The sequence below is a fragment of the Triturus cristatus genome, chromosome 1_1 (genome assembly GCF_964204655.1).
Source record: "Triturus cristatus chromosome 1_1, aTriCri1.1, whole genome shotgun sequence".
NCBI lineage: Eukaryota > Metazoa > Chordata > Amphibia > Caudata > Salamandridae > Triturus > Triturus cristatus.
The window spans coordinates 491436514-491508602 of NC_140579.1; positions in this window are offsets into that span (position 1 = coordinate 491436514).

The window sequence follows — 72089 nt, forward strand, 5'->3', positions numbered from 1 at the left end:
TGGCCTGTCACGCTTTTTCCGCCTCGACGAGGAGAGTCCCCAAGAGGATGGGTGACTCTCCCCGCCTTCAGCTGGGGGGGACGCATGTTGGACAGGCCACATGAAGGGCTCGCTCCCTCCCCGCATGACACGGCCCAAGCCCCGGACTCCTAGGTGTTACCCACAAGAGCAACCCGCACCCCGTCTCCCGACGGAACTCCTGCCCCCGGACATCCATGTATCATGGGGCCGAACCCCTACCGGCTCCCCCGGCCGGATCAGCCGCCATCTTGGACACTGCGCCACGAGGCCGCGTGGCCTCAGCTCGACCCTAACCCTGGGCCTGGCCCGGCCCCGACAGCCCGGCACCACCCTCCACCCAGGAGGTGAACGGACCACTTGGCAGGTCAATGGGAGAACGAAGTGTCGATGGCTCTCCCCCGCCAGGTGCCGATCGCCCTCCAGCTCCCCCGGGCGCTGGCTCCACCCCCTGCTGGGTGTCTGGACTCCCTCATCCCGGACCCCCCGACCTCCAAGTGCGAGGGTCCGGACATCAAAGGGCGCCAGACCTATAACTAGGGCAGCTCCAGAGCAGGAAGGCAGTTGTATCCTGGAGTCGAGAGACACCGAGAAGAACTCAGCCTTGACGGACTACTGGCGCTGCCGTAGCCCTGCCTTGTGAATTATCGTCCTGCCTGCTGGCGCTGCCGCGGCCTTCTGCATCATCTACCTTCATCGGGACCTGCTGGCGCTGCCGCGGACCGTTGTAACGACCACCTTCATCGGGACCTGCTGGCGCTGCCGCGGACCGTGTAACGACCACCTTCCTCGGGACCTGCTGGCGCTGCCGCGGACCGTGTAACGACCACCTTCACCGGGACCTGCTGGCGCTGCCGCGGACCGTGTAACGACCACCTTCACCGGGACCTGCTGGCGCTGCCGCGGCCCGTCCAAGCTAGAACACCGAGCTCGAGGATTGTGAGCTACCCACCATACCATCTCAGCTACCAGATTGGTAACCAGACTGTCCCGCTACCCCCTTTCCCAAACCAAGAGACTAGAATCGAGGGGACCCCTGAGTCCAGACCTCCTTGTACCATTGCATCGTACCTCAAGAAATCGCCTATAAAGAACGTTAAATCCTATCCTTGTGTGGTGTGTATCTGTGGGGGGGAAGTTACTCATCTGTACGATCGCTGGAGACGGCTCTCCCCGGAGACCTCTCCCCTTGTCCTCGGCCGACCCTCCCGGTCCGTCTAACACAGACCATCAGATGTCATCCTATGACCACATGAAGGCTGCCCTCCTCACCCGATATGGGCTCACACCCGAAATGTACCGCCAGAGGTTTCGGGACTGCACCCGGATCCCGGGTACAACGTGGGTGGAATATGTCAACTATTTCAGCTGAGCCTTCGAGGGTTGGATCAAGGGAAGCCACGTAACGACCTACGAGCAACTTTTTAATCTCATGGTGTGGGAGCACCTGTCTAACAACTGCTTCGTCGAGCTCAGGCAGCACCTCCTCGACAGTAAATTGACTGACCCACGGCAACTCGCCGCCGAAGCTGACCGGTGGGAAAGCACCCGAGTGGGCCGGAGAGGGCCACACGAGCAGAACCGGAACAACCACGGTCAGCACCGTCCCCGAGGAGGAGGAGGAGGCCAGGGGCGAGGGAGAGACACCGTCCCGGCCGCTCCCGCTGCCAGCACCCCGCCCCCGGCCAGCCGGGGGAACCCCCCGATGCGCCAGGGGTTCCGAGCCAACGTCACGTGTCACCGATGCCAGCGAGTCGGCCACTACGCCAATGACCCGAACTGTCCACAGAACCAAACTCCAAAACCCCGCCAGGTAGCTGCCGCCGCCCTGGGGGGAGAACAAATCTCCGAAGAACAAGAAGAATACGAGCAGGCACAACAAGAGTGGGAACCGGCCGCCATGGTTCTAGCGTGCCTAGGGGGAAAAGACATGGTCCCGCGGGCCCCCCTACCCGCCAACACCAGAAAATATAGCCAGTGGGTGAACATTAATGGGCGCCGGGCCGAAGCCCTACGTGACACAGGGGCCAGTGTGACGGCCGTCCGCTGTCACCTGGTAAAACCAGAGCAGATCCTGCCGAACATTCTCTGCCCCGTCCGCTCAGCCGACAATTCCGAGAGTCTATGTCGGATGGCCTGCGTCCCCTTCGAATGGGGAGGGGTCTCCGGCATGTTGAAGGTGACGGTCCGGGATGATGCCCCCGTGGACTGTCTCCTGGGGAATGATCTTGAGAGTTCCCCGTGGGCCGCCGTCGAAAGAAGAGAGCACCTGGGGATGCTGGGCCTCCCGGACTGGGCGTGCGTAACCACCCGGTCCATGGCCGCCCGTGCCATCCCCCGACCAGAAGAACCAGAATGGCCTGCACCTCCTCCCCCGATCGCTCCAGTAGAGGACACCGACTATACCGACCCCCCAGATCAAACCCCCGAAGGGGTCGCCCAGCCCCAGGACCTTCCCGGCCTGGCTCAGTGGCGTCAAGAAGGGGGGCCCACCCAGGAACAGTTCCGCCAGGAGCAGAAGACCTGTCCCTCCCTCGAGGGACTCCGCCAGCAAGCCATCGCCCAGAGCGCAGGGGACTCCACCGGAGCCCATTGGGTCTATTGGGATAACGACCTGTTATACAGTGAACAGAGAATCGCGGAGCTAGGGGCCAGTCGAGTGCTGGTGGTGCCCCTCCGTTTCAGAGACTTCCTGCTAAATTTGGCCCACGATGTCCCTCTGGCTGGACACCTGGGCCAGGACAAAACCTACAGTCGCCTGGTGACCCACTTTTTCTGGCCGAGGATGCGAAACGACGTCCTCAACCACTGCCGGTCCTGCCCCACGTGCCAGGCCAGCGGGAAGAGCGGCCGCAAGCTCAAAGCACCTCTGCAACCCTTCCCAGTTGTCACCACCCCGTTCGAGAGGGTGGGAATAGACATTGTGGGGCCCCTGGACCCCCGCACAGCACAAGGACATCGGTTCATCCTGGTACTGGTGGACCACGCCACCCGCTACCCCGAGGCTGTGCCCCTGCGAACTGTAACAGCTCCGGTGGTCGGCCGGGCCTTAATGGGGATCTTCTCCCGGGTGGGCTTCCCCCGAGAAGTCGTCAGCGACCGAGGCACAAACTTTATCTCGAAATATATGAAGTCCCTCTGGCAACAGTGCGGGGTCACCTACCGATTCACGACCCCCTATCATCCTCAAGGAAACGGACTAGTCGAGCGATTCAACCGCACGCTCAAGGGAATGATTGGGGGATTAGAAGAGCCCCTCCGTCGCCAGTGGGATGTACTACTTCCGTGCCTCCTCTTCGCCTATCGAGAAGTTCCCCAGAAGTCCCTCGGTTTTAGCCCTTTCGAACTCTTGTACGGGCACCCTGTGCGAGGGCCCCTCAGCCTAGTCAAAGAAGGTTGGGAGATGGCCCCCCTAAAGACCCCTCCAGACGTCTTCAAGTACCTCCTGGCACTACGCAATCAGACCCGGCGATTCAGGGAAATGGCAAAAGCGAATCTTGAGGCCAGTCAGGAGGACATGAAAAAATGGTACGATCAAAATGCCTCCTCCGTCGAATTCGAACCTGGTCAACAAGTGTGGGTGATGTCCCCCACCGAACCATGTGCCTTGCAGGACAAGTGGACGGGGCCCTTCAAAGTGGTCGAACGCAAGAGCCCCGTCACCTATCTCATCGATATGGAGTCTCCCCGGAACCCCCTCCGGGTCCTCCACACCAACAGACTCAAACCCCACTTTGTGCGCTCGGAACTCAGCCTCCTGATGGCTACAGACAGTGGGGCGGAAGAAGACTCCGAGCCTCTCCCTGATCTCCTGAAGACTCAGGAGAAAGACGGTTCCGTGGACGGGGTCCGGCTCTCCGATGCCCTCACCCCAGAGCAGCGCCAAGGCTGCTGGGACCTCCTGCTGCAGTTTGCTACTCTGTTTTCCCTCACCCCAGGGGTCACCCCCTGGTGCTTGCACGACGTGGACAATGGGGACAGTCCCCCTATCAGACACCGGGCATACCGCGTACCAGATCGGGTGCGGGCCTGCATCCAAGAGGAAGTGTCCAAGATGCTCACGCTCGGAGTCATCGAGCCCTCAGACAGCCCCTGGGCCAGCCCGGTCGTGCTGGTCCCCAAAGCCGCTGCCCCCGGCACCACTCCTGAACTCCGATTCTGCGTCGACTATCGGGGCTTGAATGCTGTCACCAGGACCGACGCTCATCCCATCCCCCGAGCGGATGAATTGATCGACCGCATGGGGGCTGCCCGCTACCTCAGCATCTTCGACCTGACAGCGGGCTACTGGCAGATCGGTCTCACACCCCGAGCCCAAGAACGGTCCGCCTTTTCTACCCCCGATGGCCACTACCACTTCAAGGTCATGTCCTTCGGCATGAAGAATGCCCCAGCTACTTTTCAGCGACTAGTGAACCAGGTCTTGGCGGGGCTCGAAGAGTTCAGCGCCGCCTACCTGGACGATATCGCTGTGTACAGCCGCCACTGGTCTGACCACCTCCACCACCTCCGAGAGGTCCTGCAAGCCCTCCAGCGGGCCGGCCTCACAATCAAGGCCGGCAAGTGCCAAATTGGTCAGGGGTCCGTGACCTACCTCGGACACCAGGTGGGAATCCGTCTGGTGGCCCCTCTGCAACTCAAAATCGCTGCCATCCAGTCCTGGCAACCCCCAGTCACGCAGACCGAGGTCCGAGCCTTCTTGGGACTCACCGGCTACTACCGGCGGTTCGTGAGGGACTATGGCAGCATTGTGGGGCCCCTCACGGGTCTCACGTCCAAAAACCACCCGAAGAAGATTAACTGGACCCCCGACTGTCAAGCGGCCTTCGAGAAGCTGAAAGCCGCCCTGTGCACCGCCCCTGTGCTCCAGGCCCCCGATTACAGTCGGGAATTCATTGTGCAAACGGACGCCTCCGACCACGGCATCGGGGCGGTTCTCTCCCAGCTGAACCCCGAGGGTCTTGACCAGCCGGTGGCCTTCATCAGCAGACGCCTCCTGGCCCGAGAACAGCGCTGGAGCACAATCGAGAGGGAGGCCTTCGCCGTGGTGTGGGCCCTCAAAAAGCTCCGGCCCTATCTCTTCGGTACCCACTTCCGGGTGCAAACCGATCATCGACCCCTGCAGTGGCTAATGCAGATGCGGGGGGAAAACCCAAAACTATTGCGCTGGTCCATCTCCCTGCAGGGGATGGACTTCACTGTGGAACATCGACCGGGCCAAGACCACGCCAACGCAGATGGCCTGTCACGCTTTTTCCGCCTCGACGAGGAGAGTCCCCAAGAGGATGGGTGACTCTCCCCGCCTTCAGCTGGGGGGGATGCATGTTGGACAGGCCACATGAAGGGCTTGCTCCCTCCCCGCATGACAGGGCCCAAGCCCCGGACTCCCAGGTGTTACCCACAAGAGCAACCCGCACCCCGTCTCCCGACGGAACTCCTGCCCCCGGACATCCATGTATCGTGGGGCCGAACCACTACCGGCTCCCCCGGCCGGTTCAGCCGCCATCTTGGACACTGCACCACGAGGCCGAGTGGCCTCAGCTCGACCCTAACCCTGGGCCTGGCCCGGCCCCGACATCCCGGCACCACCATCCACCCAGGAGGTGAACGGACCACTTGGCAGGTCAATGGGAGAAAGAATTGTCGATGGCTCTCCCCCGCCAGGTGCCGATCGCCCTCCAGCTCCCCCGGGCGCTGGCTCCACCCCCCTGCTGGGTGTCTGGACTCCCTCATCCCGGACCCCCCGACCTCCAAGTGCGAGGGTCCGGACATCAAAGGGCGCCAGACCTATAACTAGGGCAGCTCCAGAGCAGGAAGGCAGTTGTGTCCTGGAGTCGAGAGACACCGAGAAGAACTCAGCCTTGACGGACTACCGGCGCTGCCGTAGCCCTGCCTTGTGAACTATCGTCCTGCCTGCTGGCGCTGCCGCGGCCTTCTGCATCCTCCATCCTCGTCGGGACCTGCTGGCGCTGCCGCGGACCGTTGTAACAACACCTTCATCGGGACCTGCTGGCGCTGCCGCGGACCGTGTAACGACCACCTTCACCGGGACCTGCTGGCGCTGCCGCGGACCGTGTAACAACCACCTTCACCGGGACCTGCTGGCGCTGCCGCGGACCGTGTAACGACCACCCTCACCGGGACCTGCTGGCGCTGCCGCGGCCCGTCCAAGCTAGAACACCGAGCTCGAGGATTGTGAGCTATCCACCATACCCTCTCAGCTACCAGATTGGTAACCAGACTGTCCCGCTACCCCCTTTCCCAAACCAAGAGACTAGAATCGAGGGGACCCCTGAGTCCAGACCTCCTTGTACCATTCCATCGTACCTTAAGAAATCGCTTATAAAGAACGTTAAATCCTATCCTTGTGTGGTGTATATCTGTGGGGGGGGAAGTTACTCATCTGTACGACCGCTGGAGACGGCTCTCCCCGGAGACCTCTCCCCTTGTCCTCGGCCGACCCTCCCGGCCCGTCTAACACATGCCATACACTGCTGCACACCGCACACTGCTGCACACCTCACACTGCTACACGAACACTGCTGCACGCCGCACACTGCTGCACGCGGCACACTGCTGCACGCCGCACACTGCTGCACACCTCACACTGCTCCACGCCACACACTGCTACACGCCACACACTGCTGCACGCAGCACACTGCTGAACGGCGCACACTGCTGCACGCTGCACACTGCTACACGAAACACTGCTGCATGCCACACACTGCTGCACGCCACACACTGCTGCACGCCACAAACTACTGCACACCGCACAATGCTACACGAAACACTGCTGCACGCCACACACTGCGGCGCGGCACACACTGCTGCACGCCACACACTGCTGCATGCCACACACTGCTGCACACTGCTGCATTACTCACTGCTGCATGCTGCACGACACTGCTGGACGCAGCACACTGCTGCATGCCGCTGCACGCCACACAGTGCTGCATGCCTCACACTGCTACACGAAACACTGATGCACGCCACACACTGCTGCACACCGCACACTGCTGCACGCCACACACTGCTGCACGCCGCACACTGCTGCACGCCGTACACTACCGCACGCCACACACTGCTGCATTACACACTGCTGCACGCTGCTGCACGCTGCACACTACTGCATGCCTGTAGGAGAGTAGGGTCTGCTATCCTATGGTCACCCCAAATTTTTGCTTTTTGCTTCACTGGTTTTTGACATATTGAGGCTGTGGGCCTGCCAATCAGACCCCCAGCCTGCTGTTCTCTCTACTAAATTAAAACTATGCACCCTAGGTGCATAACCAATTGGAAGTGGATCACCCTGTCAGGCCCTGTACCAGTGTACACTAGGTACCCAGGGCATTGGTGTACCCAAGGCCTGCCAGGGGCTGAAGCATGTATTATGCCACCCCAGGCTTGGCCTAACAATCTGACACCACTGGCTGATCACTCAGCTGGGGTAAGTTGGTGTAATCACCTCTTACTTAGGTGTAGTATACCTATACCTAACCTTAAATGGGACACATGGTAACCTATAAGTCACTCCTATGGCAGGCCTTAACAATCCTGAAGGCAGAGTGCTTGGTTCCATGTGAGATGGTGCTCTGGCATGAGCTGAGCCTGTCTGCAGTGGTTGGAACAACTTCCTTCTACTGTTTCCAGATATCGTCATACCGTATACTCTTAAGTGCATTATGAACCTCGCGGTTAAATGCTAACTTTGGTTTGGCTTTATCAAAACATGTCGAGTAAGGTGTCATACGAATTGGAATACTAACCCCTCGCCAATTCTGGTGACGGGGTTAGCATTCCACCCTTCTAGAGGGACACGACATGTACAGTACCTGAAACCTGGGTAAAATCAGATATAGCCTCAGCTCCACAAAATGGATGCTGCCACCACAGACACAAGTCTGCCCTCCTGCTGCTGGGAGTCCTTCCAGCTTGGGAGGTGTGGACAAAGGGTTTCCTGCCAGGGGAGGTGCATGCACCACCCCAGACAGGATTTTGTGTATTGGTCAGGTAGGGCTTAAAAGAAACCAGACATGCCTGTGGCTCACAAGGAGCCTCGGTGCATATGCCAGTTCAAACCGGTCCTGGGGCACACCAGTCCCGGGCCTGGGGCGAGCTGGACAAAGGATTGGGGGTGTAACCACCCCCTTCCTGGTCCCACCCATAGGGAGGGACCTAGCAGGTAGTCCGGCCCCTAAAATCCACTTAAAGGTAGGAGCTGTGTCCTAAGACTTCAGACATCCTGGAATCAACTTGAAACTAAGTAGAAGACGGGAACTTCGACATTCTGCTGCACAGAAGACTGAAGGAAATCTCCCCTGTGGTCAGGGAGTGACCACCTTGCTAACGCAAGCACCATCCAGCGAATCAACGTCTGCTTTGCCGCCACCTCCCGCCGGAGCCCGAGCCCAGAGACTGACAGGACCTGGACCACCAGACCTCTCACCGCCCGATCCACAGTCCCTGAAAAGAAGAGACCCGTGGAGGCACCGAGACACGTGGAGCCAGCCATCTTGGAACGACCACGACAAGCTGACAAGTGCAACAACCGAGGCTCCCTCCAAGTTGTGCTTTGGGATCTGAGAAGTCCAACACCCGAGCAGCATCTGCACCAAAGGTGAGCCCTCCAGCATCTCCACGATCTGCGTGGGGCCCTTCTGCATTTTGCCACTCGACGCGCCTAACCGGTTGCTGGCCCGCTGGCTAGTAGCCATCTTGGCGACGAACTTTCCAAAATACACTGCTGGTCTGGTTGCTCCAGACTGGCCCTTGCTCCCCTCCAAAGGAGCAGTTCTTCTGACCTTGCTGGTCAGAACCATCAGCTTATTTCCTCTCCTACAACAATTGCTTTTGCCAAGGCTTGTTTGCTTCGATCAAGTCACCGACACCGCCGACAGCGAGAGCCTGCGTGGGTCAGCTCGTGAACCGACTCCTGGACGTCGTCGACCTCTAGGGACCACGTGGCTGCAGAGACAAGCTACACCTTTCTTCCTGTTTGCACCCGACATTGCCTGGTACCCACCTGGTGCCACGCTGGTCACTGGCTAGTGACTGTGAACACTGTCCCCTCTGCTTACAGGTCTTCAACATCTCCGATCCACTCTTGGATCCACTGCATCTCTCCCGGACCGACCGCCTGCAGCATCCTTGTCTTCAAGCTCCACGGAACAGATAGAAGAAACCCGACGCACTTCGAGGCCTATGCACCCGCTTCCTGTGGGTGAGGTAAAGCTGGCACACCTGTGCCCAAGTGTAGTATTACATCTCTAGTGCCTGTGTTCCAAATCTTGAGTTCCTAGTCCATCCGGAAGATCCTCTTTGCAGTAACTTTGTACTTTTTACGCACCCATTGAAACCTATGGGAGCACGCGTGTGACTATTTGCTCTGCACACGCCACCCGTGGACCTCCTGGTCACTAACTGAAGTTAGCTCCTTGTAGGCCCAGCGATTCTAGAGGCCCTAGGCCTTTTCCCTTTTCTGTTCGTGGTACTTATACCACTATTTTAGTATATGGTTCGAGTGGCCACCAGGGCCTATCCATATAAAGTGCAACTTCTGTGTATTCTACTGTAATCTTGTTTGACGATTTGTGCTCCTGTGCTCATAAAGAGACTAGGGGTTACTTTGAGAAATAAATACATATATATTTTGAATATATATCTGTGTGGTGTCCTTTCATTGGTATAAAAGGGGGTTGCATTTGGTAAAACAGCTGGCTTAACACGCTTCACGAGTTTAGCCTCAAAGACTGCTTAGCCTACGCTACCACTAGGGCAGCTAGTCCGAAAAGGTTGACTTACAACCACACCATAAGGGTTGCTTGGCATGGTACAAGGTGATCACTTTAACTAGTGAGCATCATATACCAGGCCAACTTCTCACAATGCCTCACACTGCTACACGAAACACTGCTGCACGCCGCACACTACTGCACGCCATACACTGCTGCACGCCGCTGCACACCACACAGTGCTGCATGCCTCACATTGCTACACGAAACACTGCTGCACACCACAAACTGCTGCACGCCGCACACTGCTGCACGCCACACACTGCTGCACGCCGCACACTACCGCACGCCACACACTGCTGCATTACACACTGCTGCATTACACACTGCTGCACGCCGCACACTGCTGCATGCCTCACACTGCTAAACGAAACACTGCTGCACGCCTCACACTGCTGCACGCCGCACACTGCTGCATGCCGCACACTGCTACACGCCGCACACTGCTGCACGCCACACACTGCTGCACGCCACACACTGCTGCATGCCACACACTGCTGCACGCATCACACTGCTGCTCACCCCACACTGCTGCACGCCGCACACTGCTACACGAAACACTGCTGCAGCATTACTCACTGCTGTATGCTGCACGACACTGCTGCACGCAGCACACTGCTGCACACCGCTGCACGCCACACAGTGCTGCATGCCTCACACTGCTACACGAAACACTGCTGCATGCCACACACTGCTGCACGCCGCACACTGCTGCACGCTGCACACTGCTGCACGCCGCACACTGCTGCATGCCTCACACTGCTACATGAAACACTGCTGCACGCCTCACACTGCTGCATGCAGCTGCATGCCACACACTGCTGCACGCCACACACTGTTGCATGCCGCACACTGCTGCACTTCGCACACTGCTGCACGCCGCACACTGCTGCACACCACACACTGCTGCACGCCACACACTGCTGCATGCCACACACTGCTGCATGCCACTGCATGCAACACACTGCTGCACGCCACACACTGCTGCATGCCACTGCATGCCACACACTGCTGCACGCCACACACTGCTGCACGCAGCACACTGCTGCATGCTGCACACTGCTACACGAAACACTGCTGCACGCCACACACTGCTGCATGCCACACACTGCTGCACGCCACACACTCCTGCACGCCACACACTGCTGCACGCCACACACTGCTGCACACCTCACACTGCTGCACACCGCACACTGCTGCACACCACACACTGCTGCACACAGCACAATGCTGCACGCCGCACACTGCTGCATGCCGCACACTGCTACACGCCGCACACTGCTGCACACCACACACTGCTGCACGCCACACACTGCTGCATGCCGCTGCACGCCACACACTGCTGCATGCCACACACTGCTGCACGCCACACACTGCTGCACGCAGCACACTGCTGCTCACCGCACACTGCTGCACGCCGCACACTGCTGCATGCCGCACACTGCTACACGAAACACTGCGGCATGCCACACACTGCTGCACGCCACACACTGCTGCACGCCACACAATGCTACACAAAACACTGCTGCACGCCACGCACTGCTGCAAGCCAAACACTGCTGCACGCCACACACTGCTGCATGCCGCTGCACGCCACACACTGCTGCATGCCGCACACTGCTGCACGCCACACACTGCTGCACGCCGCACACTGCCGCATGCCGCACACTACCGCACGCCACACACTGCTGCATTACACACTGCTGCATTACACACTGCTGCACGCCACACACTGCTGCATGCCGCACACTTCTGCACGCCTCACACTGCTACACAAAACACTGCTGCACGCCTCACACTGCTGCACGCCTCACAATGCTGCATGCCGCTGCATGCCTCTGCACGCCACATACTGCTGCATGCCACACACTGCTGCATGCCACACACTGCTGCATGCCGCACACTGCTGCACGCCACACACTGCTGCATGCCACACACTGCTGCACGCCGCACACTACCACACGCCACACACTGCTACATTACACACTGCTGCATTACACACTGCGAGAAGTTGGCCTGCCAATCCTTTGTCCAGCTCGCCCCAGGTCCGGGGCTGGTGTGCCCCAGGACCGGATTGAACTGGCATATGCACCGAGGCTCCTTGTGAGCCTCAGGCATGTCTGGTTTCTTTCAGGCCCTACCTGACCAATACACAAAATCCTGTCTGGGGTGGTGCTCGTACCTCCCCTGGCAGGAAACCCTTTGTCCACGTCTCCCAAGCTGGAAGGACTCCCAGCAGCAGGAGAGCAGACTTGTGTCTGTGGTGGCAGCATCCATTTTGTGGAGCTGAGGCTATGTCTGATTTTACCCGGGTTTCAGGTACTGTACATGTCGTGTCCCTCTAGAAGGGTGGAATGCTAACCCCGTCGCCAGAATTGGCGAGGGGTTAGTATTCCAATTCGTATGACACCTTACTCGACATGTTTTGATAAAGCCAAATCAAAGATAGCATTTAACCGCGAGGTTCATAATGCACTTAAGAGTATATGGTATGACGATATCTGGAAACAGTAGAAGGAAGTGGTTCCGACCACTGCAGACAGGCTCAGCTCATGCCAGAGCACCATCTCACATGGAACCAAGCACTCTGCCTTCAGGATTGTCAAGGCCTGCCATAGGAGTGACTAATAGGTTAACATGTGTCCCATTTAAGGTTAGGTATAGGTATACTACACCTAAGTAAGAGGTGGTTACACCAACTTACCCCAGCTGAGTGATCAGCCAGTTGTGTCAGATTGTTAGGCCAAGCCTGGGGTGGCATAATACATGCTTCAGCCCCTGGCAGGCCTTGGGTACACCAATGCCCTGGGTACCTAGTGTACACTGGTACAGGGGCTGACAGGGTGATCCACTTCCAATTGGTTATGCACCTAGGGTGCATAGTGTAAATTTAGTAGAGAGAACAGCAGGCTGGGGGTCTTATTGGCAGGCCCACAGCCTCAATATGTCAAAAACCAGTGAAGCAAAAAGCAAAAATTTGGGGTGACCATAGGATAGCAGACCCTACTCTCCTACAGCGAGTCACTCAGCCGGCCTAGGTGGTTCGGTGTTCGGGAGCCGCGACAGCGTCAGCGGGGCTCCGATGGTTCCAGGTCTTCTCTACCATTCGTCCCTCCGGCACCCCTTATTATACTCCCCCTGCCCTTTGAAGTCCGGAGTCCTCGCAGAGAGGGGTCTTGGTGAATGAGGGGGTTCGGCGGGATTTCCTGCCGCTCGCTCCTTTGGTCTTTTCAGGTGGGTCTGGGAGGGAACCCAGATGCTCGGCAGGCGAGGCGCCTGCGCCACAGGGGCCTGGTGGCCGATCGAGCCCTCCCGGGGGATGGCGATCCGAGGTGTGACTGGGCTGGCGCCTCTCGGTCTGGCTCGGGGGGTTCCCGCTCCCTTGGTCGGGCATGCGTGGTAGGGTGTCGAGTCTGGCGGGGGCTCTGGCCGGCCCTCGGGTCTGTGTGGCTGGGGCGGCCGGAGTCGGAGATGCCGTGTCTTGGGGGTGGTTGCAGGTCGGCTGGATGATCGGGAGGGCCTACGCCGTGAGGCCGGTCTCACAACGCCACACACTGCTGCACGACGCACACTGCTGCACGCCACACACTGCTGTATGCCGCACACTGCCGCATGTCGCACACTACCGCACGCCACACTCTGCTGCATTACACACTGGTGCATTACACACTGCTGCACCCTGCACACTGCTGCACGCCGCACACTTCTGCACGCCTCACACTGCTACACAAAACACTGCTGCACGCCTCACACTGCTGCACGCCTCACAATGCTGCATGCCGCTGCATGCCTCTGCACGCCGCTGCACGCCACATACTGCTGCATGCCACACACTGCTGCACGCCACACACTGCTGCATGCCACACACTGCTGCACGCCACACACTGCTGCATGCCACACACTGCTGCATGCCCCTGCATGCCACACACTGCTGCACGTCACACACTGCTGCATTACATACTACTGCCCACCACACACTGCTACACGAAACACTGCTGCAGCATTACTCACTGCTGTATGCTGCGCGACACTGCTGCATGCAGCACACTGCTGCATGCAGCACACTGCTGCACGCCGCACACTGCTGCACGCCACTGCACGCCACACAGTGCTGCATGCCTCACACTGCTACACGAAACACTGCTGCACGCCACACACTGCTGCACAACGCACACTGCTGCACGCCGCACACTGCTGAACGCCATACACTGCTGCACGCCACACACTGCTGCACACCTCACACTGCTGCACGGCTCACACTGCTGCACACCTCAAACTGCTGCACGCCGCACTCTGCTGCATGCCGCACAATTCTGCACGCCGCTCACTGCTGCATGCCACACACTGCTGCATGCCACACACTGCTGCGTGCAGCTGCACGCCACACACTGCTGCAGCCACACACTGCTGCATGCCGCACACTGCTGCATGCCGCACACTGCTGCAAACCGCACACTGCTTCACACCACACACTGCTGCACGCCACACACTGCTGCACGTCACACACTGCTGCATGCCGCTGCACGCAACACACTGCTGCACGCCACACACTGCTGCATGCCACACACTGCTGCATGCCCCTGCACGCCACACATTGCTGCACGCCACATACTGTTGCACACCAGACACTGCTGCACGCAGCACACTGCTGCACACCGCACACTGCTACACGAAACACTGCTGCACGCCACACACTGCTGCATGCCACACACTGCTTCACGCCACACACTGCTGCATGCCGCACACTGCTGCACACCTCACACTGCTACACGAACACTGCTGCATGCTGCACACTGCTGCATGCCTCAAACTGCTACACGAAACACTGCTGCACGCCTCACACTGCTGCACGCCACACACTGCTGCATGCCACACACTGCTGCACGCCACACACTGCTGCACGCCTCACACTGCTGCACGCCTCACACTGCTGCACGCCTAAAACTGCTGCACGCCGCACACTGCTGCATGCCGCACAATTCTGCATGCCGCACACTGCTACACGCCACACGCTGCTGCATGCAGCTGCATGCCACACACTGCTGCACGCCACACACTGCTGCACGCCACACACTGTTGCATGCCACACAGTGCTGCATGCCTCACACTGCTACACGAAACACTGCTGCACGCCACATTGTGCTACACGCCGCACACTGCTGCACGCCACACACTGCTGCATGCCACACACTGCCGCACGCCGCACACTACCACACGCCACACACTGCTGCATTACACACTGCTGCATTACACACTGCTGCATGCCGCACACTGCTGCACGCCTCACACTGCTACACAAAACACTGCTGCACGCCTCACACTGCTGCACGCCTCACACTGCAGCATGCTGCACACTGCTGCACGCCTCGCACTGCTGCATGCTGCACACTGCTGCATGCCGCACACTGCTGCACAAGTCGCACTGCTGCATGCCGCACACTGCTGCACGCTGCACACTGCTGCACACCACACACTGCTGCATGCCGCACAATGTTACATGAAACACTGCTGCACGCCACACACTGCTGCATGCCGCTGCATGCAACACACTGCTGCGTGCCACACAGTGCTGCACGCCGCACACTGCTGCAAGCCACACACTGCTACACGAAACACTGCTGCACGCCACACACTGCTGCATGCCACACACTGCTGCACGCCACACACTGCTGCATGCCACACACTGCTGCACGCCGCACAATGCTACACGAAACACTGCTGCACGCCACACTCTGCTGCATGGCACACACTGCTGCATGCCGCACACTGCTGCACGCCACACACTGCTGCACGCCGCTGCACACCACACAGTGTTGCATGCCTCACACTGCTACACGAAACACTGCTGCACACCACAAACTGCTGCACGCCGCACACTGCTGCACGCCACACATTGCTGCACGCCGCACACTACCACACACCACACACTGCTGAATTACACACTGCTGCATTACACACTGCTGCATTACACACTGCTGTACGCCGCACACAGCTGCACGCCTCACACTGCTACACGAAACACTGCTGCATGCCTCACACTGCTGCATGCCTCTGCACGCCACACATTGATGCACGCCACACACTGCTGCTTGCCACATACTGCTGCATGCAGCACACTGCTGCACGCCACACACTGCTACAAGAAACACTACTGCAAGCCACGCACTGCTGCATGCCACACACTGCTGCATGCCATACACTGCTGCACACCGCACACTGCTGCACACCTCACACTGCTACATGAACACTGCTGCACGCCGCACACTGCTGCACGCCGCACACTGCTGCACACCTCACACTGCTCCACGCCACACACTGCTACACGCCACACACTGCTGCACGCAGCACACTGCTGAACGGCGCACACTGCTGCACGCTGCACACTGCTACACGAAACACTGCTGCATGCCACACACTGCTGCACGCCACACACTGCTGCACGCCACACACTACTGCACACCGCACAATGCTACACGAAACACTGCTGCACGCCACACACTGCGGCGCGGCACACACTGCTGCACGCCACACACTGCTGCATGCCACACACTGCTGCACACTGCTGCATTACTCACTGCTGCATGCTGCACGACACTGCTGGATGCAGCACACTGCTGCACGCCGCTGCATGCCACACAGTGCTGCATGCCTCACACTGCTACACGAAACACTGCTGCACGCCACACACTGCTGCACACCGCACACTGCTGCACGCCACACACTGCTGCACGCCGCACACTGCTGCATGCCGTACACTACCGCACGCCACACACTGCTGCATTACACACTGCTGCACGCTGCTGCACGCTGCTGCACGCTGCACACTACTGCATGCCTCACACTGCTACACGAAACACTGCTGCACGCCGCACACTACTGCACGCCATACACTGCTGCACGCCGCTGCACACCACACAGTGCTGCATGCCTCACATTGCTACACGAAACACTGCTGCACACCACAAACTGCTGCACGCCGCACACTGCTGCACGCCACACACTGCTGCACGCCGCACACTACCGCACGCCACACACTGCTGCATTACACACTGCTGCATTACACACTGCTGCACGCCGCACACTGCTGCATGCCTCACACTGATACACGAAACACTGCTGCACGCCTCACACTGCTGCACGCCGCACACTGCTGCATGCCGCACACTGCTACACACCGCACACTGCTGCACGCCACATACTGCTGCACGCCACACACTGCTTCATGCCACACACTGCTGCACGCAGCACACTGCTGCTCACCCCACACTGCTGCACGCCGCACACTGCTACACGAAACACTGCTGCAGCATTACTCACTGCTGTATGCTGCACGACACTGCTGCACGCAGCACACTGCTGCACACCGCTGCACGCCACACAGTGCTGCATGCCTCACACTGCTACACAAAACACTGCTGCATGCCACACACTGCTGCACGCCGCTACTGCTGCACGCTGCACACTGCTGCACGCCGCACACTGCTGCATGCCTCACACTGCTACATGAAACACTGCTGCACGCCTCACACTGCTGCACGCCTCACACTGCTGTACGCCACACACTGCTGCATGCCACACACTGCTGCATGCCAAACACTGCTGCACACCTCACACTGCTGCACGCCTCACACTGCTGCATGCCTCAAACTGCTGCACGCCGCACACTGCTGCATGCCGCACAATTCTGCACGCCGCACACTGCTGCATGCCACACACTGCTGCATGCAGCTGCCTGCCACACACTGCTGCACGCCACACACTGCTGCATGCCACACACTGCTGCACTTCGCACACTGCTGCACGCCGCACACTGCTGCACACCACACACTGCTGCACGCCACACACTGCTGCATGCCACACACTGCTGCATGCCACTGCACGCAACACACGGCTGCACGCCACACACTGCTGCATGCCACTGCATGCCACACACTGCTGCACGCCACACACTGCTGCACGCAGCACACTGCTGCATGCTGCACACTGCTACACGAAACACTTCTGCATGCCACACACTGCTGCATACCACACACTGCTGCACGCCACACACTCCTGCACGCCACACACTGCTGCACGCCACACACTGCTGCACGCCTCACACTGCTGCACACCGCACACTGCTGCACACCACACACTGCTGCACACAGCACACTGCTGCACGCCGCACACTGCTGCATGCCGCACACTGCTACACGCCGCACACTGCTGCACACCACACACTGCTGCACGCCACACACTGCTGCATGCCGCTGCATGCCACACACTGCTGCATGCCACACACTGCTGCACGCCACACACTGCTGCACGCAGCTCACTGCTGCTCACCGCACACTGCTGCACGCCGCACAGTGCTGCACGCCGCACACTGCTACACGAAACACTGCGGCATGCCACACACTGCTGCACGCCACACACTGCTGCACGCCACACACTGCTGCACGCCACACAATGCTACACAAAACACTGCTGCACGCCACACACTGCTGCAAGCCAAACACTGCTGCATGCCGCTGCACGCCACACACTGCTGCATGCCGCACACTGCTGCACACCACACACTGCTGCACGCCGCACACTGCCGCATGCCGCACACTACCGCACGCCACACACTGCTGCATTACACACTGCTGCATTACACACTGCTGCATGCTGCACACTTCTGCACGCCTCACACTGCTACACAAAACACTGCTGCACGCCTCACACTGCTGCACGCCTCACAATGCTGCATGCCACTGCATGCCTCTGCACGCCACATACTGCTGCATGCCACACACTGCTGCATGCCACACACTGCTGCACGCCGCACACTGCTGCACGCCACACACTGCTGCATGCCACACACTGCTGCACGCCGCACACTACCACACGCCACACACTGCTACATTACACACTGCTGCATTACACACTGCTGCATTACTGTGAGAAGTTGGCCTGCCAATCCTTTGTCCAGCTCGCCCCAGGTCCGGGGCTGGTGTGCCCCAGGACCGGATTGAACTGGCATATGCACCGAGGCTCCTTGTGAGCCTCAGGCATGTCTGGTTTCTTTCAGGCCCTACCTGACCAATACACAAAATCCTGTCTGGGGTGGTGCTCGCACCTCCCCTGGCAGGAAACCCTTTGTCCATGTCTCCCAAGCTGGAAGGACTCCCAGCAGCAGGAGAGCAGACTTGTGTCTGTGGTGGCAGCATCCATTTTGTGGAGCTGAGGCTATGTCTGAGTTTACCCGGGTTTCAGGTACTGTACATGTCGTATCTCTCTAGAAGGGTGGAATGCTAACCCCGTCGCCAGAATTGGCGAGGGGTTAGTATTCCAATTCGTATGACACCTTACTCAACATGTTTTGATAAAGCCAAACCAAAGATAGCATTTAACCGCGAGGTTCATAATGCACTTAAGAGTATATGGTATGACGATATCTGGAAACGGTAGAAGGAAGTTGTTCCGACCAGTGCAGACAGGCTCAGCTCATGCCAGAGCACCATCTCACATGGAACCAAGCACTCTGCCTTCAGGATTGTCAAGGCCTGCCATAGGAGTGACTTATAGGTTACAATGTGTCCCATGTAAGGTTAGGTATAGGTATACTACACCTAAGTAAGAGGTGGTTACACCAGCTTACCCCAGCTGATTGATCAGCCAGTTGTGTCAAATTTGTTAGGCCAAGCCTGGGGTGGCATAATACATGCTTCAGCCCCTGGCAGGCCTCAGATACACCAATGCCCTGGGTACCTAGTGTACACTGGTACAGGGGCTCACAGGGTGATCCACTTCCAATTGGTTATGCACCTAGGTGCATAGTGTCAATTTAGTTAGAGAGAACAGCAGGCTGGGGGTCTGATTAGCAGGCCCACAGCCTCAATATGTCAAAAACCAGTGAAGCAAAAAGCAAAAATTTGGGGTGACCATAGGATAGCAGACCCTACTCTCCTACACAACCCCCCCCCCCAAACGCAGGGACATTAAACTAGCCTTGACCAGTCTCGTCTTCATGTCCTAAGTGGAAGTACCTGGAGGGACCATCTGCATTCCCATGGTCTGTACCTGGCCGGTGCTCCACTGTAAAGTCCATCCCCTGTAGGGAAATGGACCACCTAAGCAGTTTGGGGTTTTCACCCTTCATCTGATTTAGCCACAAGAGGGGCTTATGGTCGGTCTGAATCTTGAAGTGAGTGCCAAACAAGTATGGCCTCAGCTTCTTCAGGGCCCACACCACAGCAAAGGCCTCCCTCTCAATAGCTGACCAATTCTTCTCTCTGGGGGTCAACCTTCTGCTAATAAAAGCAATGGGTTGGTCTTGACTATCTACATTAAGTTGTGACAGCACAGCTCCCACACCCAACTCAGAAGCATCTGTTTGGACAATAAACTCTTTGGAGTAGTCAGGACTTTTCAGGATAGGTGCAGAGCACATGGCCTTCTTCAGGTCATCAAATGCCTTTTGACAGCTTACTGTTCACTGAACCTTTTTGGGCATCTTCTTGGATGTCAGATCATTAAGAGGAGTCACAATGGACCCATAGTTCTTAACAAACTTCCTGTAGTACCCAGTCAAGCCCAAGAAAGCTCGAACTTGAGTCTGGGTGGTTGGAGGAGACCAGTCCTTGATGGATTGTATCTTACTCTCCAGTGGTTGAACTTGACCTCCACCTACAAGGTGGCCCAAATACACAACCTGTGAGAAGTTGGCCTGGTATATGATGTTCACTAGTTAAAGTGACCACCTTGTACCATGCCAAGCAACCCTTATGGTGTGGTTGTAAGTCAACCTTTTCAGACTAGCTGCCCTAGTGGTAGCGTAGGCTAAGCAGTCTTTGAGGCTAAACTCGTGAAACGTGTTAAGCAGGCTGTTTTACCAAATGTAACCCCCTTTTATACCAATGAAAGGACACCACACAGATATATATTGAAAATATATATGTATTTATTTCTCAAAGTATCCCCTAGACTCTTTATGAGCACAGGAGCACAAATCGTTAAACAAGAATACGTTAGAATACACAGAAGTTGCACTTTATATGGATAGGCCCTGGTGGCCGCTCGAACCATATACTAAAATAGTGGTATAAGTACCACGAACAGAAAAGGGAAAAGGCCTAGGGCCTCTAGAATCGCTGGGCCGACAAGGAGCTAACTTTAGTTAGTGACCAGGTGGTCCACGGGTTGCGTGTGCAGAGCAAATAGTCTCACGCGTGCTCCTATAGGTTTTCAATGGGTGCGTAAAAGTTACAAAGTTACTGCAAAAAGGATCTTCCGGGTGGACTATGAACTCAAGATTGGAAACACAGACACTAGAGATGATTCTCTACACTTGGGCACCGGAGTGCCAGCTTTACCTCACCCACAGGAAGCGGGTGCATAGGCCTCGAAGTGCGTCGGGTTTCTTCTATTTGTTCAATGGAGCCTGTGGACAAAGATGCTGCAGGCGGTCGGTCCGGAAGGGATGCGGTGGATCCAAGAGTGGATCGGAGTTGTAGAAGACCTGTAAGCAGAGGGGACAGTGTTCACAGTCACTAGCCACTGACCAGCGTGACACCAGGTGGGTACCAGGCGATGTCGGGTGCAAACAGGAAGAAAGGTGTAGCTTGTCTCTGCAGCCACGTGGTCCCTGAAGGTCGACGACGTCCAGGAGTTGGTTCAGGAGCTGTCCCACGCAGGCTCTCGCTGTCGGCGGTGTCGGCGACTTGGTCAAAGCAAACAAGCCTTGGCAAAAGCAATTGTTGTGGAAAACGAAATAAGCTGATGGTTCTGACCAGCAAGGTCAGAGGGACTGCTCCTTTGGAGGGGAGCAAGGGCCAGTCTGGAGCAACGAGACCAGTGGTGTATTTCTTGAAGTTCGTCGCCAAGATGGCCACTAGCCAGCGGGCCATCAACCGGTTAGGCGCGCCGAGTGGCAAAATGCAGAAGGGCCCAACGCAGATCGTGGAGATGCTGGAGGGCTCACCTTTGGTGCAGATGCTGCTCGGGTGTTGGGCTTCTCAGATCCCAAAGCACAACTTGGAGGGAGCCTCGGTTGTTGCGCTTGCAGCTTGTCGTGGTCTTTTCAAGATGGCTGGCTCCACGTGTCTCGGTGCCTCCACGGGTCTCCTCTTTTCAGGGACTGTGGATCTGGCGGTGAGAGGTCTGGAGGTCCAGGTCTTGTCAGTCTCTGGGCTCGGGCTCCGGCGGGAGGCAGCGGCAAAGCAGACGTTGATTCACTGGATGGTGCTTGCGTTAGCAAGGTGGTCACTCCCTGACCACAGGGGAGATTGGCTTCAGTCCTCTGTGCGGCAGAGCATCGAAGTTCCCGTCTTCTTCTTAGTTTCAAGTCGATTCCAGGATGTCTGAAGTCTTAGGACACAGCTCCTACCTTTAAGCGGATTCTAGGGGCCGGACTACCTGCTAGGTCCCTCCCTAAGGGTGGGACCAGGAAGGGGGGGGTGGTTACACCCCCAATCCTTTGTCCAGCTCGCCCCAGGCCCGGGACTGGTGTGCCCCAGGACCGGATTGAACTGGCATATGCACCGAGGCTCCTTGTGAGCCTCAGGCATGTCTGGTTTCTTTCAAGCCCTACCTGACCAATACACAAAATCCTGTCTGGGGTGGTGCACGCACCTCCCCTGGCAGGAAACCCTTTGTCCACACCTCCCAAGCTGGAAGGACTCCCAGCAGCAGGAGGGCAGACTTGTGTCTGTGGTGGCAGCATCCATTTTGTGGAGCTGAGGCTATGTCTGATTTTACCCGGGTTTCAGGTACTCTACATGTCGTGTCCCTCTAGAAGGGTGGAATGCTAACCCCGTCGCCAGAATTGGCGAGGGGTTAGTATTCCAATTCGTATGACACCTTACTCGACATGTTTTGATAAAGCCAAACCAAAGATAGCATTTAACCGCGAGGTTCATAATGCACTTAAGAGTATATGGTATGACGATATCTGGAAACAGTAGAAGGAAGTTGTTCCGACCACTGCAGACAGGCTCAGCTCATGCCAGAGCACCATCTCACATGGAACCAAGCACTCTGCCTTCAGGAATGTTAAGGCCTGCCATAGGAGTGACTTATAGGTTAACATGTGTCCCATTTAAGGTTAGGTATAGGTATACTACACCTAAGTAAGAGGTGATTACACCAACTTACCCCAGCTGAGTGATCAGCCAGTTGTGTCAGATTGTTAGGCCAAGCCTGGGGTGGCATAATACATGCTTCAGCCCCTGGCAGGCCTTGGGTACACCAATGCCCTGGGTACCTAGTGTACACTGGTACAGGGGCTGACAGGGTGATCCACTTCCAATTGGTTATGCACCTAGGGTGCATAGTTTTAATTTAGTAGAGAGAACAGCAGGCTGGGGGTCTGATTGGCAGGCCCACAGCCTCAATATGTCAAAAACCAGTGAAGCAAAAAGCTAAAATTTGGGGTGACCATCGGATAGCAGACCCTACTCTCCTACACAACCCCCCCCCCAAACGCTGGGACATTAAACTAGCCTTGACCAGTCTCGTCTTCATGTCCTAAGTGGAAGTACCTGGAGAGACCATCTGCATTCCCATGGTCAGTACCTGGCCGGTGCTCCACTGTAAAGTCCATCCCCTGTAGGGATATGGACCACCTAAGCAGTTTGGGGTTTTCACCCTTCATCTGATTTAGCCACAAGAGGGGCTTATGGTCGGTCTGAATCTTGAAGTGAGTGCCAAACAAGTATGGCCTCAGCTTCTTCAGGGCCCACACCACAGCAAAGGCCTCCCTCTCAATAGCTGACCAATTCTTCTCTCTGGGGGTCAACCTTCTGCTAATAAAAGCAATGGGTTGGTCTTGACCATCTACATTAAGTTGTGACAGCACAGCTCCCACACCCAACTCAGAAGCATCTGTTTGGACAATAAACTCTTTGGAGTAGTCAGGACTTTTCAGGATAGGTGCAGAGCACATGGCCTCCTTCAGGTCATCAAATGCCTTTTGACAGCTTACTGTCCACTGAACCTTTTTGGGCATCTTCTTGGATGTCAGATCATTAAGAGGAGTGTTGGACAGGCCACACGAAGGGCTTGCGCCCTCCCCGCATGACAGGGCCAAGCCCCGGCCTCCCAGGCGCGGCCCACGAGAATCACCCGCACCCCGTCTCCCGACGGAACTCCTGCCCTCGGACCTCCCTGTAGCACGGGCCCAAGCCACCACCGGCTCCCTCGGCCGGGTCAAGCCGCCATCTTGGGCCCTGCGCCACGAGGCCGCGTGGCCTCCCCCCGACCCTAACCCTGGGCCTGGCCGGCCCCGACATCCCGGCACCACCATCCACCCAGGAGGTGAGCGGATCACTTGGCAGGTCAATGGGAGGACGAAGTGCCAAGGACTCTCCCCCGCCAGGTGACGATCGCCTCCAGCTCCCCCAGGCACCGGCTCCACCCCCCCGCTGGGTGTCTGGACACCTTCATCCCGGACCCTCCGACCCCCAAGTGCGAGGGTCCGGACATCAAAGGGCACCTGCCCTATAACTGGAGCAGCTGCGGAGCAGGAAGGCAGTTGTATCCTGGAGTCGAGAGACACCGAGAGAACTCAGCCTTGACGGACTACTGGCGCTGCCGTAGCCCTATCTTGTGATCTATCGTCCTGCCTGCTGGCGCTGCCGCGGCCTTCTGCAACATCCATCCTCGTCGGGACCTGCTGGCGCTGCCGCGGCCCGTTGTAACGAACATCTTCACCGGGACCTGCTGGCGCTGCCGCGGACCGTACATCGACCATCATCTCTGGGACCTGCTGGCGCTGCCGCGGCCCGTGTATCGACCATCTTCACTGGGACCTGCTGGCGCTGCCGCGGCCCGTACCAGCTAGACCACCTAAGCTCGAGGATTGTGAGCTACCCACCATACCACCTCCCCTTTCCCATCTTGAGAGACTTGAATCGAGGGGACCCCTGAGTCCAGACCTCCTTGTACCTTTTCATCGTACCTTAAGAAGTGCTTATAAAGAACGCTAACTCATCTCCTTGTGTGGTATCTGTCTGTGGGGGGGAAGTTATTTGTCTGTACGATCGCTGGAGACGGCTCTCCCCGGAGACCTCTCCCCTTGTCCTCGGCCGACCCTCCCGGTCCGTCTAACATTGGTGGCCAGCGGCGCGATCCGAATCAACGCGTAATCGTACAGAGAGTAGCTCACCCCACGACAAAACCACGATGTCAGCTAAAGATAGCGGTTCCACTGAAAAGTTCCAAATGGATAAGTTGGAAGAGTATAACCACCGCGAACTTAAACAATTCTGCATGGAACTAGGCATTGCTACCACCGGCCTGAGTACCAAAGAGGATTTGAAGCGCGCCCTTGAGTCGTGGGCAGAAACGGGGATCACCGGATCCTCCGACCAAAACAGTGTCGCACCACAGGGGAACGCCACGGCTCCCGAGGAGAGGGGAACGGGCCTCTCGCAGGAGGAGATCCAGGAAAGAGAAAGGACCAGATTACACGAGTTGGAAATGGCACGACTCAAGATGGACGGTGAACTAAAGTTAGCCGAGCAGAAACTAAATCTAGAGCATATGCGGCTCCGAGAGGAGCGAGAAGAAAAACAGAGACAGAGAGAGCTTGAGGAAAAAAGAATAACACTCGAACACGAACGCAAACTGGCGGAAATAGAACTGCGGAAACAGAATAAAGAGACGGGGGTGCCTGAGCGACCGCACACCCCAGGGGCAACCGAGAAAAAAGTGCACATCCCCAAGGATGTTGTCCGAGAGTATGTCCGAGAAGACGACATACAACAGTGGTTCAAAGCCTACGAGATCGCCATGACCTCCCACCGGATCGACCGGAGTGATTGGGGAGCTGGACTATGGGGGAGGTTCGTCAACGAAGGTCGCGATGCCCTGTTGCAGCTCCCAGATCACCAAATGTCGTCCTACGACCACATGAAGGCTGCCCTCCTCACCCGCTACGGCCTCACACCCGAGATGTACCGCCAGAGGTTCAGAGATTGCACCCGGATCCCGGGTACAACTTGGGTGGAGTACGTAAACTATTTCAGCAGAGCCTTCGAGGGGTGGATCAAGGGGAGCCATGTAACGACCTACGAACAACTCTTTAACCTCATGGTATGGGAACACCTGTCGAACAACTGCTTCGTCGAGCTCAGGCAGCACCTCCTCGACAGTAAATTGACCGACCCCCGGCAGCTCGCCGCTGAAGCTGACCGATGGGAGAGCACCCGAGTGGGCCGGAGAGGACCGCACGAGCAGACCCGAAGCAACCAAGGCCAGCACCGTCCTCGGGGAGGAGGAGGAGGAGAAGGCCAGGGGCGAGGGAGAGACACCCTCCCGGCAACACCCGTGGCCAGCACCCCGCCCTCGGCCGGCCGGGGAAACCCCCCGATGCGTCCAGGGTTCCGAGCCAATGTCACGTGCCACCGATGCCAGCGAGTCGGCCATTACGCCAATGACCCGAGCTGCCCGCAGAACCAAACACCCAAGCCCCGCCAGGTAGCTGCCGCCGCCCTGGGGGAAGAACGACTGTCAGAGGAACAGGAAGAGTATGAGCCGGCCCAGCAAGAGTGGGAACCGGCCGCCATGGTTCTAGCGTGCCTAGGGGGAAAAGACATAGTCCCGCGGGCTCCCCTACCCGCCAACACCAGGAAATACGGTCAGTGGGTGACCATTAATGGGCATCGGGCCGAGGCCTTACGTGACACAGGCGCCAGTGTGACGGCCGTCCGCTGTCACCTGGTGAAACCCGAGCAGATCCTGCCGAACATTCTCTGCCCCGTCCGCTCAGCTGACAATTCCGAAAGTCTGTGTCAAATGGCCTGCGTCCCCTTCGAATGGGGAGGGGTCTCCGGCCTGCTGAAAGTGACGGTCCGGGATGATGCCCCCGTGGACTGCCTCCTGGGGAATGACCTTGAGAGTTCCCAATGGGCCACCGTCGAGAGAAGAGAGCACCTGGGGATGCTGGGCCTCCCGGACTGGGCCTGCGTAACCACCCGGTCCAGGGCAGCCCGTGCCGTTCCCCGACCAGAAGAACCGGAATGGCCAGCACCTCCGCCCCCGGTCGCCCCAGTAGAAGACAACGATGAGGCCAACCCCCCGGAGCCAACGACCGAAGGGGACGCGCACCTCCAGGGCGTCCCCGGCCTGGCTCAGTGGCGTCAAGAAGGGGGGCCCACCCAAGAACAGTTCCGCCAGGAGCAAAAGACTTGCCCCTCCCTCGAGGGACTCCGCCAACAAGCCAGCGCCCAGAGCGCAGGGGACTCCACCGGAACTCACTGGGTCTACTGGGAGAACGACCTGCTATACAGCGAACAGAGGATCGCAGAGCTAGGGGCCGGTCGAGTACTGGTGGTACCTCTCCGCTTCAGAAACTTCTTGCTCAATCTGGCCCACGATGTCCCCCTGGCTGGACACCTGGGCCAGGACAAAACTTACAGTCGCCTAGTGACCCACTTTTTCTGGCCGAAGATGCGGAACGACGTCCTGAACCACTGCCGGTCCTGCCCCACGTGCCAGGCCAGCGGGAAGAGTGGCCGTAAGCTGAAGGCCCCTCTACAACCCTTCCCGGTGGTCACCACCCCGTTCGAGAGGGTAGGAATAGACATTGTGGGGCCCCTGGACCCCCGCACGGCACAAGGACATAGGTTCATCCTAGTACTGGTGGATCACGCCACCCGCTACCCCGAGGCGGTGCCTCTACGAACAGTAACAGCTCCGGTGGTTGGCCGGGCCCTAATGGGGATCTTCTCCCGGGTGGGCTTCCCCCGAGAAGTCGTCAGCGACCGAGGCACGAACTTCATCTCCAAATACATGAAGTCCCTCTGGCAACAGTGCGGGGTCACCTACCGATTCACGACCCCCTATCACCCCCAAGGGAACGGACTAGTGGAGCGATTCAACCGCACTCTCAAAGGGATGATTGGGGGATTGGAAGAGCCCCTCCGTCGCCAGTGGGATGTACTACTCCCGTGCCTCCTCTTCGCCTACCGGGAAGTTCCCCAGAAGTCCCTCGGTTTTAGCCCCTTCGAACTCCTGTACGGGCACCCTGTGCGAGGGCCCCTCAGCCTAGTCAAAGAAGGTTGGGAGGTGGCCCCCCTAAAGACCCCTCCAGACGTCTTCAAGTACCTCCTGGCCCTACGTAATCAGACCCGGCGCTTCAGGGAGATGGCCAAGGCGAACCTCGAGGCCAGCCAGGAAGACATGAAGAGATGGTATGATCACAATGCCTCCTCCGTCGAGTTCGAACCTGGACAACAAGTGTGGGTGATGTCCCCCACCGAACCATGTGCCTTGCAAGATAAGTGGACGGGGCCCTTCAAGGTGGTCGAGCGCAAAAGCCCCGTCACTTACCTCATCGACATGGGGACCACCCGGAACCCCCTTCGGGTCCTCCACACCAACAGACTCAAACCACACTTTGTGCGCTCAGAACTCAGCCTCCTGATGGCTACAGACAGTGGGGCGGAAGAAGACTCCGAGCCTCTCCCGGATCTCCTGAAGACTCAGGAGAAAGACGGTTCCGTGGACGGGGTCCGGCTCTCCGATGCCCTCACCCCAGAGCAACGCCAGGGCTGCCGGGACCTCCTGCTGCGGTTCGCTTCACTGTTCTCCCTCACTCCCGGGGTCACCCCTTGGTGCTTGCACGACGTAGACACCGGGGACAGTCCCCCTGTCCGGCACCGGGCCTACCGCGTACCAGATCGGGTACGGGCCTGCATACAAGAGGAAGTGGCCAAAATGCTCACGATCGGGGTCATCGAGCCCTCGGACAGTCCCTGGGCCAGTCCAGTTGTACTGGTCCCCAAAGCCGCTGCCCCCGGCACCACACCTGAACTGAGATTCTGCGTCGACTACCGGGGCTTGAACGCTGTCACCCGAACCGACGCTCATCCTATCCCCAGAGTGGATGAATTGATCGACCGGCTGGGGGCCGCCCGCTACCTCAGTATCTTCGACCTAACAGCGGGCTACTGGCAGATCGGTCTCACACCCCGAGCTCAAGAACGATCCGCCTTCTCTACCCCCGATGGCCACTACCACTTCAAGGTCATGCCCTTTGGCATGAAGAACGCCCCCGCTACATTTCAACGTCTTGTGAACCAGGTCCTGGCGGGGCTCGAAGAGTTCAGCGCTGCCTACCTGGACGATATCGCTGTATACAGCCGCCACTGGTCCGACCACCTCCTCCACCTCCAGGAGGTCCTACAGGCCCTCCAGCGGGCCGGCCTCACGATTAAGGCCGGCAAATGCCAAATTGGTCAAGGGTCCGTGACCTACCTGGGGCACTAGGTGGGGAGCGGGCTGGTGGCCCCACTGCAACTTAAGATTGCTGCCATCCAGTCCTGGCAGCCCCCCGTCACTCAGACCGAAGTCCGAGCCTTCTTGGGGCTCACCGGCTACTACCGGCGGTTCGTGAGGGACTACGGCAGCATTGTGGGGCCCCTCACGGGTCTCACGTCCAAGAACCAACCAAAGCGGATTAACTGGACCCCCGATTGTCAAGCGGCCTTCGAAAAGCTGAAGGCCGCCCTGTGCACCGCCCCTGTGCTCCAGGCCCCCGATTACAGTCGGGAATTCGTAGTACAGACAGACGCCTCCGACCACGGCATCGGAGCGGTTCTTTCCCAAGTGAACCCCGAGGGTCATGACCAGCCGGTGGCCTTCATCAGCCGACGTCTCCTGGGCCGAGAACAGCGCTGGAGCACCATCGAGAGGGAGGCCTTCGCAGTGGTGTGGGCCCTCAAAAAGCTCCGGCCCTATCTCTTCGGTACCCACTTCCGGGTACAAACCGACCATAGACCCCTGCAGTGGCTGATGCAGATGCGGGGGGAAAACCCAAAGCTATTGCGCTGGTCCATCTCCCTGCAGGGAATGGACTTCACCGTGGAGCACCGACCAGGCCAAGACCACGCCAACGCAGATGGCCTGTCCCGCTTCATCCGCCTCGACGAAGAGAGTCCCCAAGGAGATGGGTGACTCTCCCCGCCTTCAGCTGGGGGGGACGCATGTTGGACAGGCCACACGAAGGGCTTGCGCCCTCCCCGCATGACAGGGCCAAGCCCCGGCCTCCCAGGCGCGGCCCACGAGAATCACCCGCACCCCGTCTCCCGACGGAACTCCTGCCCTCGGACCTCCCTGTAGCACGGGCCCAAGCCACCACCGGCTCCCTCGGCCGGGTCAAGCCGCCATCTTGGGCCCTGCGCCACGAGGCCGCGTGGCCTCCCCCCGACCCTAACCCTGGGCCTGGCCAGCCCCGACATCCCGGCACCACCATCCACCCAGGAGGTGAGCGGATCACTTGGCAGGTCAATGGGAGGACGAAGTGCCAAGGACTCTCCCCCGCCAGGTGACGATCGCCTCCAGCTCCCCCAGGCACCGGCTCCACCCCCCCGCTGGGTGTCTGGACACCTTCATCCCGGACCCTCCGACCCCCAAGTGCGAGGGTCCGGACATCAAAGGGCACCTGCCCTATAACTGGAGCAGCTGCGGAGCAGGAAGGCAGTTGTATCCTGGAGTCGAGAGACACCGAGAGAACTCAGCCTTGACGGACTACTGGCGCTGCCGTAGCCCTATCTTGTGATCTATCGTCCTGCCTGCTGGCGCTGCCGCGGCCTTCTGCAACATCCATCCTCGTCGGGACCTGCTGGCGCTGCCGCGGCCCGTTGTAACGACCATCTTCACCGGGACCTGCTGGCGCTGCCGCGGACCGTACATCGACCATCATCTCTGGGACCTGCTGGCGCTGCCGCGGCCCGTGTATCGACCATCTTCACTGGGACCTGCTGGCGCTGCCGCGGCCCGTACCAGCTAGACCACCTAAGCTCGAGGATTGTGAGCTACCCACCATACCACCTCCCCTTTCCCATCTTGAGAGACTTGAATCGAGGGGACCCCTGAGTCCAGACCTCCTTGTACCTTTTCATCGTACCTTAAGAAGTGCTTATAAAGAACGCTAACTCATCTCCTTGTGTGGTATCTGTCTGTGGGGGGGAAGTTATTTGTCTGTACGATCGCTGGAGACGGCTCTCCCCGGAGACCTCTCCCCTTGTCCTCGGCCGACCCTCCCGGTCCGTCTAACAAGGAGTCACAATGGACCCATAGTTCTTAACAAACTTCCTGTAGTACCCAGTCAAGCCCAAGAAAGCTCGAACTTGAGTCTGGGTGGTTGGAGGAGACCAGTCCTTGATGGATTGTATCTTACTCTCCAGTGGTTGAACTTGGCCTCCACCTACAAGGTGGCCCAAATATACAACCTTACTCTGCCCTATCTGGCACTTAGTAGCCTTGATAGTGAGGCCTGCCCTCTGCAGAGCCTCAAGAGCCTTCTTCAGGTGGATCAGGTGATCCTCCCAGGTGGAGCTAAAGACAGCAATGTCATCAAGATATGCTGCACAAAAGTCATCCAACCCAGTAAGGACTTGGTTCACCAGCCTTTGGAAGGTGGCAGGTGCATTCTTCAGACCAAAGGGCATCACCACAAATTGATAATGCCCACCTGGGGTTGAGAATGCTGTTTTGGCCTTAGACTCCTCAGCTAATCTGATTTGCCAATAGCCAGCTGTTAAATCAAATGTGCTCAAAAACTTAGCAGAAGCTAGTTTGTCTATGAGCTCATCTGCCCTTGGAATAGGGTGTGCATCTGTCCTGGAGACAGCATTGAGACCCCTGTAGTCCACACAGAACCTCATCTCTCTCTTGCCATCTTTGGTGTGAGGTTTGGGGACCAGAACCACTGGGCTAGCCCGGGGGCTCTCTGAGGGTTCAATGACACCTAATTCCAGCATTTTGTGTACCTCAGCCTTTATACAGTCCCTGACGTGGTCAGGTTGTCTGTAGAGCTTGTTCTTTACAGGCAGACTGTCACCAGTGTCCACCACATGGGTATACCAGTCAGTTTGGCTAGGTATTAGGGAAAACAGATGTTGAAATGATTGTAGAACTTGTCTACATTCAGTCTGCTGATGGGCAGTGAGGTTGCCTCCAAGGGTCACTCCTTCAACTGAGCCATCTTCAGGGTTCTGAGACAACAGGTCTGGGAGAGGGTCACTGTGAGAAGTTGGCCTGGTATATGATGCTCACTAGTTAAAGTGATCACCTTGTACCATGCCAAGCAACCCTTATGGTGTGGTTGTAAGTCAACCTTTTCGGACTAGCTGCCCTAGTGGTAGCGTAGGCTAAGCAGTCTTTGAGGCTAAACTCGTGAAGCGTGTTAAGCCAGCTGTTTTACCAAATGCAACCCCCTTTTATACCAATGAAAGGACACCACACAGATATATATTCAAAATATATATGGAATTATTTCTCAAAGTAACCCCTAGTCTCTTTATGAGCACAGGAGCACAAATCGTCAAACAAGATTACAGTAGAATACACAGAAGTTGCACTTTATATGGATAGGCCCTGGTGGCCGCTCGAACCATATACTAAAATAGTGGTATAAGTACCACGAACAGAAAAGGGAAAAGGCCTAGGGCCTCTAGAATCGCTGGGCCTACAAGGAGCTAACTTCATTTAGTGACCAGGAGGTCCACGGGTGGCGTGTGCAGAGCAAATAGTCACACGCGTGCTCCCATAGGTTTCAATGGGTGCGTAAAAAGTACAAAGTTACTGCAAAGAGGATCTTCCGGATGGACTAGGAACTCAAGGTTTGGAACACAGGCACTAGAGATGTAATACTACACTTGGGCACAGGTGTGCCAGCTTTACCTCACCCACAGGAAGCGGGTGCATAGGCCTCGAAGTGCGTCGGGTTTCTGCTATCTGTTCCGTGGAGCCTGAAGACAAAGATGCTGCAGGTGGTCGGTCCGGGAGAGATGCGGTGGATCCAAGAGTGGATCGGAGATGTTGAAGACCTGTAAGCAGAGGGGACAGTGTTCACAGTCACTAGCCAGTGACCAGCGTGGCACCAGGTGGGTACCAGGCAATGTCGGGTGCAAACAGGGAGAAAGGTGTAGCTTGTCTCTGCAGCCACGTGGTCCCTGGAGGTCAACGACGTCCAGGAGTCGGTTCACGAGCTGTCCCACGCAGTCTCCCGCTGTTGGCGGTGTCGGCGACTTGATCGAAGCAAACAAGCCTTGGCAAAAGCAATTGTTGTAGGAGATGAAATAAGCTGATGGTTCTGACCAACAAGGTCAGAGGGACTGCTCCTTTGGAGGGGAGCAAGGGCCAGTCTGGAGCAACCAGACCAGCAGTGTATTTTGTAAAGTTCGTCGCCAAGATGGCTACTAGCCAGCGGCCAGCAACCGGTTAGGCGCGTCGAGTGGCAAAATGCAGAAGGGCCCCACGCAGATCGTGGAGATGCTGGAGGGCTCACCTTTGGTGCAGATGCTGCTCGAGGGTTGGGCTTCTCAGATCCCAAAGCACAACTTGGAGGGAGCCTCGGTTGTTGCACTTGTTAGCTTGTCTTGGTCGTTTCAAGATGGCTGGCTCCACGTGTCTCGGTGCCTCCACGGGTCTCCTCTTTTCAGGGACTGTGGATCGGGCGGTGAGAGGTCTGGAGGTCCAGGTCTTGTCAGTCTCTGGGCTCGGGCTCCGGCGGGAGGCGGCGGCAAAGCAGACGTTGATTCGCTGGATGGTGCTTGCGTTAGCAAGGTGGTCACTCCCTGACCACAGGGGAGATTTCCTTCAGTCTTCTGTGCAGCAGAATGTCGAAGTTCCCGTCTTCTTCTTAGTTTCAAGTTGATTCCAGGATGTCTGAAGTCTTAGGACACAGCTCCTACCTTTAAGCGGATTCTAGGGGCCGGACTACCTGCTAGGTCCCTCCCTATGGGTGGGACCAGGAAGGGGGGTGGTTACACCCCCAATCCTTTGTCCAGCTCGCCCCAGGCCCGGGACTGGTGTGCCCCAGGACCGGTTTGAACTGGCATATGCACCGAGGCTCCTTGTGAGCCACAGGCATGTCTGTTTTCTTTCAAGCCCTACCTGACCAATACACAAAATCCTGTCTAGGGTGGTGCATGCACCTCCCCTGGCAGGAAACCCTTTGTCCACACCTCCCAAGCTGGAAGGACTCCCAGCAGCAGGAGGGCAGACTTGTGTCTGTGGTGGCAGCATCCATTTTGTGGAGCTGAGGCTATGTCTGATTTTACCCGGGTTTCAGGTACTGTACATGTCGTGTCCCTCTAGAAGGGTGGAATGCTAACCCCGTCGCCAGAATTGGCGAGGGGTTAGTATTCCAATTCGTATGACACCTTACTCGACATGTTTTGATAAAGCCAAACCAAAGATAGCATTTAACCGCGAGGTTCATAATGCACTTAAGAGTATATGGTATGACGATATCTGGAAACAGTAGAAGGAAGTTGTTCCGACCACTGCAGACAGGCTCAGCTCATGCCAGAGCACCATCTCACATGGAACCAAGCACTCTGCCTTCAGGATTGTTAAGGCCTGCCATAGGAGTGACTTATAGGTTAACATGTGTCCCATTTAAGGTTAGGTATAGGTATACTACACCTAAGTAAGAGGTGATTACACCAACTTACCCCAGCTGAGTGATCAGCCAGTTGTGTCAGATTGTTAGGCCAAGCCTGGGGTGGCATAATACATGCTTCAGCCCCTGGCAGGCCTTGGGTACACCAATGCCCTGGGTACCTAGTGTACACTGGTACAGGGGCTGACAGGGTGATCCACTTCCAATTGGTTATGCACCTAGGGTGCATAGTTTTAATTTAGTAGAGAGAACAGCAGGCTGGGGGTCTGATTGGCAGGCCCACAGCCTCAATATGTCAAAAACCAGTAAAGCAAAAAGCAAAAATTTGGGGTGACCGTAGGATAGCAGACCCTACTCTCCTACAGTCACTCTCTTCCTCCTGTCCCTCATCTGTAGCCATGAGCAAGCCCATGTCTGCCCTGTCAACATATGCTTTTAACCTGTTAACATGGAGTACCCTGTGGGGACTCCTGGGAGTTCCTAGGTCCACCAAGTAGGTGACCTCTCCCTTCTTTTCCAGGATTGTATGGGGTCCAGACCATTTGTCTTGGAGTGCTGCTGGGGCCACTGGCTCCAACACCCATACCTTCTGTCCTGGCTGAAACTCAACCAAGACAGCCTTTTGGTCATGCCAAGCTTTCTGTAAGGCCTGGCTTGCCTCAAGGTTTTTGGATGCTGTTCTGCTTGGGTTTTCGGATCAGATAGAACCCGCTCATCAGAGCCTCACTAACCCAGCCAGAACGTTACCCCCTCCCTAGGGCCTATTTACAATAGTGCAACCACATATATCTACCACCTAAGGACAGGGAATTCCTACTATACATACCAAGACCTCTCATAATCGGCGGCCTCGCGATCCCATACGGATCCAGACCTCTCTGCCCATACGACAGTATCACCAGTGGCGGCCTCGCGATCCCATATGAATCCAGACCTCTGTGCCCATACGACAGTATCACAAGTGGCGGCCTCGCGATCCCATACGAATCCAGACCTCTCTACCCAGACGGCAGTCTCAGCACAATCGGCGGCCTCGCGATCCCATACGAATCCAGACCTCTCTGCCCATACGACAGTATCACAAGTGGCGGCCTCGCGATCCCATACGAATCCAGACCTCTCTACCCAGACGGCAGTCTCAGATCACAAGTGGCGGCCTCGCGATCCCATACGAATCCAGACCTCTCTACCCAGACGGCAGTCTCAGCACAATCGGCGGCCTCGCGATCCCATACGAATCCAGACCTCTCTGCCCATACGACAGTATCACAAGTGGCGGCCTCGCGATCCCATACGAATCCAGACCTCTCTACCCAGACGGCAGTCTCAGCACAATCGGCGGCCTCGCGATCCCATATGAATCCAGACCTCTCTGCCCATACGACAGTATCACAAGTGGTGGCCTCGCGATCCCATTCGAATCCAGACCTCTCTACCCAGACGGCAGTCTCAGATCACAAGTGGCGGCCTCGCGATCCCATACGAATCCAGACCTCTCTACCCAGACGGCAGTCTCAGCACAATCGGCGGCCTCGCGATCCCATACGAATCCAGCCCTCTCTACCCAGACGGCAGTCTCAGCACAATCGGCGGCCTCGCGATCCCATACGAATCCAGACCTCTCTGCCCATACGAGAGTATCACAAGTGGCGGCCTCGCGATCCCATATGAATCCAGACCTCTCTACCCAGACGGCAGTCTCAACAGTTCATCCTATGATCACCATAACATACAAAAAGGAAATCAGTCTCACTATTCATCAGATCACACAAGGACTGCCAGTTCAAGCATAGCCTGTTCTCTGGTTCGAGGGGCTCCTCTTTCCCTTATTCAGTTACCACTTACCTGATCAGGGTTAACATCTGTTCATGTAGCCGCAGCTGACTAGAAGAATAGGCTACCCTCTCATACAAGAACATGCAGCACATGTTGGTTCACTACAAACTGGGTACTTTATTACTCATTACATACGCAATCACATAACATTACAATATAACACATAACCTGCAAAGAAAAGTGAAAGATTAAGTTGTACACTCTAATAAGAAAGGGTCGACATCACCTTAATAGTGTGTAGTCTGCACTCAGTGGTCATCTAGGTTCCCTTCTCGTCTGTGCCTCGGCTCGCCTGGAAGTCACACCTCCGCAGTCACGGATACATGTCTGCACCACTATGCGCTGTTCTCTTCACCCTTCTCCGAGTCACTGGGACCTCTTCCTTATCGGCTACTCTCTCCTCTCTGGCTATTCTGCAAGGAGAGTATCTGTCTCTCGGTTCTTCTCCGCCTTCAAGATGGCGTCTGTCTTCCCTGGAATAAGTAATAGCTTTACTGCTAACGGCTAGATGCCGCCTACGGACTGAACATGTAACTGTCTCAGACTTTCACTAATATAGAGGTGCGTTTCCTCATGGAAAATTCCGGCCCGTAACCTGCCGCCCACCAAATTCTTGTACCTCCCCATACCAAGGACACGTTCCCAGCCGGCCGGCCTGATGTAGTGTCTTCGGCATGAAGAAAAATACAATCCTTCGATAAGGGCCGGCCTGAACCGGTTCTCTCCAAGCGAATAACACCTCATAACTAAAACATTACATTTGACCTAGAAGCATCCCAAGCTGCCGGAGCAGAAAGAAAGATGGAGTCTCTCCCGTTTGAGGCCTACCAGGCCTGAATTCAGCACGGCTCCATGAAATACCCTCACTACAGGACAGGTTATCCCTAATACTAACGAATCTATCCCCTAGGCTATGCGTGCAAGCCCTGATCTATGGGGAAGAGCACAGAATCATGTCGAAGTGCCTAGTAAATAGGCTCCATTCACTACTCTAACCCTTAGACTTGAATGATAAGAGACTGAAGTCACATTCCGTCATTGTTCCTCACAAGAAGGCCGGGAAAATCGAGCAGAACATTTCACCCTTGACTTCAGTCTATTATACATTCAATAAACAGAACTAATATCTGTGGAAGAATAATATGAAACAAGACTAACTGATCTATGTCTAGTACCAGGTGTGCAGAATTGAAGTAGTGAAGGAATACACTGAATAAAGCAACAGATAGAAATCAAAATGCCGATAGTTATCAGAATACCTCCTAGTATCTGACGTAACATATGCAAATCAGGTAACCAATTAAAGAGCCAGTCAAACCAGCCCTGGTCAATGTGTTTTCTAACTTCTTCTGTCAAGTCATGTAGTTTATCAATGTGAGCTTGAATGGATTTTGTATGATCCGACAAATTAAAACAACAAAGACCCTCAAAGTCAGAACAATCGTGTCCATGTTTAAGCAAAAGATAATCGATGGCCGCTCTATTTTGCAAGATAGCTCTACGTTCACCCTGGGCGTCTAATAGCATGTCAGACAGGACTGTAGAATTATGATTGATGGATTTTACCAACCAGCAGGCTATTTTCCCAATAGATTTGGCATTATAAACTGCCAAAGCAGGAACACCAACAATTGAAATAGCCAGGCTAAGGTATTCAGACTTGGAATATAAATGCAAAGATGAGTCACAATCCTCCTGTAACCTCACTGTATCTCGAATCACACGAGAGTTGGCATTCGGATGTGATGAAAACATCAACAAGCTCAGTCTAGTAATGGCACAAGGGCCTCCAGAAATATTTGCGGGGATATATGGCCAGGAAGTATTACCACATGAGAAAAGCCATCCGGCAGGTAGTAACATCGTGCGATAATAACTGGGGGTAACTACCAAACTCTTGCAAGTCATGTTATTCTGAACAGAAGTACATGTTTTCGGTGTCCTTTGAAGGCACAAAGTTCGTTCATGAGCGGTGAATGAAGTGGCACCTTTCAATTTTAAACGCATACATTCAAAAATCGCACTGGGATCACAAGTAAGGAAGAAACACAAATCACCCTGTGTGATATTATAGGTAACTATTTGGGACTGGATGGGGGGTATCGGGTCTGACAGTACAGTACACAAGGGGCAATACTCATGGGCATTAAAATCGCCCAGAAGAACATTGGGGCGAGCATTTGATATATTAAAAATATGAGTCAAAGTCTCCAATGAAGCAGGGACAGCAACTAAACAAGTCGCTAGAATGTCAGACACCGATCTCATCGGTGTCAAGCAGAAATGAGGGGCTTTAGTCACTTGTTTGGCTAATGTAATCCAAAAGTTCGACGACGAATCCCACGCAGCGAAGGACGCGACACTCGGGTTCTCAACTCAGCCCGGGTTGATGGGATCCCTCCTCTCTCGTCGTACCAGCCCAAAAGGAGTCCAACGCCGACACATCCTGCAGCAACAGTCCAAAGAATGATCTGAAAGAGAATCAAATACAGGCATTATTCATTCTCGTAAGTAACATTTGTCAGCCGGGACTGCTTCCCAGCTATCTTTCCCTGGTCTCATAACTAAAATGGTGTTGTCTTGACCAGTTGCAATGACTTCTGCTTGTTCAGGGGGATTCTTAGGCGACTGCACCCAAACTCTGGCCCCAGGATTATCTGTGGAGCCAAAACCTTTCTGGCCTCGTACAGTTAGCAACGTTGGGGCAGTGCCTTTTGTGATCTCACCACTGAAAACAGGCATTATTAGCAATTGAGCCACTCGGTCAGTTTGATGTATCAGTAAGTCAACCTCACTGCTATTCAGCAGGAGCACCTTAATCTCTCCCTGATAATCACTATCAATGATTCCTCCAAGCACCTGAATGCCTTTTACAGCCAGCCCCGATCTAGGGGCGATTAATCCGAAATTCCCAGTTGGTATATGAACACCAACACCAGTTTCAATGATGACTCGATCCTTACTTTTTATAACGGTGTCATCCATGGCATGCAAGTCTAAACCTGCCGACCCTGGGGTCGCTCTACATGGAGCCAAAGCTCCGGGAGTAATTTCCCAGTACATCACAGTCTCTCTGATTTCATTGGGCTTAGCATCAACATTCGGAGGAAACAAACGCATAAGTGGGGATTCAGCATTTAGAAAAGGACGGTTATTCAAAATCAATAGCGCTTGAGGCAAAAAGTCTCGCCAATTTTTATACTTGTCATCTGTTAATTTACGTAGCTGATCTTTCAGCAGGCCATTCAACCTCTCCACAAGACCCGAGGCCTGTGGATAATATGGTATATGAAACACCCATTCAATATTGTTTTCCACACAGAATTCCTGTACCAATCTTCCACGAAAATGGGATGCATTATCAGATTGAATTTGGAATGGCACACCATAATACATCATAATCAATTCCACTGTTTTAATAGTATTCAATTGGGTAGCTTGCTTACAGGGAAGGGCCACCAACAGGCCACTGTATGTATCAACAATAGTGCAAACATATTGACAATTCCTACTCATAGGAAGTGGACCGATGTAATCAATCTGCCAAATTTGAGCGGGCAATTTCCCGCGATGTAAATGACCTTTAACAGTTTGGGGCACTTTGCGCTGCCTGATATGCTGACAAATGGGACAATGTAGGATAACATTTTTGATTAAATCTAGGGGAATATAAATTCCTCGATCAGCAGCCCACCTGCTAGTGGCTTTCTCTCCAAAGTGTCCTGCTTTCTGGTGGGCCCATTTCGCCAATCCCGCAATATCAGAATCTTGCCTGTCCACCACTGCCTCAGCAATTTTAGATTTCTCATCTGCAATATTATGAAAGAATTTGTCAAGAGAGTCTATCGGGGTATGAGCATCCACATGGAAGATTGTAACAGTACTCTGTGGGAGCATTTCCCAAATCTCCTGCCATAATTCATTTCCCCACAGTTCTTTTGAATGGATTTTCCAACTATGGGAATGCCAAGTCGGTAACCAGACTGCCAGTCCATTGGCAGTAGACCAAGAATCGGTGAAAATATGACATGTGCCAGGTAACTCTTGTTTCAGAACTTGATAAACAGCATAGAGTTCAGCAAATTGACTGCTCTTACCCTCACCAGTTGTACTCAGCAATTTTTGTGTGATCGGATTATAGGAGACCGCCTTCCAATGCCGTTTCGTCCCTATGAACCTTGCTGAACCATCCGTAAACCAGACATGGTTTCTGTCCTCTGCGGACAAATCATCAAAAGGTCTACCCCACTTAACAGGAGACTCCTGTACTAAAGGTACGTAACATTCATTCTCAGTCTCAGTCTCAGTCGATGGCGCCCGCGCCACCTGCTCATGCAAAGATGCAACTCCTTTTTGTCCCACACGTGCCCTGTCTTGTATATACCATTTCCATTTAATCACACTCGCCTCTTGAGCGTGTCCAATTCGGTGAGTTTTCGGCGAACTCATAACCCACTGCATGATAGGAATTTCAGGTCGCAAAACTATATCATGTCCCAAAGTCAATTGCTCGGTATCCACCAGAGCCCAATAACATGCAAGTAACTGTTTCTCAAAAGGTGTATAACGCTCACCAGCATCAGGTAACTTTTTAGTCCAGAAACCTAACGGTACTCTACTCTTGCCTTGTTTCTGCCACAAACTCCAATTCGCATAAAGGCCTTGTACAGACACATTCAAATCCACATCACCATCACATACAGGCCATAAATCCAGAGCATGCTGGAATGCTTCTTTTGCCAGACTGAACGCATCTTGCTGTGGTTTATCCCATTCAAATGCATTCTTTTTACGAGTGACATGGTACAAAGGGGCCAATATTTGACTCAAATGAGGAATATGCTGGCGCCAAAAACCAAACAAACCAATGAAGCTTTGGGCTTCTTTCCTATTCCTCGGAACTGCAAAATCAAGAATTTTCTGTTTAACCTGAGGGATCACTTCTCGGTGCCCCTCATGCCAATTAATACCCAAAAATTTCACAGCCTGGGACGGACCTTGTAATTTGTCCGGGTTGATTTCCCAACCTTTCTCACGCAGGCACTCAATGACTGTCCAATTGGGTCTGAACTTCCTCTTGTGTTTCGCCTTGGATCAAAATATAATCAATATAGTGACATATCTGAATTTGCGGATGAACCGGTACCTCAGCCAAATGCTCTGCCACCAGCCGGTGACATATCGTAGGACTATGCACATAGCCCTGGGGAAGACTCCTAAACGTCATCTGACGCCCGTTCCACGTAAAACTGAATTGTTCCTGACACTCAGGGGCAATCGGAATCGAAAAGAAAGCATTAGCAATATCAATGGACGCATACCATGTACCTGGATGTTTTTGGATTCTTTCAATTAGGGTAATAACATCCGGTACTGCAACAGTCAAAGAGGGTGTGTGTTTATTCAATTCTCGATAATCAACAGTCATGCGCCAAGAATTATCACTCTTACGTACAGGCCAAACAGGATTATTCCAAGCAGAAGTAACTGGGGTTATAACTCCTGCATCCACCAACTCCTGAATAGTGATACTAATCTCTTCATGACCACCTGGAATACGATACTGCTTCTGACGAACTACTTTTGTCGCCTGGGGAACTTTTATGGGGGGCATTCTTAAACGACCAACCCGTACAGGCCTGGACGATATATAATGTTTAGTTCCAAATTGGTAACATCCATCATCTAAGTGCAAAGTCATTCCTTTCAAAATATCAATTCCAATTATGAATTCTAAGAGTGGTACCACTAATACAGAGTATTCTTTTCTAGGAATTCTACTTATTCTCATTTCAAGTAAAGTTTGAACTGCGGGAGTTTCCTTTCCACCTAATCCGGTAATTGTAAAAGGCTGACCTTTAAACTTCTTTGATTTTCCATGAATAAGAGTGGCCTCCGCTCCTGTATCTACCAATGCTCGGGCCCTTTGGATATTACGATGTCTCCAATAAATATCAATATCTACATAGGGTCTATTATCTCTGTGAGCCCATCTGTGTACTGGAGCTTGACCTATTTCCTAGTCATTTTTACTGCGTTCTGTGTACCAGGATATATCAGGATAAAGACTCTCACGTTTCCCAGGTATCGATACCTCCTGTTCATATCCATCTCCATTACGAAATGGATTCCTGTCCTCTGCATTGTATTGCAGGTTTCGATCGGCCAATCTGTGTCGATCCTCTCTCCTTCTCAACTCAGGGGATTGATCCCTATCATCTCTACGTCTGCTGTTAACATAATCATCTCTCCACCTCTCTCTTTCCCCCTCTCTCTCCCTATCTTTCTCACGACGGGGGGACAAATCACGTACATAACGTCGATCATCACGACGATCAGAGCGCCCACGGCGGTCGTCATCACCGCTACCGTCAGAAAAACCACGATCACACTCAGTCGTCTGAACACGCCGGGCACCCTCCTTTCGATCCAAGCCACGTTTGCGAAACATTTCCCACAAACGAGAAGTAGTCTCACCGTCAATGTCCTCCTTCCGCACACCATCGGCCATAAGACCAAAAAACATATCACGTCTAGTAAGTTTATTGTCACCAAGAGTACGAGTGTCAGGCCGGGATTGCCGTTCAGGTTTAAACCACTCACCCAACTCACCGAGTTGGCGTACCGATTCCAGCACCATAGACAATATGTTACCAGTCTGATTAATCAATAAAGTCATCATGACCTGCTTATAAGCAACAGGGGAAGAACGAATAATACGATTCCGCACAGAAGATGCCAACAAACCATCAAGCAACCTGTCAGCAGTATTCAGAAAAATTGCCGTTTTCATCACCTCCTCTTTGAGACGTTGTGCAGCATCGCGCAAAGTATACCACGGTTTGTCATTCACAGGCCAGTCAGACTCAGTAGGATATTTTTGATTACAACCCTCAATCGCCAATTGAAGCAAAGAAATTTGACCACCAACATTAAAGTTACGAAAATGATCCTGTACAGTAGAATCCGAACTCAAGGAACAAAACTTCAAACAATCGCCAGCATCCAACATAATGCCAGCAGCGCCTAGTTCATAAAGGCGCACCATCCATGTGAGTAAGGACTCACCAGCTCGCTGCCGAAATCGCTGCAAAATATCACTAATTTCTTGTTGAGTAAAATCCTCCAAAGAGTCTAAAGCAATACCATTCGGAGCACCGGGAGCCTGCTGCAACTTCCGCCGAAAAACTGGATGCACCGAGACCGCGGGACGAGCATCACAAGGAGCTCGACCAGTACACATAGAGGAACAATCAGTGTAAGAAGCATCGACCCCACTCGAAGGACGAGCGCAATCACAGGGTGCACCATCAGAGGCGCAAGAAGCAGACTTACAATCACGACCGGAGCGAGAGGACTCGCGCTTGGCAGACTCCTCACCCGAGGAAGGAGAATCACTCGAGTTCCAGATATTACCATCCCATTCATCAGGATTCCAATCCAGTCCGGCTTTCGCCACGACCAGACGCACCTTTCGCGTCGAAACCCGACCACGCCGATTCTTGTATTTATAACGAGCAATTCGCACAGCCGCCCTCTCGGCAATAGTTTGGTACGTATCAAGTTTGTCAGCAAGCAACTTATTTTGACACCGCAACAAAGTATGAGCATTCTGAATCTCAACAAAGTTCGCTTCCACATCCTTATGCACATTCTGTAACTTCAACAACCTCTCATGCAGGATCCTGTACGCAGACAGAACAATCCAACCTCTGCGCCCCAAAACGGGAAGTTCATCACCCTTAGATACCGGCGCCTTCTGTAAACAAGTAATCACATTAGCCGGCTCCGCCAGCTCCAAAAAAGAATTCCAATTCTCACTCAAACCAGTAGAATCAGCCCACTCACGGGCTAAGGCTTCATAAGGCGTTGAATCCCAACCGGGAATATCAACGGGCAACTTAAAAGTAGATTTCGACTTTCTAGAAAACATCTTGGAAAAGAAAGAAAAAGAGAAAAAGAGAAAGAAGAAAGAGAGAGAAAAAAAAACTACACTCACAATTATATAGAAATAATATACAAACGAAACCACGCACGCGCCGAAAGCAAACACGATACAACCACAACGCACACAGGTTTCGTAAACGGTTCGTGACGCCAAATGTTCTGCTTGGGTTTTTGGATCAGATAGAACCCGCTCATCAGAGCCTCACTAACCCAGCCAGAACGTTACCCCCTCCCTAGGGCCTATTTACAATAGTGCAACCACATATATCTACCACCTAAGGACAGGGAATTCCTACTATACATACCAAGACCTCTCATAATCGGCGGCCTCGCGATCCCATACGGATCCAGACCTCTCTGCCCATACGACAGTATCACCAGTGGCGGCCTCGCGATCCCATACGAATCCAGACCTCTCTGCCCATACGACAGTATCACAAGTGGCGGCCTCGCGATCCCATACGAATCCAGACCTCTCTACCCAGACGGCAGTCTCAGCACAATCGGCGGCCTCGCGATCCCATACGAATCCAGACCTCTCTGCCCATACGACAGTATCACAAGTGGCGGCCTCGCGATCCCATACGAATCCAGACCTCTCTACCCAGACGGCAGTCTCAGATCACAAGTGGCGGCCTCGCAATCCCATACGAATCCAGACTCTCTACCCAGACGGCAGTCTCAGCACAATCGGCGGCCTCGCGATCCCATACGAATCCAGACCTCTCTGCCCATACGACAGTATCACAAGTGGCGGCCTCGCGATCCCATACGAATCCAGACCTCTCTACCCAGACGGCAGTCTCAGCACAATCGGCGGCCTCGCGATCCCATACGAATCCAGACCTCTCTGCCCATACGACAGTATCACAAGTGGCGGCCTCGCGATCCCATACGAATCCAGACCTCTCTACCCAGACGGCAGTCTCAGATCACAAGTGGCGGCCTCGCGATCCCATACGAATCCAGACCTCTCTACCCAGACGGCAGTCTCAGCACAATCGGCGGCCTCGCGATCCCATACGAATCCAGACCTCTCTACCCAGACGGCAGTCTCAGCACAATCGGCGGCCTCACGATCCCATACGAATCCAGACCTCTCTGCCCATACGACAGTATCACAAGTGGCGGCCTCGCGATCCCATACGAATCCAGACCTCTCTACCCAGACGGCAATCTCAACAGTTCATCCTATGATCACCATAACATACAAAAAGGAAATCAGTCTCACTATTCATCAGATCACACAAGGACTGCCAGTTCAAGCATAGCCTGTTCTCTGGTTCGAGGGGCTCCTCGTTCCCTTATTCAGTTACCACTTACCTGATCAGGGTTAACATCTGTTCATGTAGCCGCAGCTGACTAGAAGAATAGGCTACCCTCTCATACAAGAACATGCAGCACATGTTGGTTCACTACAAACTGGGTACTTTATTACTCATTACATACGCAATCACATAACATTACAATATAACACATAACCTGCAAAGAAAAGTGAAAGATTAAGTTGTACACTCTAATAAGAAAGGGTCGACATCACCTTAATAGTGTGTAGCCTGCACTCAGTGGTCATCTAGGTTCCCTTCTCGTCTGTGCCTCGGCTCGCCTGGAAGTCACACCTCCGCAGTCACGGATACATGTCTGCACCACTATGCGCTGTTCTCTTCACCCTTCTCCGAGTCACTGGGACCTCTTCCTTATCGGCTACTCTCTCCGACCTGGCTATTCTGCAAGGAGAGTATCTGTCTCTCGGTTCTTCTCCGCCTTCAAGATGGCGTCTGTCTTCCCTGGAATAAGTAATAGCTTTACTGCTAACGGCTAGATGCCGCCTACGGACTGAACATGTAACTGTCTCAGACTTTCACTAATATAGAGGTGCGTTTCCTCATGGAAAATTCCGGCCCGTAACCTGCCGCCCACCAAATTCTTGTACCTCCCCGTACCAAGGACACGTTCCCAGCCGGCCGGCCTGATGTAGTGTCTTCGGCATGAAGAAAAATACAATCCTTCGATAAGGGCCGGCCTGAACCGGTTCTCTCCAAGCGAATAACACCTCATAACTAAAACATTACATTTGACCTAGAAGCATCCCAAGCTGCCGGAGCAGAAAGAAAGATGGAGTCTCTCCCGTTTGAGGCCTACCAGGCCTGAATTCAGCACGGCTCCATAAAATACCCTCACTACAGGACAGGTTATCCCTAATACTAACGAATCTATCCCCTAGGCTATGCGTGCAAGCCCTGATCTATGGGGAAGAGCACAGAATCATGTCGAAGTGCCTAGTAAATAGGCTCCATTCACTACTCTAACCCTTAGACTTGAATGATAAGAGACTGAAGTCACATTCCGTCATTTTTCCTCATAAGAAGGCCGGGAAAATCGAGCAGAACAGATGACTTCTCCATATACTCAGCCATCCTGGAGCGGAGACCAAGTACATAGTCCACTATGTCTTGTTTAGGCTTTTTGAGAGGTAACTCCCATCCTTCCTTCACTAAACACAGTGGGCCTCTTACAGGGTGCCCAAACAACAAGTCAAAGGGGCTGTAGCCAACTCCTTTTTGTAGGACCTCTCTGTAAGCAAACAGAAGGCAGGGTAGAAGGATGTCCCATCTTCTCCTGAGCTTTTCAGGTAATCCTTTGATCATACCCTTTAGGGTCTTGTTGAATCTCTCAACAAGCCCATTGCATTGTGGGTGATAAGGGGTGGTGAACTTGTAGTTGACACCACATTCCTTCCACATAGCTGTCAAGTATCCTGACATGAAGTTGGTACCTCTGTCAGAAACCACCTCCTTAGGAAACCCCACTCTGGAGAATACTCCCAGCAGGGCCCTGGCCACAACAGGAGCTGTAGTGGTCCTAAGGGGAATTTGCCTCTGGATACCTGGTGGCATGATCCACTACCACCAGTATAAATCTGTGCCCAGATGCAGTGGGAGGATCCATGGGACCCACTATATCTATTCCCACTCTTTCAAAGGGGACCCCCACCACAGGTAGTGGTATGAGGGGGGCCTTTGTTGTGCCACCTGATTTGCCACTGGCTTGGCAGGTCACACAGGAGCGACAAAACTCCTTGGTATCTTCATTCATGTGAGGCCAGTGAAAGTGAGGGACAAGTCTGTCCCAAGTCTTGTTCTGGCCTAAGTGTCCTGCTAAAGGAATATCATGGGCCAAGGTAAGAAGGAAGCCCCTAAATTGCAGAGGTATAACCAACCTCCTGGTAGCACCAGGTTTGGGGTCTCTAGCCTCTGAATAAAGGAGCCCTTCATCCCAATACACTTTATGGGTACCTTGAGCATTCCCAGCCGCCTCAGCAGCAGCCAGCTGTCTGAGGGGTTCAAGAGAGGGACAGGATAACTGAGCCTGCCTCAAGTCAGCCCTTGAAGGTCCCCCTGTCCCCAGAAACTCAACCTGATCAGGTTCAAGCTCTTCAGGGACAGTTCCTTCAGGGTCCTCTAGATCAGCTTCCTGGGAAGGTTGATCATCACTCTGAGGCAGGGGGGAAGGCACAGCCTTGACCCTCCTGTTCTTCTTCTTGGTAGGTGCTTGGTCCATTGTTCCAGGATCCAAGACCTGTGGTTCAGTAAGGCACTTTTTGGCCTGTGACCTGGTCACAGCAAGGACATGTGGTGATATACCTAACATCTCTGCATGTGTCCTGTACTCCACTTCAGACCATAGAGAACTCTCTAGGTCATTGCCCAACAAACATTCTACTGGGAGGTCTGCACTAACCACAACCCTTTTGAGGCCAGTTACCCCTCCCCATGAGAAGTTAGCAACTGCCACACTATGTGAAGTAGTGGCATTGCTGGCATTGGTCACCAGGTAATTCTCACCTGGTATGTACTGTCCAGGGTCCACAAAGCCTGGTGTCACCATAGTGACACTGGCACATGTGTCCCTGTAGGCTTGAGCCACTTTTTCATTAATTAAAGGAGTCTGTCTGTACTTGCCCAGGTTACTGGGGCTCACAGTCAGGGACAAATCAATGTCCCCATCACAGATCAAGACTGCCTGTGTCAGGGTTCTGTCTAAGTCAGAATCTCCTTCAGTTCCCATAGTGATTCCCACTACACCCTTTGTCTGGGGACCAACACTGCTAACAGTAGTACTGGGAGCAGGTGCCTTAGGGGCAACAGTGTTGGGGGCTCCACCCTTTTTACAATCACTAGTCCAGTGAGTTGTATTCTTGCAATGATTGCACCAGGGTTTCTTTTGACCTTCTTTCTTCTTTCCCTTAGATTGTTGTTGGGACCCACCCTCCTTAGCAGTAGTTTGGGGTCCTGTTGAAGACTTCTGGTCTTTAGATTTCTGATCTCCACCCTTTTGGTCTGTTTTCTTCTGATCACCCCCTTGGCCTTGGTTCTGGTTCTTTTGCTTAACCCTGGTTCTGACCCATTTGTCTGCCTTCTTTCCCAATTCTTGGGGAGAGGTCAGATCAGAGTCAACCAAGTGTTGATGCAGTTGCTGGTTTTGACAGTTATTTAAAATCTGTTCTCTCATCATCAAATTGTACAATCCTGTATAATCAGATACCTTACTTCCCAGCAACCAACCCTCCAAAGCCTTAGTGGCACATTCAATGTATTCAGACCAGTCCTGAGTCTGTGTCTTTTGGGTGTCTCTGAACATTAACCTGTACTGTTCAGTGGTTAAGCCTAACCCATCAACTAGGACACTCTTCAGGGCTCTGTAATTTCTGACATCCTCTTCTCTAACAGTGAGGAGTCTATCTCTGCCTCTTCCTTCAAAAGAGAGCCAGAGGATTGCTGCCCACTGGTCTTCAGGAACCTGCTGTACTTTGCAGGCTCTCTCAAGAGCAGTCGTCCATTTGTGGATGTCATCCCCACTTTTGTAGGGGGGCACAACCTTAGACAGGTTCCTATTATCAAAGACCCTATCTTTGTCCTTAGGGACAATGCTGCCACCAGTGGGTATAGACCCACTCTCTTTATGCTGCCTAGCCTTGCTCAGTTTCTCTTCCATCAGAGCTACTTCTAGCTCCTGCTTCCTGATCCTCAGCTGGGCTTCTTGCATTCTGGCCTCATGCTCCCTCCTCTGAGGGGTGGTCATCCTTCTCCTGGAGTGACCTTGAGAGCCTCTAGAGGTATGAGAAGCATTGGATTCACCTGAGTGATTCCTTTGCCTCCCAAGCCCCTGGTTAAGTCCACTGGGGAGATCCAATGGGGTGATCCCATTGTCAGTCCCCAATAGCCTTAAGTTAGCTGGGCCACGTATAACACTTGGCACTGGGCTAATTCTCCCTTCATCCTCACTACCTTCTGTATCCCCACCACTTTCCTCCTCTGTAGTATGATTCTCATCTAAGGGATGGCTATTGGAAAGGGGTACTGTTAGACCTGGCCCCTTGGCGTGAGTCTCCCTTCCTCTTTTTGTCGCTGTGCCTCATGTGTTTTTATGGTGTTGGCCGCTCAGCGCGCTGTGCCGCTGCCAACCAGTGTCGCGGTGCGAGTGCTCCCTATGTAAATTGTATATGTTGGTTGGATTCCATGATTGGATTGTTTGATTTACTGTCAGACCCCAGTAAAATGCGCCGGGGGCGCCAGGGCATGTAAATGCGAACAACGCTGGTGGGCTTGCAGCACTGGTTGTGCCACCCACAGAAGCGGCCGGTAAAATATGTCTGAGGTCTGCCATCGCAGAACCTGCGTGCAGTCTGGTACTGACATGCTGACCGGCAAGTGCCCACACTTGCCAGTCCCTAAAACCTTCCCTTAGCTGCATGTTAGTCACCCCTCTGGTAGGCCCACGGGCAGGGTGCGTTGTAAGCCTAAGGTAGGACAAGCCCGGATGCGTGGCATGTCCTAGTAGTGAATTACCGCCATCTTGTTGTTCACTACTGCAAGGCTACCCTGTTCTCATAGGCCAGTATGGGCGGCCTGGATTATTACACCCTATGATCCTAACCGACCCAGGGAACATGGTAGAAGATCGAGTTTAGTATGCCTGAACTCGGAATAATAAGGTACATCTTTTCGCAAGGTTTATTTTAATATTCTGGGTTTGCAAATGCCGCTTTTAGAAAGTTGGCCTTTGCTTGCCTAAACCTTTCAGCCGCCTCTGCGTGATGTGTATCTGATGTCTGGCTGGTATGAGTGACAGGGCTGGGGGAACCCAGATGGGCAGGGCTAGGTAGCCTGGTAATGAATAGGACGATCGACAGGTAGATGGGTGGGAGGAGTGCTCCTAGGCTCTGAATAGGACAGTGCTCTGCTACCTCAATGCCGGCTCCGCCCCCTGTGGAGCGTCTGATGACTCTGCCCTGCACTCTGAAAGAAGAAGCCTGCATCGCGTAAACAAAGTGCTCAGAAACCGGACTGAACTAGGCAAGGGCCCCCCTGGCCTGGGAGAACAAAAGATTTGCTGTATAAATGGAGGAGCCCTGCTCCTGAGAAACTAGATCCGCTTTTGACCAAGAAGAATCTCTGCCTGAGGAGGAGGCACCGGGAAAGCTGTAGGAGGAAGACTATCCCTATCCTGGGGGATTGGCCTGCAGTGGTGACCTTGCTGCCAAAGGAGAGAAGAGAAACTGTTGCTGAAGACTTTCACTTTACTTTTACTTTCAAGACTTGTGCTTTTCCAAAACGATCTCCAAGGGCTTGGAACTGAGCTTGCCCCCTGAACTGAGCCCCAGGACCATTGGGCTCTACCTGATCTTCACTCGCCTGCTGCTGGACTGTGGTGTCCTTTCCCTCGCCGGAGCTGTGACCCTCGTGCCCCAGTCCCTCCTTGAGCCGTGACCAGGACTGCTTAGCCGCCCCCGCCTTGGGAAGAGCCTCGCTTGATCGGAGCCGCTCCCCCTACGCTGTGCTGGGCTGCCCCGTCACCTCGCTCGTTGGAGGCTCGCTGTGCACCTTCACCCTCCCGCCGGAATCGGCGTTTGTGAGCATCTCCAAGCCTCGGACGGCCCGGACGTATCTGCGTGCCCGGCTGCCCCGCTTTGTTCACCCGCCACCTGCAACACCCCGCTCTTGTCGTGAGCCTGAAGATCAGACCCCCATCGTGAAGTGTGGGAGCCTCGGACGCCGCCTCGCCCTTCTGTCGAAGGGCCGCTGAAATCCCGCACCCGCCTTTGCGTCAAGAAACAAGGTACTGTACTCACGAACTCGACCGCGAGCTCGCATCGGATCCAGGGTCCGCAACGTTCTTATTTCCCTGTCATCTGCTGTGTGCTTCCTGGGCGCTGCCTCAGCCCAAAGTGCGCTGAGGCCTACAGTTACCTTGTGCCCGCCTAAAGAACTTTCCGTAAAACAAAGAGAACTTTACCGTATTTCCAAGAATTGTGGCCCCATCAGTTCAACGTTACTGGGCCTTGTATTTGAATCTGCTGAATCTACATAAAAGCTTATTTTTATATACTTCCTAATTGGTGTCCATTTGTGGTGCATGCAAGGGGTTTACTGTATGTGTAATTGCATTTGCTTAACCGTGTACGCCTGAGACTTAGCCTAGACTGCTCGCACCACGCACCTAGACGGTGAGCAGGGGTTATTCTGGGGAGTCATCCTTCGCCCTGACAAGAAGTAAAGGGTCCCTGCTTGTTGTGGGTTCACACCTGCGTCAACCAGAGCCCCCTCATTTCTAACATTGGTGGCAGCGGTGGGATTTACGGATTTGCATTTGCGGTTTGCGTATAGTGAACCACTGATCACCACGTAGTGAGAGCAGACCAGTAACACAGCCACAAGACTAGAATTTGTTTTTGTTTTGCCAAGAATCTCCGTTGTTAGAACCATGCCTGGTTCACTTCCCGCCGGAAGGGCAGCTTCTATAATCTCTGGATTTGAGGACATAGATTGGGAAGAAAGCGCACTTCGGAATTATAGCAATGAAGAATTGAAAGGTTTTTGCTCCAAGTTCAGAATTGCCCAAACTGGATTGAAAAACAAGACCCAATTCGTGAAGGCGCTGAGGGCCTGGTATGAGTCAAAGGCACCAGAGAATCAGGTGGAAGTGGTTCCACCAGAAAGTGTCCATGAGTTTGGCCGAGTGTGAGAAGTTGGCCTGGTATATGCTGTTCACTAGTTCTAGTGACCACCTTGTACCATGCCAAGCAACCCTTATGGTGTGGTTGTAAGTCAACCTTTTTGGACTAGCTGCCCTAGTGGTAGCGTAGGCTAAGCAGTCTTTGAGGCTAAACTCGTGATGCGTGTTAAGCCAGCTGTTTTACCAAATGCAACCCCCTTTTATACCAATGAAAGGACACCACACAGATATATATTCAAAATATATATGTATTTATTTCTCAAAGTAACCCCTAGTCTCTTTATGAGCACAGGAGCACAAATCGTCAAACAAGATTATCACAGAATACACAGAAGTTGCACTTTATATGGATAGGCCCTGGTGGCCACTCGAACCATATACTAAAATAGTGGTATAAGTACCACGAACAGAAAAGGGAAAAGGCCTAGGGCCTCTAGAATCGCTGGGCCTACGAGGAGCTAACGTCAGTTAGTGACCAGGAGGTCCACGGGTGGCGTGTGCAGAGCAAATAGTCACACGCGGGCTCCCATAGGTTTCAATGGGTGCGTAAAAAGTACAAAGTTACTGCAAAAGGAATCTTCCGGATGACCTAGGAACTTAAGATTTGGAACACAGGCACTAGAGATGTATTACTACACATGGGCACCGGAGTACCAGCTTTACCTCACCCACAGGAAGCGGGTGCATAGGCCTCAAAGTGCGTCGGGTTTCTTCTATCTGTTCCGTTGAGCCTGGGACAAAGATGCTGCAGGCGGTCGGTCGGGAAGAGATGCAGTGGATCCAAGAGTGGATCGGAGATGTTGAAGACCTGTAAGCAGAGGGGACAGTGTTCACAGTCACTAGCCAGTGACCAGCGTGGCACCAGGTGGGTACCAGGCGATGTCGGGTGCAAACAGGTGATGAGGGGTAGCTTGTCTCCGCAGCCACGTGGTCCCTGAAGGTCGACGACGTCCAGGAGTCGGCTCACGAGCTGTCCCACGCAGGCTCTCGCTGTCGGCGGTGTCGGCGACTTGATCGAAGCCAACAAGCCTTGGCAAAAGCAATTGCAGGAGGATTCGGAAATCAGCTGTTGGTTCTGACCAGCAAGGTCAGAGGGATTGCTCCTTTGGAGGGGAGCAAGGGCCAGTCTGGAGCAACCAGACCAGCGGTGTTTGTCGTAGATTTCGTCGCCAAGATGGCCACTAGCCAGCGGGCCAGCAACCGGTTAGGCGCGTCGAGTGGCAAAATGCAGAAGGGCCCCACGCAGGTCGTGGAGATGCTGGAGGGCTCACCTTTGGTGCAGATGCTGCTCGAGGGTTGGGCTTCTTAGGACCCAAAGCACAACTTGGAGGGAGCCTCGGTTGTTGCACTGGTCAGCTTGTCGTAGTCGTTCCAAGATGGCTGGCTCCACGTGTCTCGGTGCCTCCACGGGTCTCCTCTTTGCAGGGACTGTGGATCGGGCGGTGAGAGGTCTGGAGGTCCAGGTCTTGTCAGTCTCTGGGCTCGGGCTCCGGCGGGAGGCGGCGGCAAAGCAGACGGTGATTCGCTGGATGGTGCTTGCGTTAGCAAGGTGGTCACTCCCTGACCACAGGGGAGATTTTCTTCAGTCTTCTGTGCAGCAGAATGTCGAAGTTCCCGTCTTCTTCTTAGTTTCAAGTTGATTCCAGGATGTCTGAAGTCTTAGGACACAGCTCCTACCTTTATTCGGATTCTAGGGGCCGGACTACCTGCTAGGTCCCTCCCTATGGGTGGGACCAGGAAGGGGGGTGGTTACACCCCCAATCCTTTGTCCAGCTCGCCCCGGGCCCGGGACTGGTGTGCCCCAGGACCGGTTTGAACTGGCATATGCACCGAGGCTCCTTGTGAGCCACAGGCATGTCTGGTTTCTTTCAAGCCCTACCTGACCAATACACAAAATCCTGTCTGGGGTGGTGCACGCACCTCCCCTGGCAGGAAACCCTTTGTCCACACCTCCCAAGCTGGAAGGACTCCCAGCAGCAGGAGGGCAGACTTGTGTCTGTGGGGGCAGCATCCATTTTGTGGAGCTGAGGCTATGTCTGATTTTACCCGGGTTTCAGGTACTGTACATGTCGTGTCCCTCTAGAAGGGTGGAATGCTAACCCCGTCGCCAGAATTGGCGAGGGGTTAGTATTCCAATTCGTATGACACCTTACTCGACATGTTTTGATAAAGCCAAACCAAAGATAGCATTTAACCGCGAGGTTCATAATGCACTTAAGAGTATATGGTATGACGATATCTGGAAACAGCAGAAGGAAGTTGTTCCGACCACTGCAGACAGGCTCAGCTCATGCCAGAGCACCATCTCACATGGAACCAAGCACTCTGCCTTCAGGATTGTTAAGGCCTGCCATAGGAGTGACTTAGAGGTTACCAGGTGTCCCATTTAAGGTTAGGTATAGGTATACTACACCTAAGTAAGAGGTGATTACACCAACTTACCCCAGCTGAGTGATCAGCCAGTTGTGTCAGATTGTTAGGCCAAGCCTGGGGTGGCATAATACATGCTGCAGCCCCTGGCAGGCCTTGGGTACACCAATGCCCTGGGTACCTAGTGTACACTGGTACAGGGGCTGACAGGGTGATCCACTTCCAATTGGTTATGCACCTAGGGTGCATAGTTTTAATTTAGTAGAGAGAACAGCAGGCTGGGGGTCTGATTGGCAGGCCCACAGCCTCAATATGTCAAAAACCAGTGAAGCAAAAAGCAAAAATTTGGGGTGACCATAGGATAGCAGACCCTACTCTCCTACACAACCCCCCCCCAAACGCTGGGACATTAAACTAGCCTTGACCAGTCTCGTCTTCATGTCCTAAGTGGAAGTACCTGGAGAGACCATCTGCATTCCCATGGTCAGTACCTGGCCGGTGCTCCACTGTAAAGTCCATCCCCTGTAGGGAAATGGACCACCTAAGCAGTTTGGGGTTTTCACCCTTCATCTGATTTAGCCACAAGAGGGGCTTATGGTCGGTCTGAATCTTGAAGTGAGTGCCAAACAAGTATGGCCTCAGCTTCTTCAGGGCCCACACCACAGCAAAGGCCTCCCTCTCAATAGCTGACCAATTCTTCTCTCTGGGGGTCAACCTTCTGCTAATAAAAGCAATGGGTTGGTCTTGACCATCTACATTAAGTTGTGACAGCACAGCTCCCACACCCAACTCAGAAGCATCTGTTTGGACAATAAACTCTTTGGAGTAGTCAGGACTTTTCAGGATAGGTGCAGAGCACATGGCCTCCTTCAGGTCATCAAATGCCTTTTGACAGCTTACTGTCCACTGAACCTTTTTGGGCATCTTCTTGGATGTCAGATCATTAAGAGGAGTCACAATGGACCCATAGTTCTTAACAAACTTCCTGTAATACCCAGTCAAGCCCAAGAAAGCTCGAACTTGAGTCTGGGTGGTTGGAGGGGACCAATCCTTGATGGACTGTATCTTACTCTCCAGTGGTTGAACTTGGCCCCCACCTACAAGGTGGCCCAAATACACAACCTTACTCTGCCCTATCTGGCACTTAGTAGCCTTGATAGTGAGGCCTGCCCTTTGCAGAGCCTCAAGAGCCTTCTTCAGGTGGATCAGGTGATCCTCCCAGGTGGAACTAAAGACAGCAATGTCATCAAGATATGCTGCGCAAAAGTCATCCAACCCAGTAAGGACTTGGTTCACCAGCCTTTGGAAGGTGGCAGGTGCATTCTTCAGACCAAAGGGCATCACCACAAACTGATAATGCCCACCTGGGGTTGAGAATGCTGTTTTGGCCTTAGACTCCTCAGCTAACCTGATTTGCCAATAGCCAGCTGTCAAGTCAAATGTGCTCAAAAACTTTGCAGAAGCTAGTTGGTCTATGAGCTCATCTGCCCTTGGAATAGGGTGTGCATCTGTCCTGGTGACAGCATTGAGTCCTCTGTAGTCCACACAGAACCTCATCTCTCTCTTGCCATCTTTGGTGTGAGGTTTGGGGACCAGAACCACTGGGCTAGCCCAGGGGCTCTCTGAGGGTTCAATGACACCTAATTCCAGCATTTTATGTACCTCAGCCTTTATACAGTCCCTGACGTGGTCAGGTTGTCTGTAAAGTTTGTTCTTTACAGGCAGACTGTCACCAGTGTCCACAACATGGGTACACCAGTCAGTTTGACTAGGTATCAAGGAAAACATATGTGAAAATGATTGTAGAACCTGTCTACATTCAGTCTGCTGATGGGCAGTGAGGTTGCCTCCAAGGGTCACTCCTTCAACTGAGCCATCTTCAGGGTTCTGAGACAACAGGTCTGGGAGAGGGTCACTCTCTTCCTCCTGCCCCTCATCTGTAGCCATGAGCAAGCCCATGTCTGCCCTGTCAACATATGCTTTAAGCCTGTTAACATGGAGTACCCTGTGGGGACTCCTGGGAGTTCCTAGGTCCACCAAGTAGGTGACCTCTCCCTTCTTTTCCAGGATTGTATGGGGTCCAGACCATTTGTCTTGGAGTGCTGCTGGGGCCACTGGCTCCAACACCCATACCTTCTGTCCTGGCTGATACTCAACCAAGACAGCCTTTTGGTCATGCCAAGCTTTCTGTAAGGCCTGGCTTGCCTCAAGGTTTTTAGATGCCTTCTCCATATACTCAGCCATCCTGGAGCGGAGACCAAGTACATAGTCCACTATGTCTAGCTTAGGCTTTTTGAGAGGTAACTCCCAGCCTTCCTTCACCAAACACAGTGGGCCTCTCACAGGGTGCCCAAACAACAATTCAAAGGGGCTGTAGCCAACTCCTTTTTGTGGGACCTCTCTGTAAGCAAACAGAAGGCAGGGTAGAAGGATATCCCATCTTCGCCTGAGCTTTTCAGGTAATCCTTTGATCATACCCTTTAGGGTCTTGTTGAATCTCTCAACAAGCCCATTGCATTGTGGGTGATAAGGGGTGGTGAACTTGTAGTTGACACCACATTCCTTCCACATAGCTGTCAAGTATCCTGACATAAAGTTGGTACCTCTGTCAGATACTACCTCCTTAGGAAACCCCACTCTGGAGAATACTCCCAGCAGGGCCCTGGCCACAACAGGTGCTGTAGTGGTCCTAAGGGGAATTGCCTCTGGATACCTGGTGGCATGATCCACTACCACCAGTATAAATCTGTGCCCAGATGCAGTGGGAGGATCCATGGGACCCACTATGTCTATTCCCACTCTTTCAAAGGGGACCCCCACCACAGGTTGTGGTATCAGGGGGGCCTTTGTTGTGCCACCTGATTTGCCACTGGCTTGGCAGGTAACACAGGAGCGACAAAACTCCTTTGTATCTTCATTCATATGAGGCCAGTGAAAGTGAGGGACAAGTCTGTCCCAGGTCTTGTTCTGGCCTAGGTGTCCTGCTAAAGGAATATCATGGGCCAAGGTAAGAAGGAAGCCCCTAAATTGCAGAGGTATGACCAACCTCCTGGTTGCACCAGGCTTGGGGTCTCTAGCCTCTGAATAAAGGAGCCCTTCATCCCAATACACTTTATGGGTACCTTGAGCATTCCCAGCAGCCTCAGCAGCAGCCAGCTGTCTGAGGGGTTCAAGAGAGGGACAGGATAACTGAGCCTGCCTCAAGTCAGCCCTTGAAGGTCCCCCTGTCCCCAGAAACTCAACCTGATCAGGTTCAAGCTCTTCAGGGACAGTTCCTTCAGGGTCCTCTAGATCAGCTTCCTGGGAAGGCTGATCATCACTCTGAGGCAGGGGGGAAGGCACAGCCTTGACCCTCCTGTTCTTCTTCTTGGTAGGTGCTTGGTCCATTGTTCCAGGATCCAAGACCTGAGGTTCAGTGAGGCACTTTTTGGCCTGTGACCTGGTCACAGCAAGGACATGTGATGATATACCTAACATCTCTGCATGAGTCCTGTACTCCACTTCTGACCATAGAGAACTGTAGGAAGGTGGATATCTGACTATGGTTACCCCCAAATTTTTGCCTAGTGTCTAGCTGGTTTTTCGACTTAGTTGGCCTGAGATCCTGCCATTCAGGCTCTCAGGCTATCTGCTCTCTCTGTAAAATGGACTCCATGTACCCTAGGTACATACCCAATTGGTTGGATCACCCTGTCAGCCCCTGTACCAGTGTACACTAGGTACCCAGGGCATTGGTGTACCCAAGGCCTGCCAGGGGCTGCAGCATGTATTATGCCACCCCAGGCTTGGCCTAACAATCTGACACAACTGGCTGATCACTCAGCTGGGGTAAGTTGGTGTAATCACCTCTTACTTAGGTGTAGTATACCTATACCTAACCTTAAATGGGACACCTGGTAACCTATGAGTCACTCCTATGGCAGGCCTTAACAATCCTGAAGGCAGAGTGCTTGGTTCCATGTGAGATGGTGCTCTGGCATGAGCTGAGCCTGTCTGCAGTGGTCGGAACAACTTCCTTCTACTGTTTCCAGATATCGTCATACCATATACTCTTAAGTGCATTATGAACCTCGCGGTTAAATGCTATCTTTGGTTTGGCTTTATCAAAACATGTCGAGTAAGGTGTCATACGAATTGGAATACTAACCCCTCGCCAATTCTGGCGACGGGGTTAGCATTCCACCCTTCTAGAGGGACACGACATGTACAGTACCTGAAACCCGGGTAAAATCAGACATAGCCTCAGCTCCACAAAATGGATGCTGCCACCACAGACACAAGTCTGCCCTCCTGCTGCTGGGAGTCCTTCCAGCTTGGGAGGTGTGGACAAAGGGTTTCCTGCCAGGGGAGGTGCGTGCACCACCCCAGACAGGATTTTGTGTATTGGTCAGGTAGGGCTTGAAAGAAACCAGACATGCCTGTGGCTCACAAGGAGCCTCGGTGCATATGCCAGTTCAAACCGGTCCTGGGGCACACCAGTCCCGGGCCTGGGGCGAGCTGGACAAAGGATTGGGGGTGTAACCACCCCCCTTCCTGGTCCCACCCTTAGGGAGGGACCTAGCAGGTAGTCCGGCCCCTAGAATCCGCTTAAAGGTAGGAGCTGTGTCCTAAGACTTCAGACATCCTGGAATCAACTTGAAACTAAGAAGAAGACGGGAACTTCGACATTCTGCTGCACAGAAGACTGAAGAAAATCTCCCCTGTGGTCAGGGAGTGACCACCTTGCTAACGCAAGCACCATCCAGCGAATCACCGTCTGCTTTGCCGCCGCCTCCCGCCGGAGCCCGAGCCCAGAGACTGACAAGACCTGGACCTCCAGACCTCTCACCGCCCGATCCACAGTCCCTGAAAAGAGGAGACCCGTGGAGGCACCGAGACACGTGGAGCCAGCCATCTTGAAACGACTACGACAAGCTGACCAGTGCAACAACCGAGGCTCCCTCCAAGTTGTGCTTTGGGTCCTGAGAAGCCCAACCCTCGAGCAGCATCTGCACCAAAGGTGAGCCCTCCAGCATCTCCACGATCTGCGTGGGGCCCTTCTGCATTTTGCCACTCGACGCGCCTAACCGGTTGCTGGCCCGCTGGCTAGTGGCCATCTTGGCGACGAAATCTACGACAAACACCGCTGGTCTGGTTGCTCCAGACTGGCCCTTGCTCCCCTCCAAAGGAGCAATCCCTCTGACCTTGCTGGTCAGAACCAACAGCTGATTTCCGAATCCTCCTACAATTGCTTTTGCCAAGGCTTGTTTGCTTCGATCAAGTCGCCGACACCGCCGACAGCGAGAGCCTGCGTGGGACAGCTCGTGAGCCGACTCCTGGACGTCGTCGACCTCCAGGGACCACGTGGCTGCGGAGACAAGCTACCCCTCATCACCTGTTTGCACCCGACATCGCCTGGTACCCACCTGGTGCCACGCTGGTCACTGGCTAGTGACTGTGAACACTGTCCCCTCTGCTTACAGGTCTTCAACATCTCCGATCCACTCTTGGATCCACTGCATCTCTTCCCGACCGACCGCCTGCAGCATCTTTGTCCCAGGCTCAACGGAACAGATAGAAGAAACCCGACGCACTTTGAGGCCTATGCACCCGCTTCCTGTGGGTGAGGTAAAGCTGGTACTCCGGTGCCCATGTGTAGTAATACATCTCTAGTGCCTGTGTTCCAAATCTTAAGTTCCTAGGTCATCCGGAAGATTCCTTTTGCAGTAACTTTGTACTTTTTACGCACCCATTGAAACCTATGGGAGCACGCGTGTGACTATTTGCTCTGCACACGCCACCCGTGGACCTCCTGGTCACTAACTGACGTTAGCTCCTTGTAGGCCCAGCGATTCTAGAGGCCCTAGGCCTTTTCCCTTTTCTGTTCGTGGTACTTATACCACTATTTTAGTATATGGTTTGAGTGGCCACCAGGGCCTATCCATATAACGTGCAACTTCTGTGTATTCTGTGATAATCTTGTTTGACGATTTGTGCTCCTGTGCTCATAAAGAGACTAGGGGTTACTTTGATAAATAAATACATATATATTTTGAATATATATCTGTGTGGTGTCCTTTCATTGGTATAAAAGGGGGTTGCATTTGGTAAAACAGCTGGCTTAACACGCTTCACGAGTTTAGCCTCAAAGACTGCTTAGCCTACGCTACCACTAGGGCAGCTAGTCCGAAAAGGTTGACTTACAACCACACCATAAGGGTTGCTTGGCATGGTACAAGGTGGTCACTAGAACTAGTGAACAGCATATACCAGGCCAACTTCTCACATTGGTGAGCAGCGGTTGGATTTGAGCTTGCTGTGTTTTACCATTGTAATCTCTTGGTTACCAATTGAAAGATCACATAGTTACCTGTAGGTACATATAAAACAAGATTAGATATACATAAGTTCTACTGAACTTAGTTGTTGTAGAGCAAAGGGAGTAGCACACCCTGACTACAACTACTAGATAGGTTTAGTAGGTAAACACAAGTGTAGGTAGATTGCAACACATCCACCCACACTTAAGAGCAATGGCCGGGGCAGAGGGGTCCACTGTACCCATCTCTGTTGAGAGTGACCCCCAGAGGGCAACATCCAGCTTTGCTACCCTTAACCAGAATGAGCTCAGGCATTTGGCAACTCTTAGAGGCCTTAAACAGCCCAAGAACCCTACCTCTGCTGAGCTCAGAGAACTCTTACAAAATGATGAGAATCAGAGAGAACTCAGGAAAGCTTCCCAGTTAGCCCCCTTAGGGTCAGGAACAGGAGGCCCCCCTTCTGAAGATGCCACAGAGGTACCCCCTTTCAATAGTCACCCCTTAGATGGGATGCCTACCACAGAGGAAGAAAGTGATGGGGATACAGATGTGAGTGGGGATGAAGGGAGAACTAGCCCAGTGCCAAGTGTTATACTTGGCCCAGCTAAACTAAGGCTATTGGGGACTGACAGTGGGTTCACCCCATTGGATCTCCCCAGTGGACTTAACACAGGGCTTGGAAGGCAAAGGAATCGCTCAGGTGACTCCAATGCTTCCCATGGCTCTAGAGGCTCTCAAGGTCACTCCAGAAGGAGACTGACCACCCCTCAGAGGAGGGAACATGAGGCCAGAATGCAGGAAGCCCAGCTGAGGATCAGGAAGCAGGAGCTAGAAGTAGCCCTGATGGAAGAAAAACTGAGCAAGGCTAGGCAGCATAGAGAGAGTGGGTCTATACCCACTGGTGGCAGCAATGTCCCTAGGGACAAAGATAGGGTCTTTGACAATAGGAACCTGTCCAAGATTGTGCCCCCCTACAAAAGTGGGGATGACATCCACAAATGGATGACTGCTCTTGAGAGAGCCTGCAAAGTGCAGCAGGTTCCTGAAGACCAGTGGGCAGCAATCTTATGGCTCTCCTTTGAGGGGAGAGGCAGAGATAGACTCCTCACTGTTAGAGAAGAGGATGTCAGAAATTACAGAGTCCTGAAGAGTGTCCTAGTTGATGGGTTAGGCTTAACCACTGAACAGTACAGGTTAATGTTCAGAGACACCCAGAAGACACAGACTCAGGACTGGTCTGAATATGTGGAATGTGCCACTAAGGCTTTGGAGGGTTGGTTGCTGGGAAGTAAGGTGTCTGATTATACAGGATTGTACAATTTGATGATGAGAGAGCAGATTTTAAGTAATTGTCAAAACCAGCTTCTCCATCAACACCTGGTAGACTCAGATTTGACCTCTCCCCAAGAATTGGGAAAGAGGGCAGATAAATGGGTCAGGACCAGGATCAGGCCTAAAAACCAGGGTGGTGACCAAAAGAAAGATACCACCAAGCCTCAAGAGAAGGGTGGGGATAAAGAAAAAGAGAAACCTTCCTCAGGGCCCCAAAACTCCACACAGGGTGGTGGGTCCCAAGCTCCCTCCTCTACCACAGCTAAAAAGCCCTACTGCCATGAGTGTAAAACTCCTGGGCATTGGAAAACTGACAGCGGTTGCCCAAGGGCTAAAAACAAAACTGTTCCTCCAATTACTCCTGTCACACCACCTATTACTGTCAGCAGTAATCCCCCAGGTGGTGGGAGTGCCCCCAGAAATCTGGGTGGGTTTACTTGGGGAACACAGGGGGACCCTGGCTTAGCCAATTCCCCTACAGCAACCACTCTTGTCTGTGATGGTGGCATGGGGTTTGCCAACTTCACTGCCTGTCCCAACACTTTGGGTAGGTACAGACAGGAGCCCTACATCAATGGTACAAAAGCTGAGGCCTACAGAGACACTGGGGCTAGCATCACAATGGTGGCCCATTGGCTAGTTCCCTCTGAGCAGCTTTTGCCCGGTTTCTCCTACCAGGTGACTAACATTGATGGCAAACAGAACAGTCATCCCATGGCAGAGGTATGTCTCAGCTGGGGAGGGGTCACTGGCCCTAAAAGGGTAGCAGTGTCCCCAACCTTGCCTGTAGACTGCTTACTGGGGAATGACTTAGAACTCTCAGCTTGGGCTGGAGTTGAACAAGACACCCATTCTAAAATGGTAGGCCTTTCACAAAAGGGTAGGGGGGTTGTGCCATTCACAACCCCTGTCCAAATAGATTTCCTCCCTGAAAAGGTTGGAAGGGCAGTGGTAGCCACAGCCCAGGCACAGACAGACTTCCCTGTAGGGACTGGCAGAGCTGTGACAGTCACAGCTCAAACACAAACTGAGTGCCCCCCTGAAAAGGTTGGCAAGGCTGTAATGGTCTCAGCCTATACTCAGACTGACATAGGTGTAGTGAAGCCTGAAACAATGGATCACTCCACACAAACTGAGAGTAGTGGGGAGGAAGAAAAGTCTCCCTCTCCCCAGACATTAGGAAAAGGTCAGCCTCCTCAGGGATCTGACCTCACCCCTTGTGAAGGAACTGCCCCAGAGGTAGCCAGGCCTGGCCTGGCAGAGCCTCTGATGTCAGTGGCCCCTTCCAAGGTGGGATCCAGTCTGGTGCAGGTAGCCTGCCTCTCTCTACCCTGCCTCAGTCAGCCCAGGGCTGCAGAGGTCAGGGAGGCCAGTGGACCCCCAGAGGGCCCCTGTCCACAAGAACCCCCCCATCAAAAGAATGAGGATTGCCTGGCTAGTAGCCCTAGTCAGGTGATGGGTAAAAACATTCCTGAGGGATCTCCTTTACAGGTAGTTAGGGACCTCCCCCAGGGGGATTCTGTTGGGCACAGGCAAACATGGGACCTTAGGGCCCCAAACCTGACCTGTCCCTCCAGTAAGCCCACAAAAGGGACCCAGCCTCCAGCTTTAGGTAGCCAGAGGCTGACCCTGAGAGCACAGTGCAACTCAGTTAAAGAAAGAAAGGCATCCATGGTGGAGGATGATTGGAGGAAGCTGAGGCCTCACTTTGAGGACACTCACTTCAGTACTCCATCTCAACACCAGCCTTTTACTTTGCCAAGACACACCACAGGTAGAGATTCCCTATGGTGGAGACCCTCTGATACCCTTAGGGTGAGGGATTGCTTAGTGGACCATGAGACAGGGGGTAACCATGCCAGTGCTGGTTCCTCCTTATATGGCCACTTGGGCAATATAGGCTTACCTGGTCAAGGTCAGCCTTATCTCCCTTCGTTTGGGGGGGGGGTTGTGTAGGAAGGTGGATATCTGACTATGGTTACCCCCAAATTTTTGCCTAGTGTCTAGCTGGTTTTTCGACTTAGTTGGCCTGAGATCCTGCCATTCAGGCTCTCAGGCTATCTGCTCTCTCTGTAAAATGGACTCCATGTACCCTAGGTACATACCCAATTGGTTGGATCACCCTGTCAGCCCCTGTACCAGTGTACACTAGGTACCCAGGGCATTGGTGTACCCAAGGCCTGCCAGGGGCTGCAGCATGTATTATGCCACCCCAGGCTTGGCCTAACAATCTGACACAACTGGCTGATCACTCAGCTGGGGTAAGTTGGTGTAATCACCTCTTACTTAGGTGTAGTATACCTATACCTAACCTTAAATGGGACACCTGGTAACCTATGAGTCACTCCTATGGCAGGCCTTAACAATCCTGAAGGCAGAGTGCTTGGTTCCATGTGAGATGGTGCTCTGGCATGAGCTGAGCCTGTCTGCAGTGGTCGGAACAACTTCCTTCTACTGTTTCCAGATATCGTCATACCATATACTCTTAAGTGCATTATGAACCTCGCGGTTAAATGCTATCTTTGGTTTGGCTTTATCAAAACATGTCGAGTAAGGTGTCATACGAATTGGAATACTAACCCCTCGCCAATTCTGGCGACGGGGTTAGCATTCCACCCTTCTAGAGGGACACGACATGTACAGTACCTGAAACCCGGGTAAAATCAGACATAGCCTCAGCTCCACAAAATGGATGCTGCCACCACAGACACAAGTCTGCCCTCCTGCTGCTGGGAGTCCTTCCAGCTTGGGAGGTGTGGACAAAGGGTTTCCTGCCAGGGGAGGTGCGTGCACCACCCCAGACAGGATTTTGTGTATTGGTCAGGTAGGGCTTGAAAGAAACCAGACATGCCTGTGGCTCACAAGGAGCCTCGGTGCATATGCCAGTTCAAACCGGTCCTGGGGCACACCAGTCCCGGGCCTGGGGCGAGCTGGACAAAGGATTGGGGGTGTAACCACCCCCCTTCCTGGTCCCACCCTTAGGGAGGGACCTAGCAGGTAGTCCGGCCCCTAGAATCCGCTTAAAGGTAGGAGCTGTGTCCTAAGACTTCAGACATCCTGGAATCAACTTGAAACTAAGAAGAAGACGGGAACTTCGACATTCTGCTGCACAGAAGACTGAAGAAAATCTCCCCTGTGGTCAGGGAGTGACCACCTTGCTAACGCAAGCACCATCCAGCGAATCACCGTCTGCTTTGCCGCCGCCTCCCGCCGGAGCCCGAGCCCAGAGACTGACAAGACCTGGACCTCCAGACCTCTCACCGCCCGATCCACAGTCCCTGAAAAGAGGAGACCCGTGGAGGCACCGAGACACGTGGAGCCAGCCATCTTGAAACGACTACGACAAGCTGACCAGTGCAACAACCGAGGCTCCCTCCAAGTTGTGCTTTGGGTCCTGAGAAGCCCAACCCTCGAGCAGCATCTGCACCAAAGGTGAGCCCTCCAGCATCTCCACGATCTGCGTGGGGCCCTTCTGCATTTTGCCACTCGACGCGCCTAACCGGTAGCTGGCCCGCTGGCTAGTGGCCATCTTGGCGACGAAATCTACGACAAACACCGCTGGTCTGGTTGCTCCAGACTGGCCCTTGCTCCCCTCCAAAGGAGCAATCCCTCTGACCTTCCTGGTCAGAACCAACAGCTGATTTCCGAATCCTCCTACAATTGCTTTTGCCAAGGCTTGTTTGCTTCGATCAAGTCGCCGACACCGCCGACAGCGAGAGCCTGCGTGGGACAGCTCGTGAGCCGACTCCTGGACGTCGTCGACCTCCAGGGACCACGTGGCTGCGGAGACAAGCTACCCCTCATCACCTGTTTGCACCCGACATCGCCTGGTACCCACCTGGTGCCACGCTGGTCACTGGCTAGTGACTGTGAACACTGTCCCCTCTGCTTACAGGTCTTCAACATCTCCGATCCACTCTTGGATCCACTGCATCTCTTCCCGACCGACCGCCTGCAGCATCTTTGTCCCAGGCTCAACGGAACAGATAGAAGAAACCCGACGCACTTTGAGGCCTATGCACCCGCTTCCTGTGGGTGAGGTAAAGCTGGTACTCCGGTGCCCATGTGTAGTAATACATCTCTAGTGCCTGTGTTCCAAATCTTAAGTTCCTAGGTCATCCGGAAGATTCCTTTTGCAGTAACTTTGTACTTTTTACGCACCCATTGAAACCTATGGGAGCACGCGTGTGACTATTTGCTCTGCACACGCCACCCGTGGACCTCCTGGTCACTAACTGACGTTAGCTCCTTGTAGGCCCAGCGATTCTAGAGGCCCTAGGCCTTTTCCCTTTTCTGTTCGTGGTACTTATACCACTATTTTAGTATATGGTTTGAGTGGCCACCAGGGCCTATCCATATAACGTGCAACTTCTGTGTATTCTGTGATAATCTTGTTTGACGATTTGTGCTCCTGTGCTCATAAAGAGACTAGGGGTTACTTTGATAAATAAATACATATATATTTTGAATATATATCTGTGTGGTGTCCTTTCATTGGTATAAAAGGGGGTTGCATTTGGTAAAACAGCTGGCTTAACACGCTTCACGAGTTTAGCCTCAAAGACTGCTTAGCCTACGCTACCACTAGGGCAGCTAGTCCGAAAAGGTTGACTTACAACCACACCATAAGGGTTGCTTGGCATGGTACAAGGTGGTCACTAGAACTAGTGAACAGCATATACCAGGCCAACTTCTCACAAGAACTCTCTAGGTCATTGCCCAACAAACATTCTACTGGGAGGTCTGCACTAACCACAACCCTTTTGAGGCCAGTTACCCCTCCCCATGAGAAGTTAACAACTGCCACACTATGTGAAGTAGTGGCATTGCTGGCATTGGTCACCAGGTAGTTCTCACCTGGTATGTACTGTCCAGGATCCACAAAGCCTGGTGTCACCATAGTGACACTGGCACATGTGTCCCTGTAGGCTTGAGCCACTTTGTCATTAATTAAAGGAGTCTGTCTGTACTTGCCCAGGTTACTGGGGCTCACAGTCAGGGACAAATCAATGTCCCCATCACAGATCAAGACTGCCTGTGTAAGGGTTCTGTCTAAGTCAGAATCTCCTTCAGTTCCCATAGTGATTCCCACTACACCCTTTGTCTGGGGACCAACACTGCTAACAGTAGTACTGGGAGCAGGTGCCTTAGGGGCAACAGTGTTGGGGGCTCCACCCTTTTTGCAATCACTAGTCCAGTGAGTTGTATTTTTGCAATGATTGCACCAGGGTTTCTTTTGACCTTCTTTCTTCTTTTTGGACTGTTGTTGGGACCCACCCTCCTTAGCAGTAGTTTGGGGCCCTGTTGAAGACTTCTGGTCTTTAGATTTCTGATCTCCACCCTTTTGGTCTGTTTTCTTCTGATCACCCCCTTGGCCCTGGTTCTGGTTCTTTTGCTTAACCCTGGTTCTGACCCATTTGTCTGCCTTCTTTCCCAATTCTTGGGGAGAGGTCAGATCAGAGTCAACCAAGTGTTGATGCAGTTGCTGGTTTTGACAGTTATTTAAAATCTGTTCTCTCATCATCAAATTATACAATCCTGTAAAATCAGATACCTTACTTCCCAGCAACCAACCCTCCAAAGCCTTAGTGGCACATTCAATGTATTCAGACCAGTCCTGAGTCTGTGTCTTTTGGGTGTCTCTGAACATTAACCTGTACTGCTCAGTGGTTAAGCCTAACCCATCAACTAGAACACTCTTCAGGACTCTGTAGTTTCTGACATCCTCTTCTCTAACAGTGAGGAGTCTGTCTCTGCCTCTTCCCTCAAAGGAGAGCCAGAGGATTGCTGCCCACTGATCTTCAGGAACCTGCTGTACTTTGCAGGCTCTCTCAAGAGCAGTTATCCACTTGTGGATGTCATCCCCACTTTTGTAGGGGGGCACAACCTTAGACAGGTTTCTATTGTCGAAAACCCTATCTTTGTCCTTAGGGACAATGCTGCCACCAGTGGGTATAGACCCACTCTCTTTATGCTGTCTAGCCTTGCTAAGTTTCTCTTCCATCAGGGCTACTTCTAGCTCCTGCTTCCTGATCCTCAGCTGAGCCTCTTGCATCTTGGCCTCATGTTCCCTCCTCTGAGGGGTGGTCATCCTTCTCCTGGAGTGACCCTGAGAGCCTCTAGAGCCATGGGAAGCATTGGAGTCACCTGAGCGATTCCTTTGCCTTCCAAGCCCTGTGTTAAGTCCACTGGGGAGATCCAGTGGGTTGAACCCACTGTCAGTCCCCAATAGCCTTGGTTTAGCTGGGCCAAGTATAACACTTGGCACTGGGCTAGTTCTCCCTTCATCCTCACTACTGTCAGTATCCTTTTCACTCTCATCCTCTGTGGTAGGCATCCCATCTAAGGGGTGACTATTGGGAAGGGGTACTTCAGTGGCATCTTTAGAAGGGGGGCCTCCTGTTCCTGTCCCTAAGGGGGCTAACTGGGAAGCTTTCTTGAGTGCTCTCTGATTCTCATCATTCTGTAAGAGCTCTCTGAGCTCAGCAGAGTTTGGGTTCTTGGGCTGTTTAAGGCCTCTAAGAGTTGCCAAATGCCTGAGCTCATTCTGATTAAGGGTAGCAAAGCTGGATGGTGCCCTCTGGGGGTCACTCTCAACAGAGATGGGTACAGTGGACCCCTCTGCCCCGGCCATTGCTCTTAAGTGTGGGTGGATGTGTTGCAATCTACCTACACTTGGGTTTACCTACTAAACCTATCTAGTAGTTGTAGTCAGGGTGTGCTACTCCCTTTGCTCTACAACAACTAAGTTCAGTAGAACTTAAGTATATCTAATCTTGTTTTATATGTACCTACAGGTACCTATGTGATCTTTCAATTGGTAACCAAGAGATTACAATGGTAAAACACAGCAAGCTCAAATCCAACCGCTGCTCACCAATGTGAGAAGTTGGCCTGGTATATGCTGTTCACTAGTTCTAGTGACCACCTTGTACCATGCCAAGCAACCCTTATGGTGTGGTTGTAAGTCAACCTTTTTGGACTAGCTGCCCTAGTGGTAGCGTAGGCTAAGCAGTCTTTGAGGCTAAACTCGTGATGCGTGTTAAGCCAGCTGTTTTACCAAATGCAACCCCCTTTTATACCAATGAAAGGACACCACACAGATATATATTCAAAATATATATGTATTTATTTCTCAAAGTAACCCCTAGTCTCTTTATGAGCACAGGAGCACAAATCGTCAAACAAGATTATCACAGAATACACAGAAGTTGCACTTTATATGGATAGGCCCTGGTGGCCACTCGAACCATATACTAAAATAGTGGTATAAGTACCACGAACAGAAAAGGGAAAAGGCCTAGGGCCTCTAGAATCGCTGGGCCTACGAGGAGCTAACGTCAGTTAGTGACCAGGAGGTCCACGGGTGGCGTGTGCAGAGCAAATAGTCACACGCGGGCTCCCATAGGTTTCAATGGGTGCGTAAAAAGTACAAAGTTACTGCAAAAGGAATCTTCCGGATGACCTAGGAACTTAAGATTTGGAACACAGGCACTAGAGATGTATTACTACACATGGGCACCGGAGTACCAGCTTTACCTCACCCACAGGAAGCGGGTGCATAGGCCTCAAAGTGCGTCGGGTTTCTTCTATCTGTTCCGTTGAGCCTGGGACAAAGATGCTGCAGGCGGTCGGTCGGGAAGAGATGCAGTGGATCCAAGAGGGGATCGGAGATGTTGAAGACCTGTAAGCAGAGGGGACAGTGTTCACAGTCACTAGCCAGTGACCAGCGTGGCACCAGGTGGGTACCAGGCGATGTCGGGTGCAAACAGGTGATGAGGGGTAGCTTGTCTCCGCAGCCACGTGGTCCCTGAAGGTCGACGACGTCCAGGAGTCGGCTCACGAGCTGTCCCACGCAGGCTCTCGCTGTCGGCGGTGTCGGCGACTTGATCGAAGCCAACAAGCCTTGGCAAAAGCAATTGCAGGAGGATTCGGAAATCAGCTGTTGGTTCTGACCAGCAAGGTCAGAGGGATTGCTCCTTTGGAGGGGAGCAAGGGCCAGTCTGGAGCAACCAGACCAGCGGTGTTTGTCGTAGATTTCGTCGCCAAGATGGCCACTAGCCAGCGGGCCAGCAACCGGTTAGGCGCGTCGAGTGGCAAAATGCAGAAGGGCCCCACGCAGGTCGTGGAGATGCTGGAGGGCTCACCTTTGGTGCAGATGCTGCTCGAGGGTTGGGCTTCTCAGGACCCAAAGCACAACTTGGAGGGAGCCTCGGTTGTTGCACTGGTCAGCTTGTCGTAGTCGTTCCAAGATGGCTGGCTCCACGTGTCTCGGTGCCTCCACGGGTCTCCTCTTTGCAGGGACTGTGGATCGGGCGGTGAGAGGTCTGGAGGTCCAGGTCTTGTCAGTCTCTGGGCTCGGGCTCCGGCGGGAGGCGGCGGCAAAGCAGACGGTGATTCGCTGGATGGTGCTTGCGTTAGCAAGGTGGTCACTCCCTGACCACAGGGGAGATTTTCTTCAGTCTTCTGTGCAGCAGAATGTCGAAGTTCCCGTCTTCTTCTTAGTTTCAAGTTGATTCCAGGATGTCTGAAGTCTTAGGACACAGCTCCTACCTTTATTCGGATTCTAGGGGCCGGACTACCTGCTAGGTCCCTCCCTATGGGTGGGACCAGGAAGGGGGGTGGTTACACCCCCAATCCTTTGTCCAGCTCGCCCCGGGCCCGGGACTGGTGTGCCCCAGGACCGGTTTGAACTGGCATATGCACCGAGGCTCCTTGTGAGCCACAGGCATGTCTGGTTTCTTTCAAGCCCTACCTGACCAATACACAAAATCCTGTCTGGGGTGGTGCACGCACCTCCCCTGGCAGGAAACCCTTTGTCCACACCTCCCAAGCTGGAAGGACTCCCAGCAGCAGGAGGGCAGACTTGTGTCTGTGGTGGCAGCATCCATTTTGTGGAGCTGAGGCTATGTCTGATTTTACCCGGGTTTCAGGTACTGTACATGTCGTGTCCCTCTAGAAGGGTGGAATGCTAACCCCGTCGCCAGAATTGGCGAGGGGTTAGTATTCCAATTCGTATGACACCTTACTCGACATGTTTTGATAAAGCCAAACCAAAGATAGCATTTAACCGCGAGGTTCATAATGCACTTAAGAGTATATGGTATGACGATATCTGGAAACAGCAGAAGGAAGTTGTTCCGACCACTGCAGACAGGCTCAGCTCATGCCAGAGCACCATCTCACATGGAACCAAGCACTCTGCCTTCAGGATTGTTAAGGCCTGCCATAGGAGTGACTTAGAGGTTACCAGGTGTCCCATTTAAGGTTAGGTATAGGTATACTACACCTAAGTAAGAGGTGATTACACCAACTTACCCCAGCTGAGTGATCAGCCAGTTGTGTCAGATTGTTAGGCCAAGCCTGGGGTGGCATAATACATGCTGCAGCCCCTGGCAGGCCTTGGGTACACCAATGCCCTGGGTACCTAGTGTACACTGGTACAGGGGCTGACAGGGTGATCCACTTCCAATTGGTTATGCACCTAGGGTGCATAGTTTTAATTTAGTAGAGAGAACAGCAGGCTGGGGGTCTGATTGGCAGGCCCACAGCCTCAATATGTCAAAAACCAGTGAAGCAAAAAGCAAAAATTTGGGGTGACCATAGGATAGCAGACCCTACTCTCCTACACCGAGGCCTGTCGCCAGAAGAGTTGGCAGACAGGGCAGCAACCCGGGCACACGAGGTGGAGATGGCAAAACTTCATGGGCAGATGGATATGGAAAAACAAAGACTAGCCATGGAAGAAAAGAAACTACAATTAGAGCATGACATGAAGCTGAGGGAGCTGGAGCTGAAAGCAAAAAGTTTGGAGCTTAATCCCTCTGGTGGCAGCACACCGCCAGTACCGGCGGAACCAAGAGTTTATATTCCCAAGGATGTGGTGAAGGAGTTCTTCAAGAATGACGACATCGGGCAGTGGTTCAGAGCCTACGAGGTAGCCATGTCTTCCCACCGGGTCCCTGAGAAAGATTGGGGAGCGGGGTTGTGGGGACGGTTCCTGAGTGAAGGGTGGGACACACTGTTAGATTTACCTGCTGATGTTCATAATTCTTATGCCCATATGAAGGAAGCATTGATGGCTAGGTATGGGTTGACCCCTGA